The 72,089-nt window shown below is 33.7% G+C and overlaps 3 protein-coding genes across 3 annotated transcripts; 1 reads left to right on the top strand and 2 right to left on the bottom strand.

The window, feature by feature from the left end:
• Positions 1 to 4,391: 4,391 nt before the first annotated feature.
• On the bottom strand, positions 4,392 to 7,193 carry LOC131608893 (exocyst complex component EXO70E2). Its single transcript, XM_058880477.1, has 2 exons — positions 6,967 to 7,193; positions 4,392 to 6,827 (listed from the first exon to the last, which is right to left on the bottom strand). Exon 2 carries the CDS (start codon positions 6,556 to 6,558, stop codon positions 4,522 to 4,524), a length of 2,037 nt encoding a protein of 678 aa, XP_058736460.1. The 5' UTR covers positions 6,559 to 6,827; positions 6,967 to 7,193; the 3' UTR covers positions 4,392 to 4,521.
• Positions 7,194 to 40,995: 33,802 nt separating this feature from the next.
• On the bottom strand, positions 40,996 to 47,576 carry LOC131608891 (serine carboxypeptidase-like 25). Its single transcript, XM_058880476.1, has 8 exons — positions 47,102 to 47,576; positions 45,046 to 45,249; positions 43,917 to 44,092; positions 42,911 to 43,195; positions 42,405 to 42,535; positions 42,064 to 42,159; positions 41,850 to 41,955; positions 40,996 to 41,334 (listed from the first exon to the last, which is right to left on the bottom strand). The coding sequence occupies exons 1-8, from the start codon at positions 47,355 to 47,357 to the stop codon at positions 41,185 to 41,187; spliced, it is 1,404 nt and encodes a 467-aa protein (XP_058736459.1). The 5' UTR covers positions 47,358 to 47,576; the 3' UTR covers positions 40,996 to 41,184.
• A 7,200-nt stretch (positions 47,577 to 54,776) lies between these two features.
• LOC131613188 (uncharacterized) lies at positions 54,777 to 56,103 on the top strand. Its single transcript, XM_058884880.1, has 6 exons — positions 54,777 to 54,876; positions 54,993 to 55,264; positions 55,362 to 55,376; positions 55,473 to 55,593; positions 55,759 to 55,926; positions 56,042 to 56,103. Exons 1-6 carry the CDS (start codon positions 54,777 to 54,779, stop codon positions 56,101 to 56,103), a joined length of 738 nt encoding a protein of 245 aa, XP_058740863.1.
• The last annotated feature ends 15,986 nt before the right edge of the window (positions 56,104 to 72,089 follow it).

The raw sequence follows: 72,089 nt of genomic DNA, 5'->3' as shown, positions 1-72,089 counted from the left end.
CGGCAAATTGGTGTACCAGTTTCTTTACTAGTTCTTGGTAGTTGTTGTTGGAAGCACATGGTAACCCATATGCCATCTTAGGGCAGTGTCCCTGAAAATGCCAGATAGCATCTTGCATTTTAGGGAATCGAGTGCTCTTATAATGGAGATCTGTGTATTAATGGAGGTAGCATTCTCGTAGGAATCGTTCCGCCCATCAAAATTGGCCAAGGAAGGAGGTTTAAAACCCTTTGGGACAGTCGCCCCACATACCTCGTTTGAGAGTGATTAGAGGTCCAATGATTCCATCTCCTCATGGGGGTTGAAATCCTGTTAGCGCTTTCTGATGTTATGGACGTCGTCCTCTAATGTTTGGTTATTGCGTCGCAATTCGTCCATGGCGGCACGCATCTCCGCCAAGGCGTAGGTATCACTGCTACCGCTGGTACCTTCCCGCGTAGGGGATGGAGATCTCCTATTCACCATAGGTGAAGGTGTCTAAGTATAGGAGTGAAGGGCAACGAGAAGGGTGATGGTGATAAATAGGGTGTGGCCCATGTTAGTTTTATCGGGGCCCTATGTTGGGCGCCAATGTACTGGTCAAAAAGTACATGTGTGTGTTTCTCTTGCAAGGGCATGGGAATCATAGGCCTTAGTAGGTTTATAACAATTATATGTGGTTAGGGCTTACCGATGATGGCCAGATGTCATTTGTGTTGGTGTTTTACAACGGTTTAAGGGTCCTACTCACATGAGATGAGAGGCCCTGTTAATGGGCAATGTGCTCAAGTATAAGCCTTTTAGGGGTGTGATCATATGAGATGTAATATTTGATAAATGTTATGCTTTAGGATGTAATTATGTGTATTTCATAAGATTTGTCTCCTCCTCCTCTGAGGGAGAACTAATTATAGAGGCCCTTTGGGCCTAGGGTTTAGGGTAACCCCGAATGGTGGCAACCGCCCCCCCTAATCGGGAGGAGTTATTGACCATATATCATCCATGAGTAGTGGAGGATTCTCTTTCCTTTGACTGACATCTTGTACGTCATTGGTATCTCTGGGAGATTCCTCAAGATGTCGCATGGTCGATACAACTTTTTGGGCTATGGCACCCTAATTCAGGACCTTCACAAATATAACACTATAATCCACTACCTGTTTTAATACCAGGTTACCTTTCTCTGTTGTTCTTGGCCTTATTTTGGTTTTGTATCTTCTATATGCTCTTTGCTTCGCCACATACTCTTGGATGTGAGCAATTTCCCAAACTTCTTCAACTAAGTTTGTTGCACTTTCTAAATCGGCTTGGTTGTCTCCCACATTAAAATTCTCTCGTCGCAATGTAGAGTTGTTGATTTCCATTGGTAGCATATTGTCTGAACTATAAACCATCCGGAACAGAGTTTCCTTTGTCGAAGAATGAGGGGTCGTGTTATACGACAAGAGTACCTCGTAGAGTTATTCAGCCCATAATCTCTTGGCTTCATCTAGTTTTTTCTTCATATCCGACAATATGACCTTATTGGCAGCCTCAACTTGTCTGTTTGCTTAGGGATGCTTAACTGATACGAATTTCGTCCAAATTCTCAAGTTTAAGCATAATTCTATCATGATTGAGCTGGTGAACTACGTCCTATTTTCGGAGAACACTGATTGAGCATTTGATGTTGCTTAGAAAGAGTCACTATAGGTGACTTCTCTGTAAGAATTGAGTTTGTCCTTAATAGTTTGTTGAGTACCTCTTTTATACTCATTTCCTCTCATGATTGAGGAATGCCCTTTAAACATTATAATAGGCATTCATGACCATTTAACCGGTAATCATTTTGCTAGGAAATATATCTGGCCATACTTATAAATGCTTGTCCATGGATATCTCGCTTTCAGGCGGGCTATGTTACGTCATGCCTTGGATATGGATAGTGCCGACTTGGTTATAGCACAGCCCGTCTATATTCTGAGTTACACAGTCTTCAAGCACTTCAAACATGAGGGCTAAATAGACGATATGCTTAAAGGAGAGTTCACCTAAATATTCTGACTACATTATTTGACCTAGGTCCATTTCTAATCATTCCAATTCTCCAGAATATACAAAAACTTACCTTAGTATGTTGTAATGAGATTATTATAAAACTTATTGAATTTAGCTTAGTCCAAGTCCAGATTGAATTTTGTCCATAACATGCCAATATAGCTCTATCAAATAATGTTATGCTTTAATAAATAAAGCCAACCAATGAAGACCTTAAACATTTTAACATTTGTTCATACTTATGAAACACCTTTAAACAAATAAATAGTTGTTAATTAAAGGAACCACTTTGTGCACGACCCGTACTAGTCCATTAATTAAAATATACCTTTTTGTAGGTTGTGGTGGGGCAAACTTATCTACATAATTCACATGTCTTGACAAAAATGTTGTTGAATCCAAATTGAATGACCCATAAATTTATTCACCACCTATGCTTGTTTAATATGACATGTGCTCCTCCCATGACTTTCCTAGGTTTTCAAGTTGCTCAAGGAAGTGTCTCTTTCATTTTTATAGAGTTACTCTTGAAGATGAAAGCCTAATTAAATGGCCTACTAAATTCTCTTATATTAAGTGTCAAATTAGATTTATAATTTTGCACAATTTTATCTGCAAATTTTAGTTCAACCGACAAAAAAAATAATGTTAATAAATTGAACATTAATATTAAAATTTTAATTTTAATTTTTACGGTTATTTGTATGAGTTTATAATAATTATTACCATTTTATTTATTAATAAAAAATTATTTAGGTTTTATAAAATTTAAGCAAACTAGTTCTCAAATTTATCAAGTTTTATAAAATTTAAGGAATTAAATTTTATAAAAAAATAGAGAATTTTAACATTCATTATAATTTTAGTTTAAAAAATTAATTGTCGCCGAAAATATTCGATTTATATATAAAAAAACAGTATAATAAAATTGAGAGCTACTTTTTTTAATAATGAAAAAAGGTTATTAATGTTACATTAAAAATATAAAACTTGTTTAGAGACAATTTTCTTTTGTTAAGATGACACTAAATATTGGAGTATATATTAAACTTGAAAATGAAATGTCAATTCATTGAATTTTGGAAGTCGTTTGGTGAATGCATTTGGCATGAAAATCTCAAGTTGACTTAAAATATTTAGTTTCCAAACAATTTCAGCAACACTACATGTCAAAGTAAATATCTTTTTCTTGCTTTAAAAAATTCATTTCAAACTAATGTTTCTAGATTTTGACCATAAAATTTATTTCTTTGAGGACCATTTTTGAAGTCAAATTATTTGACTTTGGTGTATGGTCAAATAACTCTAATGTGGACTATAGTTTAAACTTGAAGTTCTAGTCAAGTTAAAACCCACCTTAGGTGTGGGAATCAAAAGAAGATTTTTCAAATAAAAGCAAATAACATAAACACTTTTCATACAAATGATTATATATAAGTTATTTTTTATTTTAATAGATAAAATCAAATCAAATTATTTTCAAATAAATAATAAGCTATTTTTATAAGTGTTTTGGCCTGGACCAAGTCCAACTCGCTTTGATCAAGCACAATGAAACATATATTCGAGAATTTGAAATTGAGATCGTTAAATCTATCTAAAAGATTTCGTAGGTTCTCGTACAAAGACCAACTCCCTTGTCCGAATCAAAGTAATATAAAGTGATTCAACCCTAATGTTGCATAAAAGCAAGATCGCCGAAACTCTAAAGATCATTTAATCAGACAATTAAGAATCATTGATGTCACTTCAATATTGTTAGGGCGCTAAAGACAATTCCTTAATGTAGTTATGCATAAAAAAAGGCGAGAAGATAAAAAGATAACTAATCAAAGCTGTCAGAAAGTCGCTCAAAAAGTCGATGACGCCGATCCCCCAAGATAGTTATCCATAAAAAAAGTTTAAATATCCCCCAAACTCAGAGTGAGTTTAACCTAAAAGGATACCTAATCATAATAGTCAGAAAAAGGCAAAGGACCATCAAACATATTTTCATCGACTATCAAACATATTTTCATCGACTCTCGAACACTTGTCCTCTCTAAAAAAAAAATTGTAGCAAACAAAGAATCTAAATTTGTGATAATCCTAATATCATGTACACATTATTGTAACTATAAATATCTCATGATCCTCTTCAACCAGTCTCACAAGTGATTATCTATAAGTTGTTTTTATATTAAGCTATAAATAATATCAAACTGATTTCATAAGTTATTCTAAAAGACTTCTAGAAATAAGCTAAAAATAATTTAAAAATTCTATAAGCTCTTTCAAATAAGTCCACTCAAATAGGTATCTACATTTCTTTTAAGCAACAGATAATCATATTACTCCTTTTTTTGATTAAGATTAAAATAATATAAAGAATACAATAATCTTCCAATCATTAAATTACATATATATAATGCACACTAAGTGGAACAACAAGGTTTTGTGATCATCAAATACAATAATCCATTGTTAGACTTAAAGAAAAAAGTGATTATTCTTACCTATAAGCTATCACCTCCTAAGAGGATTTTGCAACAACTTTTGAGAATTCTCAAAGAAATCCAAAAGATAATTCTCTAAATCATCAGCACTGTATCTAATATTCCTGTCACTAATGTGACTATTATGCCTTCCAACAAATGTCCTATAAGCTTGAATCAAGTTCACCGATATCGATATCCGCAAATCTTCGCGAAGCTGAACATCCGGAATCGACCAACCTGTTTGGATTCTGTAAATATCCTCGAAGCCGAGGTAGAAGCTTCGTAGCTTCTCCTTCAGAAGAGTTTTCGAGACGGAGTTTGAACCGGGCGCGTGGATTCCTTCGTCCTTAAGTAAGCTGAGAATCGAACTCCAAGAGGCTCTCTCGTATTTCATCGCGTGCTGCTGAAACTTCCAGTTGTGTTTTCGGATCCATTCGTCGCCGAATATTATCCGGAGTTCGGGTCCTTTGACCTTTTCAGCCATGTAATGAAGGTTGTTCATTAAGAACAAGTGCTGCAGTGAGGTTTCTTTGTAAAGCTTTGATTTCTCTTCGAGATTGTTTTCCAAGACGGAAGCGAAAGACAGGAATTGTCGCGCCATTGATGGAAATCTACCGGGAGAATCTTGGCTTCTGTTGTCTTCTTCGGTACCTGGACTCGTGTCGGGTGACGACGAAACGACATCCTCTTCTTCTTGGTCTTTTAGAAGATGATTTAGCGCTTCGCCGTAATCGGCGAGAGTTCGAAGATAATTCATAACATACCTCGCTAAAGGATGTATTCCACCGCCATTTAAAGGTGTTACTGACGGATTCGATTCAACGACACTTTTGAATTCGAGAAATGTTATCCTCACGCAATCTCCCAATCTATCCAGAACCTCGTGACATTCAAATTTAACCGAGGAACCAACCTCGTCCGAATACAAAGCATCGATGTCTGGCATAAGGCCTGCGAGAACTTCATACATGTTGAGAATTCGAAACAACTTTTCGGGTTTGTGAGGACCGATAGACATCGCTTCGCCGAAATTCAGAAGCTGCAAAATTGAAGCTTTCGATGCATCGACAAAAGACTCTTGACTAGCAGGCTCGCCTTCTCCGAAAATCTGGTCGCTAAGCCACCTCTCACTCGCAAGATAAACCCGAACAAAGATTTTCACAGCCCAAATCCATCGTTTGATCTTCGAATTCAAAGTATTCCATTCCATTTTCAAGACATCTTCGATACTAAGCCTTTCCATTTCAAGAATGAACAAACATTCGTCTAAAGCATCTCTCCGAACAATGGTGTAAACTTGCGTACATTCCTTCGCATAATTCGAAGCAAAAAGCAAGTTCGCAATACACCTGAGATCGGGGATTACGTCCGGATGAACTAAATCAATGATATGCTCCTCAGCGGCTCGGCTAACACTATCTCTTCGAAGTGATTCCTCAAACGAATCATCACCTAAAGAGACAAACGAATTCCCATCAGCAGCATCTTCCTCGCTCGACCGAAAAGAGACATACTCCGGCTCAAAAGGTTGCCTATTCTTGATAAGCAAGTTACTAAACTCATCTTCGAGCCGCGTCATCGCCGTCTGAAGAACACTATGAGCCCTTTGCAAAAACTTATACTCTTGATCCTCTTTACTCAAATGCATACTCTCCAACTTCTCGATCAACATCCGCACTTCATTAGCCGCATTCAAATACTCAGACGATTCCTCAGGTCCCGAATCCCAAATCATCGACTCATCTTCCTCCCATTTCATTATCTTCTCCTGGATCAAACCAAGTCGTTTTTCAATAACACCGACACCCTCTTCTTCCTCCTCCTCATCATCCACCTCCTCTCCCCCATCGATATCACCCTCGGTTTTCCCTATCTTCCTCTCCTCCTTTTCATTCTCTATATTCATCGAAGACAACCGCGATCCAAGATCCGCCAAAATCTTCTTAGCATCACTAGTAAGATTCTTATTCGAACCTAACGCCTCCACAATATGCCGAGCTGCCGCAATCAAATCCTCCTCTCTTTCTAACTCCGGAATCATTTTCTCAGATTCCTCTACAGCCATTGAGAAACAAACTTCAAAAAAACAACAACAATCACCAAAACCACTTCAAATTCAAAAACCTTTTCACCTCCTCAAAAAACAAAATCACCAAATCCACTTCAAGTTCAAACCTTTTTCACACCCCCAAAATCTACTTCAACACCTCCTTCACCACAACAATTTACAAAACAACCCAGAACAAGAAATCACTACAACAACCTTAGCAAACCCCACCAATCAACTCCAAGAACAAAATCTTCAAAAGGGTCAGAAGAAAATCCTTACTTTTCCTGCATAAAACATAAAAAAAAAACATTTTTTTTCATAAACCCAAAAAAACCCAATTCAAGAAAACACTAGATAACTACAAAACATCACAAACCCAGATGAAAAATTAACAAATAGCAACAAAAAAGAACACTTTTTTACCTCAAGAAAATCAAGAACAGCTTCAATGAAGAAAAACAAGACTTGAACTGAATCTTCTTCAAGATCTACAAGGACAACATAGGCAACAACAAAACAAACACTAAACAGTTCTTTTCTTGACTTTTTGTTTGACAGAGGAAATTATTTTGTGTTGTGTTTTGATGATAGAAATGAATGAGGAAAAAAAAATAAAGCTTTTTTGAGTTTAGAGGATAATTAATAAATAGTAAATATATATAACAAGAAATGAAATAAAATAATGGTGTGGCTGCGATATCTATGACCAATCTCATGTTTGTTTTTTAGCTTCCAACTTGTTTCAAACTACCCTTTAGAAAATTGAATATCTCGGATTGGTCCTTGATTCTCATTGGGGTTTTTTGGTTTGTTTTATTTTTTATATGTTGGTGTCTTTGTTTCTAGGCTATGAATATTTGAATTAGAGAAGTTTTGGTCAAAATACTATGAATGTTCCAATGTTTTAGTTTAGGGTTTATTTTGGTAGGCATGGTCTCTCATTCATAATGTAAAGACTTGAATATATTATGTCATGGGAATGAGAAAAATTGTAATCAAAGGTGAGACTTCAATAAAATTTGATGAATTAGATTCTTTGACCAAAGTTTAGTCATTAACAAAATAGATACAAAGTTATAAATTGTTTCTAGCATTTTCTATCTCTTTTTGGTGTTTTGTTATTTGTCCTTAAGTTTATTATTTTAGTACTAATTGAGTTTTTTTATAATAAGCATTATTGCACATCTCAAAATAATTACTTTTCATGCATAAAAAGTTTGGTATTTAAAAAAAAATAAAACTTTAATTAATTCGAATCATAAAGTTTGTGATTGGAATCCAGAAGGTAGGAAAGACATGGTTTAAATCATGTAAGGATTTGACTTGAATCATGAAGGTTTTTCATTTTTCAAAATATGGTTCGGGAAACATGACTCGAATCATGAGAATGCTTGATTTGAATCATGAGCATGATTGTGATATTGGAATTTCGTTTCTAGAAACGTGATTCAGATTATGAGTAGCTTTGATTCGAATCATGAGCTTTCATATTTTTTCAATGTTAAACTTGAGAAACATGATTTAAATCATGACCCCCTCTGATTATAATCATGAACACGCTTTAAAAAAAATGAATTCAGTGTTGGAAACGTGATTCGAATCATGATTCAAACCACTTAACAAAATGATGAGAATTTCATTTACTTGATTCACTTCATTCTCTCACTAGATTCATTTCAATCATATGTCTTTTATTCGAATAAAATGGTCATTTTTTCTATTATTCTGTTCAATCTCTAGGACATATATGAAACTCTTTTCCTCTCTAAATTCACTAATCGAAAATAATTTTGCTTAGTGATTTATACAGGAACTTGGCAAAAATATTAGATCTCCCAAAACTCAATCTTCAGAATCTCCATCTTAAACCTTCTCTTTGAATGTTCAATGCAGTATCAGAACTGTCTTGGAATCAAAATTTTGATCTATGTTCCTGCATACTTGAACAAACATTAGCATACTCAATTGTTATTTAAATACTTTGTTATCATCAAAACTCAAAGGATATGGTACAAACTAATTTTATTCCAACAATCTCCCTCTTTTCGATGATGACAAACACAAGTATTTAAGAACAATGATTGTTGATTTAGCTAATCAGTTGACTTCAGAGTTTGAGGTTTGTAAGCTCCCCTGAGTCTGATAATCCTAAGGGAGAGGTTTCTAAGCCGCCCCTAAGTTCTATCCAGGTTAACTAAATTTATCATTAAAGCATAAAAATAAATATTTAGATATTAAGCAATAAATATTCTCAACCTATCAGATTCAGATGCTTAAATACTTATTCTTACTCCTCTTTTTGTCATCAACAAAAAGAAGCAAGCAGAATAAGCACAAGAAGAATTAAATCCACAGATTAAATTTTTTGGGATTTTATTAAATTTGGATAAAAATGAATCAAAATCATATATGTGCTCATTTTTAGTCATCACTTAAAGAAATGAAACATAAAAGTGATTTGGCTAAGATGGTTGTGAAAAGCATCTCAAATTTTCGAGATGGTCAAGTCTAGGTTATGACTAACTGGGCATAGATCAATATGGGCCAAAGCAGGGAAGATGTGCATGAAGACCAAGACTAATTCTCTCTCATGAGTTCATTTGTGCATAATATCCAAAACTGATTTTGCTTTACCCCAAACTCTCTATATAAGCAGATTTTCATTACCAACAAAATCACAAAACTCTTTCTTCCATCTAATTATCCTCTTATCAAGCATAAGTCATATAAGAATTTGAGGATATCCTTCTCCAAGAAGATTAGCAAGATTATGAAGAAGTAGGGGAAGGAGGAAAATATCAACTCCACCAAAGATGCAAGGGCTCAGTCTTTAACAACTACTGAAACATCAAATGTGGGAAGAACTTCATAGACGAAAATAAAGAACCCCAAGAAGAAGGATCCAATTGAAGAACTTGAATCAAACTCAAAAGTTGATGAATACTGGATTAACTTCCTCAGAGCAGGAGGATGGCATAACGAACAATATTGAAGGATGTAATTCTTTGTTGTATTGCATTTGTTATCTTGAGAATGATTCAGATCATGTATTGGTTTATTCTAAAATAAAACTAGCAGATCCTTTTCCTAATGCTTTTGATTATTAATCTCTTGTCACATTTATCCTTTGATTTAACCACTAATGTTGATAGACGTGTTTCAACCATTTAGCCGTGTGTGGAAAGAGTGAGTTTTGAAAACATTTTTAAAACACAACAAAAGTGATGATGACATAGAGTTTGCAAAACAAATTTTATTTTACCAAAATAAAATATTAATTCTCAAGGTTAATTCATACATTTCGCTACTATAAGAGTCAATTAGACAAGTGCCAACATAAATCTTAATCACAATGACACGTAAAAAATAAAGCATTAATGTATCAGAGGCAATAAATCATATTCAGAGTATTAGAGACAAAGATGCTTCAAAGGTTGTTATTCATCAGAAGCTGGTTCAGAGCTTCTGACCACAGTACCCATGGATCATCATTAGACTCTGATTCTTCATTCATAAACAAGCACTAATTTTTCACAAAATGCATGTTCAATTTATTTTTAATGAAATCAAATCTTTCTATGGTAAGAGACTTGGTAAATATATTTGTCCATTGATGATCAATATCAATGAACTGTATACCTATTACACCCTTCTGAATGTAATCTCTAATAAAATGATGTTTTATTTCTATGTAATTGGTTCTGGAATATTGAATAATATTCTTTGTCAAATACTGCTCCTACAAATCTGATAATCTTCTAGCTGATATTTCTTCCAGAGTAATTATGTGCAGCAACTAGCAGCTAAGATGTATTCTTCTTTTGCTATAGACAAAGCAATAGTTTCTTGTATTTTACTAGCCCATGATATAAGGTTTTAGCCAATAAATTGACAACTTCCACTAGTGGATTTTCCCTCAATTCTATCCATAACATAGTCAGCATCACGTAATCCAACTAGCTTGTAATTTAGGGATTCCTTATACATCAGTCCCATATTTGTAGTTCCTTTTAGATACCTAAAGATTCTCTTAATATTAGTTAAATGAGTATCTCTAGGATCTAATTGGAATCATGCACACATACACACACTGTATAAAATACCAGGTCTAGAAGTTGTTAAATAAAGCAAGGATCCAATCATACCTTTATACAGCTTCTACAGACTTTAGAGTTGCTTTCCTCTTTGCTTATATTGCAGGTTAGATGCATATGAGTTATCATGATTTTGAAATCACCTAGCTTGAACTTCTTCAGAAGCTCCTTCATGTATTTATTCTATTGAACATAAACTTCACCCTTGCATTTATTTGAATTCCAAGTAAGAACTTTAGCTCTCCCATCATGCTCATTTCAAACTCAGTCTGCATTGTCTTAGAAAACTCCTTGCAAAGAGTAGCATTAGTAGAACAAAAAATGATATCATTCACATATACTTGAACAATTAAGATATCATTTTTCAATGTCTTTCTGAATAGTGTAGTGTCCTCTTGACCCTTTTGAAAACCATTTTCTAATAGAAACTTACTCAGTCTCTCATACCAAGCTCCAAGAGCTTGTTTGAGTCCATAGAGTGATTTCTTAAGTTTAAAAACATATTATGGATAGATAAAATCCTTAGATCTAGGTGGTTGTTTACCATAGACTTCTTCATAAATGACACCATTTAAAAATGCACTTTTAACATTTATTTGATATAAAATGATATTATGATTAATGGAATAAAATAAGAGTAACCTTGACTGCTTCTGTCCTTGCAACAGATGCAAAGGTTTCAGAGAAGCCAATACCTTTTTACTGACTGTAGCCTTGTGCTACAAGTCTAGCTTTATTTCTTACCACTTCTCCTTGCTCATTGAGCTTGTTTCAGAAGACCCATTTTGTTTCAATAATGTTCTTCTAATGTGGTATAGGTACCAGACCCCCGACTTCATTCCTCTGAAATTGGTTTAACTCTTCTTGCATAGCCATAATCCATCGATCACCTGATAGAGCTTTATCAACAGAAGTAGGCTCAATCATAGAGATGAGTCCTAACATTGAATGTGAATCTCTAAATGTTGATCTTGTCTTCCTAAGACTATCCTTATTTCCAATGATTAGATCTTCTGGATGAGAGGACTTGTACTTGAAAGTGTTTTTGGATTGTGTTGCTTCTTGAGAACCATAATGATCTAATTCAGAAGCTTCTTAATCTTGATGAGATTCAAAAGATGGATCAACTTCTGGAGGTTTGGCAGCTTCTAAATGTTGAATAGTTTCTGAATCATCAGCTTCTAGACATCTAGTTGCTCATAGGGATGGCAAGCAGACCCAAACTCGCGGGCCCCACCCGTACCTGAAACCGAGTCAACGGGTGAAAAACCTGAGTTGACTGGGTTTGGGTTCGGGTTCGGATGCCACCCGATATTTCGGGTGCGAGTTTGGGTAGTATGAAACCCGCACCCGAAACCCGAAATCACACCCGCTTATATATATATATATATATATATATATATATATATATATAATATATATATATATATATATATATAAATATATTATATATATTATATTATATATATATATATATATTATATATATATATATATATATTATATATATATATATTAAATATATTTTATTATATATATATATAATATATATATATATATATATATATATATATATATATATATATTTATATATATATATTATATATATATTTTATTATATATATATAATATATATATATATATATATAAATAATATATATATATAATAAAATATATATATATATATATATAATATATATATATATATATATATATATATATATATATATATATATATATATATATATATATATACAGAACCAAACTCGCGGGCCCCACCCGCACCCGAAACCGAGTCAACGGGTGAAAACCTGAGTTGACTGGGTTTGGGTTTGGGTTCGGATGCCACCCGATATTTCGGGTGCGAGTTTGGGTAGTATGAAACCCGCACCCGAAACCCGAAATCACACCCGCTTATATATATATATATATATATATATATATATATATATATATATATATATATATATATATATATATATTTTTTATATATATATATATATATATATATATATATATATATATAAAATATATATATATATATATATTGTTTAAAATTGTAAAAAAAAGTATTTTATGTATTTTGTTGCGGGTTTCGGGTTTGGGTGAAAAAACCCGAGCCCAACGGGTGGGGCGTGGGTGCTATTTTGCCAGCTGAACAATGTTTGGGTTCGGGTTTGGGTAGTGCAAAATTCGCACCCGACCCGACCCGTTGTCATCCCTAGTTGCTCAGGGTATAGTAGCTCATAAATGACCAGATCCTGCGGAGTCTTCAAATACCTGTATTTTTTTAAAACTTTCAACAAGCTCTAATATTTTATTATTAGGCTCTTTGTCATCAAATTTGATATGTATTGACTCTTTAACCATTTTGATTTTTTAATTATACACTCCATATGCCAAGCGTTCAGAATATCCTAAGAAGGCACCTTTATAAGCTTTGGCATCAAATTTCTTTAGATATACCTTATTGTTTAAGATGTAACATGTACATCCAAACTGGTGAAAAAAGATATATTAGGTTTTCTTCCCTTGAACAGTTCATATGATGTTTTGTTCAGAATTGGTGTAATGTAGATTATGTTCTGAACATAACATGTTATGTTTACAGCTTTTACCCATAAGTACTTTGGTAAATTATTTTCATGGATCATGATTCTGGAAATTTCTTGTAAGGATCTATTCTTTCTCTCCACAACCCCATTTTGTTGAGGAGTTCTAGGAGAAGAAAACTCATGGAGAATTCCATATTTTTCACAAAAGATTTCAAATGGCTCATTTTCAAATTCTCATCCATGATCACTTCTGACTTTTAAAGTCTTTGGTCCTTTTTATTTTGTACTTGTATGCAGAAGATGTTGAACAAATCGTATGACTCATCCTTGGATCTGAGGAATTTAATCTAAGTACATCTACTATAGTCATCAACCATGACTAATCCATATTTCTTCCAATTGAATTATGCAGTACTAATAGGACCAAACAAATCAATGTGAAGCAGTTCTAAGGGTCTAGAGGTAGAGACAGTGTTCTTTGGTTTATAAGATTTTTATAAATTTTACCTACTTTTCGTGCTCCAAAAAGAGCATCTGAGTGATAATTAAGGTCTTGAAAACCTTCAACAAGTTTTAGCTTGCTGAGGTTAGAGATTAATCTCCCCTTTCAAAGTTAGGGCTTAAAACATATGCTTTTACCCGTACCAATGATCTTCCCTTTCTGGTTTCCTCCAAATCCCGCATTTCCTCCCTCTTTCAAAGTTAGGGTTTGGAACATATGCTTTTCTCTTATCATATGTCGCGAGCAGCCATTGTCCAGGTACCAAAAGTGCTGCTTTACTCCTCCCTTTAACCATGTATATAGCAAAAACAATTTTATATTTAGGTATCCATAACTTCATGGGTCCTCTAGGGTTAGTTTCTTCTGGCTTTATACCTCCGCCTTCATGTATTAAAACTTAGAATTATTCAAGACTTTTGGTTTAAAAATTTTATGTCTTAAATTGATCTTAGCCTTTGGTTTTAAGCTCTTCATAACCTTAGACTCTGATGTCTTAGGTTCGGGTCTCTTCATAAATTTAGGCTTTAGAATCATTGGTTCTGGTTTCTTCAAAACCTTTGACTTTGAGGTCTCTGGTTCTGATTTCTTCAGAACCTCTGATTCTACAATCTTTGGTTTTGGTTGGTTCAGAACCTCTACTTTGTCACCAATTAATACAAAGTATGATTAGAGTCATTTCTGAACATAAATTGAAGATGAATGATCTTTTAGTTTAACTATAAGTTCAAAACCATTTATGGTCAGGTTTTATAGAATAATCAAGACCTTCTCCTTTGCTTATACTTACACCACAAATCATGAATGCAAGTTTTGTCATGTTAAAGTCAGAAATGATAAACTCCTGAAGAGTCATTTCATACCGACTCAGGGGTTTATCAGATACATCTTAAATTTGACTTCTTTCTAAATCATAGACTTGATTTTGAAGAAATTTTAATTCATTAGTTTTTTATTCAAAATTCTTTTTCAAAATTTTATGTGCCTGGCTTTCTCTTTGACAATGTTCCATGAGTTCTTGAATTAAAGTAATTAAATCAGTACGAGAAAGTTTAGAAAATATCCCAGCCTCTTCCTCAGAATCTAAACCAGAACTTGAGTCAGATTTTGTGTTTGAAGATGTTGAAGCCATTAGAGCCATATTGGATTCTTCCTCATCTTTATAACATTCTCCTTCTTTGTTAAGTTCATCTCATGTTGCCATGAGACTCTTCTAAACCTAGTTTGTGAAGTTGTTCTTTTGAAAGCTTCCTTTTTTTGGCTGGTCCTTTTGCACCTTTGGACAATCAGCTATAAAGTGACCAGGCTTCTTGCAGTTGAAGCATCTCTCTTGGTTATCTTTGTTGACACTGGAGCTTGACCCTTTGAAGCCATTGCCTATGTATGCAAATATTTTATTCTTCTTATTGGCCAGATACTAAAATCTCTTGATTGTGAATTCCATTTATCCATCTTCTAAATCTTTTTCAAAACATCCTTCATGAGTAGATTCTTCAGATTTCCAGTCTTAAGAAGATTTGGCATAATGATCAACAGACTTCAAAGCAAGAGACTTTGACTTCTTGACAGGTTCATCTCCAATCAAATTCATCTCTTGATTTTTCATATTACTTATCTGACTCTTAAGACTTATTGTGTTCAAGTCTTTGGCTTTTTGAATGGCAGTCAGTTTTGGTCTGTATTTGACAGAAAGACTCCTAAGAATCTTCTTGACATGATCAACAATTGTATAGCTCTTGTTCAGAACCTGAAGTCCAGAAATAAGAACTTGAAACCTTGAAAACATGGTTGCAATGTTTTCATCTTCCTTCACTCTGAACAGTTCATATTATTGGACCAAAAGGTTTACCTTTTCCTCTTTAACTTGTGGATTTCATTTATAAGTGGCACAAAGAGACTCAAAAATAATTTTAGCAGTAGATTTGTTAAGAATCTTGAGATACTCAGAATAAGGTAGAGCATATACCAAGATTCTTCTTGCTCTATGATGTTTTGTGTGTGTGTGTCTGTGTGTGTGTGTGTGTGTGTGTATATATATATATATATATATATATATATATATATATCTTTTTTTAACAGGTGTGAGACTCTTTTTGTCAGCCACCATACCTACTCAATTTACTTCAATGTCAATGTCATCTTCAAGAATATTCCATAACTCATCTTCAAGACCTATGATGTGAGTGTACATTTTACTTTTCCACCATTCAAATCTCAATAGCATCTCCACTGAAGGTTGGAGGTTTAGAAGTATAACTGTTTATTTCAGAAGCAATATAATCAAAGGGCACAACATAAATTCTAGGACCACCAGAGGTTCCAGATTCTTCAGTCATGTTTTTCTCTCAGGTTCTTTTCCATACCACTATTAAGTGTTAAAACACAGACCATGCTCTGATGCCAATTGAAGGTGAGAAAAATACAAGAATGGGGGTTGAATTGTGTTAACTTTTTCTTCTTTTTCTCTTTAAAATCTCATATCAAAATTTGAACACAAGGTTATAATCTGATTCAAAGTCTGATGATAGCACCCGAATAAAGGTTCAGAGATAAATAATAAAAACACAAATGATATATCCTGGTTCCTACCATAAATTAGTATAAGTACATTCCAAGAGATTTTCACTATAACTAAATCTGATTACAAATGCTCAAGCACACAAGCAAGAGACTTCCAAATTCTCAAACATGAAAGTAAGAGACTTTAATGCTCAAGCATACAAGCAATAGACTTCAATGCTCAAGTATATAAGCAAGAGACTTCTAATAACCTATCTTATAGATTAAGGTTTGTTTAAGACTTACACTTGATATACAATCAGAGGTGTAAACAAAATACAACACAGAAAGACTCCAAAAACTTGTAGAATCCCATCCCCACATGTTTTTGGAGATCTCTATAGAAGGTATATATCTCTTCACCCCTAAATCCTTTTGAAGAAGATGAAACTGTTTGGTCTTTATGATGCTTATCGCAATGTCGATTGTGTTGGCGGAGCTTTTATGGTGAATGCCTCTACAATGATAAGTATTTAGGTTTTCCTAGAGCACGCCTCTTGTTACTAAATCTTGAGGGACAAGAATTCCTCGAATGTACTAATCAATATTTATCAATGAATATAGTGTCTTCCTCGAATGCCTCTACAATGATAAGTATTTAGGTTTTCCTAGGGACAAGAATTCCACCTTTTATAGTAAGGTTCCTAGATTTTAGGATTCCTAAAATCTATTGCTCGTCACAGATATCTCAAAAGGCCATGCAAAGTACAATCTAATAGTTCTTGTGAACCTATCAATCTTGATTAGGTGTACTTCTATGAAAGGCAATCCCAAGCCTTTGAGGGACTATATCCTCATTTTGTAGACAATTTACTCATATAGGCTTATGTATATGGATCTAACTATTTATCAGATTTAATGATCATTTGATGCTTGGTTGGGCTTGATCAAGTGCCAGGTGCTCCACTAGTTGGATGGATTAGGCCTTCAACCATAATGAAACACATCTTACTCTAACATCTTTTGAGATGAGATACCAACATAATATAGTAGTATGTTTAGGAAAAACTATGACAACATTCCTCAAAGCATTGTCTCAATCAATCATAATTACCTTGGGATTACTATATGAAGATTTAAACTAATCACACAACTTCTCTATAGTTTAAATGATGTATCTTCCTTCTCACATATCATATAAGCAAATGCAATTCAGTATGTCATCTTAGTATAAGTGACATAAAAAAACTCATATATCTTAGTATAAACAAAATATTGCATGTTGTCGCTTGAGTTTGTTTGATGTCACTTATAATTAGATGACATACACAATTGCATTTGCTTATATGATATATGAGATGGAATATACATCATTTAAACTATAGAGAGATTTTATGATTAGTTTAAATCCCCATATAGTAATTATGATTGATCGGGACAATGCTTTGATGAATGTTGTCATAATTGAGTATGTCCAGTTGAATAATTTTTTCATCTAAGTGGAATATACCACCAACAAAGTCAGAAAAATATTAAACAAATTAATGGATTCTCAACGACATACTCGATGAAAAAAATGACATTAAAATAAATAATTTATAAAAAAATTATATTTGTATTCATATTTTTGAATCATTTTACTTATTCTAATTTCAATAAATTTATTATTTTTAAATTATTTATTTATACAATTTTTTTAATATTACATTTTATATGAATAAATCATTAATTTATTTTTTATTATATTATGCTAATTTCTAACCAAATTAATATTTAGAATAATAATTTTAACTAGACAAAAATAATATGATAAATTTTAAAATTAACTTATTATTTTCTATTGTTTAATCATTGAGACAAGATATGAAACATTTATCATATTTTGTCTCTTATATTGTCTCTTATATCGCGTCAAAATTCTCATTTATATACACTCACTTTTAAATTATTACTAAACTTATCAATTTTTTTTATACAAAATTTTGTTTGTCTTTGTTTGGTTAAAATGTTAATTGAAACAAATTTTTGTAACATGGATACCCAAATTCACAATATATGTGAAAAATTTAATTCAATGCCTCAACGCAAAGATCTAAACCAAAATTCACCAATTTGTTAATGTATGACTAAAAACAAGATTTAAAATTTCGTTTGAAAAATTCCGTGGAATCAATTTAATTGATAGCTATACAAAAATATTAGATACACAAATACATGTTCGAATTTATGACAACTCATTTATTTACTTTTAAGAGGTGAATTACATCTACTAAACAATTTGAAAAAAAGTTAATATGATATATACCAAAATCTAAATATAAAAGGTAGTATAAAAAGTGATGAGGATGTATAACTTAAAAAAAGATAAAAGACTTTAAATGAGTTTTAATTTTTAGTTTTTGTAAAAAATATTTTATAAATTAATTTTAAAAATTAGTTATGAAAAAATAAAACAAAACAAAAAATATGTTTCATAATTTTACTTTTTAAAAGTTGTATAATATTACAAATTTACTATTATAAAAATGTATCATTTTTTTTCTCTTACTAATTTTTAAAACTAAAAATTAAAAAACCAAAACCTCTTAAATCCATTTTAGTATTTAGATTAAAAATAAAAACAAATTTTATTATTTTCAAATTTTAAAAATGAAAAATTAATTTTGCAAAATCAAATGAAATAGACTTGAGTCTGTTATGCATATAATCTTTTTAGTACTAAAAGGACACACAAAACATGTGTGAAAGAAAAATTTGTTTTTTAGCTAGTGTGTTAACCAAGAATAGACAAAAAGCATAATGGAGAATATCTGTATATTTTTGTAGTGATTTGAAATGTTTGGTAATTTGTCAATCACTAAGTTACAAGTGAGTAAGACTATAAGAAGATTAAATAAATTATATATGTTGCTTTCTTCTACCTAAATTAAAGCATATATGTTGTTTCCTTAGATAAGCACTTACATAAGCAAATAACAACTACGTACAGATTCTAAATAAGACACACTTTTGACTTAAATCGATACTTTAGTATATCTTTACATCATTACTTTTAGAAATATACACAATTTAATAAGATTTTTATTTTTGAAGTTATATAAATTTGTCCAAAGTATTATAACAATAGAGTTTATGCAGATAGCGGTTAGAATTGCTTCCGCTTGATTTGACGTTTTGAGCGGATCACCGTTTGATTAAATTTGATGGCAAAATGTTGACAGGAGGACATAATTAGATGTTTTGAGTTTGAGGGAGGTTGTATTCGTTCCTCATACTTTCCTTTGTAGTGCTAGCTATTGGACCTGACTCGTTATCTTTGTGAGTAGTCCAGATCAATTGTGCCCCAAGCCCTTGCTTTTGCTTGTTAGAATGAACGATTTGTCGTGAGGGTTTCTAGTCCAGCCCCTAGTCGAAGGGAGTGAGATAGGTGTGACGCCATAGGCATTGCGAACATGCCTCGCAACCCCATAACTGAAGTTGTTTGTTGAGAAAAGCTGGCAGAAATGTCGTATCAAATGCACCATGTGTCATTTGTTTTAGCATTGGATTCCACCGAAAGGGGAGTGATCTTCCTTGCCTTACTATCTTTGAAATGAGAAAGAGGCATTTGTGGAGCGTGCTAGTGCTCTTACTATTGAGCGGAACCAATTTTCGAAAAAGCTCACGAAGAAGATTCGTCTCTCGATATAGATGGGGAACAAAATACGATCTTTCGGGTACCCTCATCTATTGGCTGAAAAATGTGCAGTCATTGGATCTAGAGATAAAGGAGAAGGACATCGCCATGACATCTGCTTATATGACACTTTCCAAAATTGAGGTAGCCTTAGCCAAGACGACTCAAGCATTAGATTCCTCCCACAAGAAGGTGCATGAGTTGGAGATGTATTTTAACAGAATTCAGGAAGTTTTGAAGAAGGCTTAATATGATCTTCAAGAGATGCGTCTTAAAAACCTTGACATATCCAAAAAGTATGCCAAGTTAGTGGAAGACACTTATTTTATTCTACATGTTCTTTTGAGAATCCACTAAGGCAGGTGGAATGCTTTTATCCCAAGATGCAAATATCAAGGGAACAAATTCTCCCTAAGCATGAAATAGTGGATAGAGGCTGGTTAATATTGAGTCGAGCTCATAGTTGTTTTTCCATTGGGGTGCTCATGCCTGGTGTAACACTTGTTGTTAAGTAAATGAATATTAAATTATCACCTTTACGTCATTACTCTTTTTGTATTTTCTTACCATTATTTCTTCATATGATGTGTGTTGCCTTGCGTCCCGAGTTATTTCCTCTAGGAAGTGGCTAACATCTTAGGTCATGCTCAAAAGTTTTATTGGACGTCTTAGAAGAACGTGCGTGTCCAAAGGTTTGCTCCTCTTCTATATCCCCAAGTTTAAACTTGGTTGAAGGTCCTCGTAGAGGGGACTCACCTCACGCGTTCTAGAGTAGCATGCTGTCGTGACCAGGTGATCCATGATCACCACTTAATTTCATGGTATGTTTTCTCTATTCCCGTGACTTTTGTTGAGGGGTTTTGATTGCTTTATTCATACACCTATGATGTTTATGACAAAACCCCTTAGTCATGTATATCCTTTGAGATCATCAAGGAGAAAATTTAGAGAAAATGTTACTTATTTCCAAGTAAAAGACATTACATGTTGATGTAGAGTAAAATTTACACATGTGGGATATAAATACTTAACCAAGCAATTGTGTCGCTACTTATTGATATTTAAGCATTTTCATGCATAGCATCATGGTTGGCTCAACTTTTCCTTACATCTATCTCCTACATTTATCAATTTATAGTGATTCATGTCATACCTGTTGGAAACACCACTCCATTCCTTTGGTGGTTGATCCCTAACTCTTCTAATTGTTTGATCAGGGAGGCCGTGTTAATCTCCATTATTCTCTTTTCCCATTTCCCACATTTGTCACGTTACAAGGTTTTGTATATCCTCTAGGCTTCTGATTGATCAACACATATTATCATTGGGTTGCCATCATAGGTCCAATGTCGCTACAAAGGGTCTATCTAGGATCCATTTGTAGACACTCTTACACCGAAGTACCAAAAATTACAGATTAACCGTCTTGGTGTCCCTTGCTTCTTCAAGGGTAACCATTAGCTCGATGTATCCTTAGGGGAAGGTAACTATGTCATTAAAGGCTTGTAAGTTGGACCTTTTGTATAATGGTAACTTTTCTATTTCCAGTCCAAGCTCCCCCATTTATGAGGATCCTATATTCATCAAAATTGGTCATATGTGCCGTTATCACAAGAGGAAAAATTTTATTCGAGATTCTGACCATTTTTTCGCTATCATGGAACCTGAGGATAGGTCTCTTTGGTTTCCCTTTAGAAAATTCCTTTCCTTCTCTATTAACCGTCATTAGCTTTATGATTCTTCTTTTAATGGTGCCATTGGACGGGTTCCTTAGCCTGGGAAGGCCTCCAGTAATAGACACGATGTTCTTTCGGTCATCTTGTCCTTCACTGCTACTTTCTTTTTTTTCTTTTGGCATTGGTAACTGCCTATATTGTTTCAATAGAAGATTCATTTTCTCGACGAGGGGATCATTTCTTGATTTCTTTCTTTCCCAAATGTCTTTTCAATCGCCCTTCTGGGTGCACCGGGTGAGCCTTCCTTTCTTGACCAGCTCTTTGATCGCGTCGTTTAGGTAGACACAATCATTGGTGTCATGGTCGCAGCTCTTGTGAAAATTGACAAATCTTATTTTGCCGGTCCTGAAAGAATTCCCTTATTGGATAAGGGTTTCTTATTTTAGCTTCCTTTATTGGATAAGCGGCTTAAGATGCAATCAGACTAATCTACTAAGCTAGGGTTTAATGATCACTGCAAAATCTAATGATGGCACATAACAAGAATACATCTCAAGCCTCATCTTTAAGAAGAATTAAAGCAAGTGTTTGTATTAAAGATTTATCTGACAAGTCTTAAAGCTTCAAAGTGTGAAAGAGAGGAAGTGTGAAAACTCGCCCTATTACGTCTGAGTGAACAATATGTTGTAAAAGAAATGGGTTTTTCTCGTAAATTTATACGACTAATCACACTTACACACACTAAAATGAGTTTTACATCTTATTTTTCTTAAGAAAATATCTATAAAAATGTTTTAAAGCCATGACAATTGAATCGGGAGCTTCCAAAAAAGCTCTAGTAATTTTTTTGTACTAGCCATTTGATTGTCACTTATACCCAATCGATTGAATCAGTGCAAAAATATTCATTAAAAGTTTAGGAAAGTGTCTTAATAAATGGTAACGAATATGTTATATATATATATATATATATATATATATATATATATATATATATATATATATATATATATATATATATATATATATATATATATTTTCCTTTTAAAACTTTCTAAACCATTAATTTTAGGTCAACCAATCGATTGAAGCATGATTCAAATCGGTTGGCTCATCAATTTTGGCACCGAAAAATTTTCTTTTCTGTGCCAACCTCTAGCCTATAAATAGAGGTGTCTCCCCTCATATTTTAACATCCAGAATCGTGAGCTTTCATATCTCACTCCTCATTCTCTCTCTAAAAACATTTTCTCTCTTTCTCTCTCTCACTTAAAAATTTAGTCGTAGTGCTTTCGAGAAAGGTCTTTTGCAAGTGAAGCATCTGTGTAATTTTGGAAAGGTAGTGTTGTAAATTCACCATGGAATTTTTTTTACCTTGGTTGAATAATTTATCCAATTAGGGATTATGTATTTGGGTTTGAAGCTAAAACCTTTAAAATCTTGGGTTGGGGTTTTAGTTACTAAACTGTCGGCTCGGTTCAAAGATTCAGCCTGTTCAAAAGCTTTCGTTGGTTCAAGATCAGCCTAGTATTAAAATCTTAAGATGGTTCATGGTTATCTTATATAAAACCTCGGTTCAGTTTGTGTGCTTGGCCCGATTAAAAGCTTGCTAAGGTTGGAGATTAGCGCGGTATAAAATCTAATAGGTTCATGTTCAACCCATCAAAACCTCAACTCGGTTCGTGAGCTCAGCCCATTTTAAAACTTCTCCTCGATCCGAGATAAGCCCGTGTAAAATTTTGGTTTAGCTTGAGAACTAATCGCTTCAAGTTGTTGTTTGGAAAGAAGACTAACTGCTTCAATCAATCGTTAGGAAGAAATTTTAATCACTTCTCTCCTATATTTGTTGTTTGGTTGGAAGTTAGTTAGAAACTTCATTTTTCTTGTAAAAAGGGGGTTCGAGAGTTAAACCTTCTCAAAGCTCTTAATTTTTACTAGATACTCTCATGATTAAATCTTGGGGACATGACTAAGTCCTCTTGACAAACCTGTATAATTTATGTGTCTTCTCACTCCCCCTAACTTTTGCTTTTTGCAATTTAAATTTTTGTTGCATAATTAAAAGTTTTTAAAAATGTTTTTAAACTCTGAACATAATCATAAAATTTATCAAATCAAAGTTTTTTTTAAAACAAACAATTTACCCCGTTTTATGTGTGAAGTCATATGTCTTACAAGTGGCATGAGGGCATAACTCTTGTTTAAGAACTAATCGTCTCATAAGGAAAATGACTTCCAACACATTTTTAAACAAGGGCTCTTTCCTAAACACAACTCTGTCATTTAATTGTTCTATATTTGAAATATGGAAAGCTAGATTTAGAATTTTTATTCAAATTATTAAAATTGAATTATGGGAAACTATAATCAATGATCCATTTATCCTTACTTACCAAGTAAATGGAAAATTAGCAAATAAATTCGTTTTCCTTTGGACGAAGAGGAAAAGAGAATATTTGAATTAGATTTCAAAACCAAGAGTTTTATTGTATTGTCCTTAGATGATAGTAAATTTCTTTATGTTTACAATTGCAAAACCTCCAAGCAAATTTGGGATACTCTTGAAATTATATATGAAGTTTCTCCAAGTATCGAATATGAGTAAATGAACACACAGGACGAATAAGATGAAGATATTATTTATCAATATTTTTCAAAATTTAAAAGTGCTAGAAATTATACTGGAGTGTCAGTCACTAACCAATGTGCAAGAATTAAGAATTCGAAACATAATCCAATCCTTAAATCAAAAGATGGGGATGTTTGCGAATCTCAGAAAAAAAACCAAGGAAAAAGGAAATCATAAATAAATTGAATGAACTAGTTAAATTACTTAAAGATTAAGTTACAAGCTCAAACACAGAAAGATAATCAACTTCATAAAAATCCTATCAAACAACCCTAATGGCTTCCTTCGATAGAACAAACTCAGTAGTTTAACGATCTTCAAAAGATTCAATATCAAATGAAGGAACCTCATGTATAAAAGACTGTGAAGAAGAAGTATCGTCCAATGGAATCTTCGAAAGAAGAAGAGTAGACGAAGCACTTACAAATAAAGGATAATGAACCTCAGCGAGAACTATAAAAAAATCCTTTTCAAACGAAGAAGATGAAATCTAATTAAAGACATTATATGAGGAAGATGATTTTGAGGTAACTAAACCATCCTATAAGCAATTGTTTAAAATTAGTGCTAAGTTGGTAGAAGAAAACGATAAACTTAAAAAACGCAACTTAGACCTTAATGAGTATTTAGGGTTTCTTGAAGAAAGAAATTAATTGCTTAAATTATAAATAACTAATATTAGAAACTCAAGAGAAACATGTGAGACTTGTGTCTCTTTGAAAAAGAAAGTAATAGACTTGCATGAAACCCTGGGTAAATTTATCAAAGGGAAAGAAAAAATTGACTTGACCCTATCATGTCAAAGGTCTTCCTTAAATAAAAATGGATTAGGATTAAAAAAAGGATAGAAAACCTGGTAAAGGTTTAGATCATTAGAAAAAGAATCGTCTAGTTTATATGTACACACATTGCAAGAGATTTGGCCATCTAGAGCCTTTATATTTTGACAAGTTGAAAAGGTTTAAAGATAATAACCCTAGAGCTTTTGGAAAAACTAACACACTTAGACCAAAGAAAGTTTGGGTACAAAAGGTGAAACCTTAGTGTTTTGTAGGCATGCTTTGTAGCTTGAAGCTTTAATGGTTATTAATTGATTTGTGCAAAGCAAATAGAATACTTTCATGTATATAGTATTTATGAAGTCTCTGATCTAAGAATAACCGATAATGGTGAAATCAATGACAATGATCAAAGCAAGTATTTTTGAGGATATCTCAACATTTATGATCCCCAGTTAAAATCATAGAAGTTTAGATAGATATGTCTATGATAAACTTACCCATCTCATTTTTTGAACCAACTCTCGCATCCAATGATACATATAGAAGGACACACCATAATATGATTGGTGTTCCCCTTAAGGGGTGTTTTATCCAGGCCTCATGATAATAGGGGTAGCACACTATTTTAAGGTTGAAATAATCAGAAAAATCTGATTAATCCTTTAAAATAGTGGATTTAATTTTGCTCATACGAATAAATTATGTTCACTAACCAACAAGATGAGTTTCTAAGTATTTTATGGAATTGAGGTGCAAATAAGACTGAACAGAGATGTAGAAAATTCAACACAAGGCCCAAAATGCTCCAAGAAGACTGGCTAACGTAAGCCCAACTGATTGGCACCTTGTGGAAATCGATTGGAAGAGCTTGGCACATATAATTTTAAATAAATCTAAGATAAACCTATTCTCAATGGGAATCAGATCCTAGCATTGATGATAAACACTTAATATCCTGAAAGATCTGATTATCCAATCCATTGGAGCCCGTAACCAATCGATTGGCACACCTAAATTGGAATGATTTGGATATGATTTTTAATCAGCACAATTTCCATTGATTTATTGCCAGAAATACACGATAAAATCATCAGGAAGCACACTATAAATAGGTATTCATCTCTCAAATTATGTGAGTGTGAGATTACTCTCCAAAATCATCATGGCTCCTAGGAGGCTAAGCTTTTCCTCTAGCTCCCTCTTTGATTCCTTCACCACTCAATAGCAAGAAGTGAGATTCAATCAAGAGTTTTCTGACTAAATCCTTCTGAGAATACACTCCCTGAATTTAGAAGCCTTTAAAGAATGCAAGTTCTTGAAGACTTTTAAAAAAACTAAACATGTCCACCTTTCTTTGCAGCCCCCTTGAAAAAGGTATATTCATCACTAGTCAAGGTATTCTTCTTAAATATCTACTTCACTAGTGAAATAGTCCAATCTAAATTAAAAAGGCATAAGATATCTTTGTCATTGGATGAGTGTAGAAACATTCAGAATCTTCCTCATGAAGATATCATTCTTGAGTCAGGATACAAAGGATACAACTTCAAATTCAAGTTTGTTGAATCCTCTCTAATGAATAATCCATCACTCTCCATACCAAATCTATTCACTACCAGATACATTCACACATATAGTCGTATGATCCATTATATGACCAATCACATAATTTTTCCAATAAAAAGAAACTATGGTCTCATAACTAAATTTGATGTTGAAGTTGTATGGTCAATTGAGAAGAAAAAAATCAAAGTGAACTGGGTAAATCAAGTAATCCATTAAATAGAGGGAAGCAAGAAAGAAAGAGTATGTCCTTCATATGGTAATCTAATCACAACGATTCTGGAACACATTAGATTCAATTTTAGAGAAGTAGATTATACATAAGATGTAACTAAAATAGGAAAATCAGTTTTAGCAACAATGAAATATGATATCATTATTGGAAAAGTGACGTAAAAGCCCTATTCAAATGAGAAGAAGAAAAAAAGAAAATGATCAAAAAGCACCCATAGAGATGATGATTTCGACTACTCTATTCCTCACTTGAAGACCTACTCAAAGTCATAAATGGAAAGATTGATGTGATTAATGACAAATTTGGCTTTATAACTTGACACTTTATCCTAGATCCGACACAAATACCACAAGATCTATTCTTAAATGATGGTTTTGAGATCGAATAGTCTCACTTATGTGTCTAAGTGTGTTTAATTTCTTGTTATTTCATGCTTTTCGTACTATTTTAATCTTGCAAAATTTCCCTTTGTACTTTGAATTCTCAGAAATTTTAAATTAATAAAAAAGTGAAACTTTTCCTTTTCCTAAATGATTATTTATCAATATGATTCCATATTTAAATTATCACATTGCATATTTACCCACCTTTTTGATTTCGTTAAACGGGGATAAGGATACTCAGGGGGAATAGAGTATACTCTTTACTTAATTGAGGGGGAGATTAATCACTCCAAATATACATTTGTTGTTTCCTATACCACCTCCCTGAGAAATCCGTTGTCATAATAAAAAGGGGGAGAATTTGGAATCATGTTTTATAGATTTAGTGATCAGGGAAGCTCTCAACAATATACTCTTGTATATGCTTTTGATGATGACAACTAACAACTAAAGTGACATCATAACAAGCGGTTAAAGATGAAATTAGACTAAGCTACCAAGTTAGGGTTTAATGATCACTGCAAAAGTCCTTAAATGATGGCACCAAAAAAGAATACATTTCAAGCCTCATCTTCAAGAAGAATTCAAGCAAGTTTCTGTATGAATGAATTACTAATAAGTCTTGAAGATTCAAATTATGAAGGAGAGGAAGTTCGAAAGCTCACCTTATCGCGTCTAATTGAACAATATGTTATAAAATCATAAGGGCTTTCTCGTAAAGTTATGCGACTAATCACACACAAACACACACACTAAAATAATTTTTACAACTTATTTTTCTTAAGAAAATATTTCTAAAAATGTTTTAAAGCCATTCCAGTTGAATCAGAAGCTGTCATAAAAGTTGTGGGATTTTTTTGTGTTGGCCAATCGATTGGCACTTATACCCAATCGATTGGGTTAGTGAAAAAATGTGCCCTAAATATTTATGATAATGTCTTAATAAATGATAACATTAATATACCTTTTCTCGCCTTTTAAACTTTTCTAAACGATTAATTTTAGGCTAACCAGTCGTTTGGAGCATAATGCCAATCGATTTACTCTTCAATTCTGGCCCTAAAAATTTACTTTTTTCTGCTAACCTCTAGCCTATAAATAGAGGTCCATTCCATCATATTTTCACATCCAAAATCGTGAACTTTCTTATCTCACTCTTCACTCTCCCTAAAAACATTTTCTCACTTTCTCTCACAAAGAAATTTAGTCGTAGTATTTTCAAGAAAGGTCTTTTGGAAGTGATGTATTTGTGTAATTCTAGAAGAGTAGTATTGTAAATTTACCAATGAATATTTTTACCTTGGTTGAATAATTTATCCAATTAGGGATTATTTATTTGGGTCGAAGATGAACCCTTTAAAATCTTGGGTTGGAGATTTAGTTACTTAGTCTCCGATTTGTTTCAAAGGCTCATCCCTTTCAAAAGTTTTCATCGATTCGAGATCAACCCTGTATTAAAATCTCAAGTTGGTTTATGGTTTTCCTTTGTAAAATCTCAGTTTAGTTTGTAAGATCATACATATATATAGTGGTTCAACAGTTCGTCCTCGTTATGCCTACTCCACTATTCAGTGGTATTTTACCATTGAAAATGGTAATATGTTCCATTGTTTTTAAAGGTTCAAGTATTTTGTTACAACGAATTATCTCCAACCTGAACACTAATAGCCCAACGCATTAGCCAACACAGATCCAAAATGATAATCTCTTATGTTGATGCAGATTACTCAACTACTAATACTCATGATCTTCAATGATTTTGATCCAACAAACTTGCTAGATCAAATAATCCTGCTCCAAGCTTCAATTCCACAACAACCATTGCTCAGATATGACATAGACTTGTCTGAGCGATTGTTCTAATGAAGAACGATTGGAAAACTTCCAACTTTATTATGTGGCAACCTTTACTTGGATACACCAAAGTCTTTCTTGGAGTATTGAGAAACTCTTCTTTTGCTTGATGAGAACTAATCAATACTATGAACGAGAAATAACCATTTATCTTGATTCATACAACAAAACATCACAAAAAACATTAGATTTTGTAATGTACCTTGAGTATATCTCTCACACTCAATATTTAAAGTTGAACACCACAACAATGAGGTTCATGGTATAAGTTTGAAGATGATGAATAGTATCTAAAGGATCTCACACAACATAGATACAAAAATCTCACAATCTTAACATTTTAGGAAGTTTTTCACAAGGTTGAATAAAGGAGTTAGTGTGTTTGTGAATGAAGAAACTCTCATGGTTTCTATCGAGATTCTTGACAAAGAAGTATTAAGTTCTTGGTGAATATCCGGGGTTTAATCAATCTAATTGAATTGACCAACTCTTGATTAAGAGTTGTTATTAATTGATTTTCTTACCCTGAATGTTTCAACAACTTTTATCAAAAGACCAAAAAGAGGTTTAAATAGGTGCTAGAGGTAAGACACAAAAAGGTGAGGAAAAATACAATATGATTCAAGTCAAATCATGAGGTTGTGATTTGAATCAAAGGTAGTACAATGAAGAATTCATTAGTTTGATTTGAATCATGGGCTTGTGTCTGTGATTTTAGTTATGTTGTTGCATCAAGTTGTAGACACTATTAAGCAGATCATTAGTCCCTTGTATACTTAGATTGATCTGCACTTGTCTGTAAACCATTAGTATCGACATAAGTTGGGTCGAGGTCAGTCCTTAGAGTGGTTGCTAAAAAAACTAGAACATCGGGAGGACTTAGAATTTTCCTTGGTTGGTTTTCGGAGGTACTAAATCTTGCACTAATACAGTAGGAGGAGAAGTCACTAGGGTAAGATCATCTTCAATTATAGAAGGGATCAAAGTATCCCTCGTGAGATAAAAAACATTGACTATTGAAGTTGGAGCAATACGCCGTTGCGTTGAGCGGTTGATCGAGTAGCTCTCAATGTTGACATTGTCTCACGAGTCTAATTGGTAATTCGTGCAGGGAGGAGATCAAAAGCCTATTGAATAGCTATGAAGAGACAATGTTCTCTTGGAATTTTGCAAGAATCAGATGTATGATTTCCATAGACGGCACCATTGTCCTATTCAAGAGTCATAGATAGTTTCTGATATGGTGAAATAGGATTCGGGTGCGGTACAATGTACTTTCAATACTACAGAGCGAGATGGACCAACAAGGTTAACACTCAAACGCCTAAGTCAGTGAATAAATGAAAAGTAGTTGAAGTGTAAGAATAAGTCAATGAATAAGTGAAAAGTAATTGAAGTGTAAGAATGAGCAAAATGTTTGGATCTTGTTAACTGCAGAGCTTTGTATAAAGAGAACAGTTAGAACTGCTTCTGTTTGATCTGACGTCTAAATCAAATCACCGTCTGACTAGTCTAATGGTAATAAATTGACAGGAAGTCGAAATTAGGTATTCCAAATTTGAGTTAGGTCGTAGTGATTTCTCATACTTTTCTTCGTGAGGTTTGCTATTAGGCCATCGACATGTATGCTTTGTACAATGCACATTAAAAAAACACAAACATGCTTAAAAGTCATATATTAATCTTTTAGCTTCAACTAAAAACTATTATTTTAATATATCAAAAAATCCCACATTACTTATAAATCAAGGTCAAAAGATACTATAGATATCGTCCTTATACCATACAACAACTAGGGAGGATTGAAATTCATAAAGTAACCTAATATTTACACAATTTTTCTACAAAAAACTCGTTAACCTTCTGCAAGAACTTGTTCCACCACGCTTTTGACTCACTACTACAACCTCTCTTTTCTTTTCTCATTGTTTTTTCGTCATTGCTTACAATATTTTACTAGCAACGAATCAAGTAGGAACATTACACGAAATCACAAATAAAAATAACTGTTGTTTGTCAAACCACTCTAGTTTTTGTTGTGTTAATGATTAGTACTTAGTAGTAATGTGTTATAAAAGATGACAGACAGACACGTCTTCTTCGTAACTAACTAGCATTAACTATTCCACTTGTTATTGTTTGTGAAATGTCAATTCATAATCCATAAAGAGGTATAATATAATAATAGATAACTTTAAATAAGGGACCTTTGTAATCAATGGGATCTTGAGTGATTTTGTTGAGGTATTACATTTAACTAATAAGTTTAATGGCACACTCCCTATCATATTCAATTATAATATTTTGAAGTGATAAATTATACAAATAATTTAAAATTTACTATCTGAATCTGATTTGACAGAATATATGATTGTTATTAATTCACAGTAAAAATAATTTATAATATCAGTGCATCATTTTTTTCTTAATTAATTATGTTGATTTATGTTTATTTTCATTTAAAATTGTTTAAATATTTTTTTAATGGTTAATGTTTTCTAGTGTTGCTAAAAAAAATATTTTGTATTGGTCATTTTACATATTAGAAGGTTTTATTGAATTAATTAGTTATGTGATTTTTATTCTTCCACTATTAGAAAATATTTTTGCATAGTGTTTTGTTATTTAATTAGATCAATTCATTTAATTTTTTTTTACAAAATGGTACAAGAATACAATTGATTAATAGTATATGTATTAAAAATGGAGAAAAATAAAAAGTTAAATATAATTAAAATCAACTCTACTAACTAGACATTATAAAAACTCTAGTGAAAAAATGTTAGATAGGCATATATTTACATGTAAGGGTGAAAAAATGGGCCGTCTCACCATTAACTTATCTAAGATGGAGCGGGGAAAAAAAATTAGAGGTGTAAGTTGAAAATCTAAAATCATCCTAATATATGGTAGGTTAGCCCACCAAATTAATATTAAATCAAATTAATTAAACAATGCAAAAAGTGTAAGAAAAATGAAAAATAATAAAGAAAATCTAACAAAACTGAATTATGTAACTAAAGATACCAATAATAAAACTATCATTTAAAACACCATAATTATTCAATAAAAGAGTATAATAAGTCAATAAGATAATTAAAATAAAAAGTTAAAAGTTAATTATTTAATTCTCTCCATCTCTCTCCCTCCCTCCCTCCCTCTCTCTCTCCCTTCATTTCCTTACTCATGTTTTTGAATTTTTTTTTTTAAATAACCATGTATTAGAAAAAAATTACGCAAATAACCATACTTCGAAAAAAATTACACAAATAACCAAGTTTCAGAAAACATTGACACCAAGGCACCATGTGAGATGGCGCCACCATTGTATCAGATGAAGGGAGGCGCCATTTGAGATGGCTCCTATGTACAACTTTTCTGCAATAAGCCATCTCAGATGGCGCCTTGGTGCATTTTCAAATGGAAAATTGAACAAATATATACAAGGAGGCGCCATATGAGATGGCTCCTCCTCCTAAAAGTTGAAGGGAGGCGCCATTTGACATGGCTTAATGGGACTGAGTCTGCCATGTCAGATGGCGCCTAGGACTAAAAAAAAGGGAATAAGCCATGTGAGATGGCGCCTTGGTGTTAAGGGTTTCAGAAACCTGGTTATTTGTGTAATTTTTTTTGAAACGTGGTTATTTGCGTACTTTTTTTTAATACATGGTTATTTTTTAAAAAAATTCCATGTTTTTTAGTCCTTATTGAGTAATTTAACATTACGAAAATCGGGTTAGTAGCATGATTAAAGCCATGGCAGAATTAGTGATTGTGGTTTAATAACAAGGCATAATAGACATTTTCATGGAAGCTATTTAAGTTAAAATTTGAAGGCAACCCTTATTTTTCTCATTTTCTTTCACCTTGATAAAAGAAATCAGAATTTGTGAAAGGAGGAGGAAAGAAGAAGAAGGTGTGGAGAGAAGAAGAGGGGAAACTCAATCCTTGTTGATGCAACCTTTTTACATGTGAAGAGAACTCAAATTTCTTGAATTAGAGAAAGTTAGGGGTGGTGACAACATCAATTGATTCTTCTCATCAATCTCTACTCATCTCCATTTAGGTTCAACTAATTTAAAGGGGGTCCTTAGATAGTTTGGGTAGCCAAAACTAGGATTCTAGCATGCCTCATGTATAGGTTTAAATTATTTGATAATGCATGTTTTGGGTGAATCTTTGAATAAATATGTATGTTTGGACATGTTTAAATGTGAATTAATTGTTATTTATGTTTCTAGATTGATACATGTGTCTTTGGCGGAATCTAAGGCGTGTTAGAAACATGAACCTGGACTATTTTGTTGACATTATGCACAAAAACAAAATTCTTGCTAGGACGCCGAGCGTCATCCCCCACGACAGTTAAACCGTCATGCCCTCAAGTCCAGATGACTGTTGCCCGTCATGTCCCAAGATTAGATTCCTGGTCAACTATTCCATGACAGGTTGGGTGACGACCATCAGTGTTCATGACAGCCACCCTCATTTCCCAGGTCAAAATGACGACCGTCAATTATGGTGACGAGCTAGATGACGACCATCAGCCTTATGATGGCCAGACTGTAACATCCCTATTTTTCTATTTTATTTATTTAAATAGCTATTTTATTATTAGTATAATTATTTAATTATTACTTGGTGTGATGATTATTTATTTGTGTGATATTATGCTAATTGGGTTGTTAGAATTAATGATAGAATAATGAGATAATAGCTGTTGGGCCTAATTAATTGAAATAGAAATAATGAGAAAGTGGGTAGCTAAGCCCATTAGATTAAAGAAACACAGTAAGAGGAATTAGGTTAGTTATCATAACTTTTACTTTTGAGAGAAGAGAAAGAGAAGAGAGAGAAAAAGAAGGGAACCTAGAAGAAGAAGGAGAATCTTCAAGAGGTAAGGGGAGAATCCTCATTATTATGGCTATATATGTATGCAACAGGTAGTTGTATGCTTAGGTTGTTCATCTCTCTACTTCATAGATTTCAAATGTTAGGGTTTGTGTAGAATCCATGAAAATTTGGGATTAAATCATGTTTTATGTTGTTATAATGTTAACCCATGAATAGAAACATGATTAGGAACCACATATGTGTGATTAATTGTTGTTTGGATGAGTGTTGGTTGTTTGAGAATGATTTTGGAAGTGTTGTCAAAAATGGGTTTTTTCTAAGAATTGCAAAGGGCGCTTAGCGCGGGTAGGCCGCTTAGCGCTTTCTTGAAAATCATGTGAACCAACTTACATAAGGTATCGCGCTTAGCGCGATACTGATGGCGCTTAGCGCGATCTGTTAAGTAATTTTGTGATTTTTGATTCTTGGACATGGGATCCTGTATGCTTATGATTTAAGATGGATTTCCATATATTTTGTTCACATTGGTACCACATGCATGAGTCACATCAATTGCATTTGGAGTCACATTGGTTGCTATATAATGTTTGAATTAATGTGTGCTTATGTGATATTTGGAAATTTGTGCTATGTGCAATATTTGTAGAATTCATTTAATTATGAAGTATGATGAATAGTTGGATTGTTGTATGCTATATTCATTGTTCATATATATATATATATATATATATATATATATATATATATATATATATATATATATATATATATATATATATATATATATATATATATATATATATATATATATATATATATATATATATATATATATATATATATATATATATATATATATATGTGAGATATTGGATCAAACTCTAGTATGGCCGAAGGGTAGCTTCTTGGTTCGACAGGGTTAAGCATGAAGTTGAAGGTTGTTCACATGCTTGTGTCGAAGATGCTAGGGTTGTTAGCATGTTAAATTAGGTTTTAGCGTTTAAACCCTAATTTGTTAAGTTAGCTTGTTTATTAAGTTGGCTTGTGTAATGGGCCTTGTGGAAAAAGCTCATTAGTTAGTATGTTAGGTTTTATTATAAATAGCATACTAGTCTCTCATCATTGCTAAGCTGCAAATCCTAATTTAGGGTGAGAGAGGTTATTTGTTATTCTTGTAAACTTGTAATCTTATTTTAAGAGAAAGTAAAAGAATAGAAGTTATAACCAATATTGTTTTCTCCTCTTCTTTCTTGTCCTTTATTCATCCCTTATTTTATACTTTGTTCGTGGCATTGAATTCACAACAAATTGGTGCGGTGAGCATGGAGAAGATGCCTTCAACAAAGTATGAGATTGAAAAGTTCACCGGAGTGAATGATTTCGGTCTGTGGCGCTTAAAGATGAAAGCCCTACTGGTTCAGCATGGTTGTTTGGAAGCGTTGAAGGGAGAGGCAGCCATGAATGCAGAATTGACGGCAGCGGAGAAGACGAATATGATCGAGAAAGCACACAGCGCAATTTTGTTGAGCCTTGGTGATAAGGTTCTCCGGCAGGTATCAAAGGAGACGACGGCATCAGGGTTATGGGTGAAACTTGAAAGTTTGTATATGACCAAATCGCTGGTAAATCGACTCTACCTGAAGCAAGCTTTGTATTCATTCAAGATGATTGAAGACAAAGTATTGGCTGAGCAGATGGATATGTTCAACAAGCTGATTCTTGATCTTGAAAATATTGATGTGAAGATCGATGATGAAGATCAAGCGCTGTTACTATTGTGTTCTTTGCCTCGATCACATGCTCACTTCAAAGAAAATCTCTTGTATAGAAGGGAGTCCCTGACGTTTGAAGAAGTTCAATCAGCCTTGTACTCTAAGGACTTGAATGAACGAAAGGAGCATAAACCTTCGACTGTTGGCGAAGGTTTGACCATTAAAGGAAAACTCTTACGAAAGGATGGTAAGTTCGACAAGAAGAAAGGAAAAAGCCAGTCGAAGTCTTACAGTGGCGAAGCATATGGCATTCGATGCTACATTGTAAGAAGGAGGGTCACACAAGAAAGGTGTGCCCTGAACGCCTGAAATATTATGGAGGTAAGGATAATGGCAACGCTGCCATTGTTCAAGATGATTTCGAATCATCTGATGTTCTTGTGGTTTCAAGCAGTGACTCTAAGAAGGAGTGGATTATGGATTCAGGTTGCACTTGGCACATGACTCCAAACAAAGACTTGTTCGAGGAATTATGTGATCAAGATGGTGGATCAGTATTGCTGGGAAACAAAAAGGCTTGCAAGATTGCAGATGTTGGATCTGTGAGATTCAAGCTCCATGATGAGTCAATAAGGTTGTTGACTGAAGTCAGTTATGTTCCTGATTTGAAGAGAAATCTGCTTTCTCTTGGTAAATTCGACAAAAAAGGATATGTTTTCCAAGGAGAGAAAAGTATCCTAAGAGTCATGAAGGGTTCGAAGGAAGTCTTGAGAGGCGTGAAGAAACAAGGCTTGTATACCCTTGAGGATGAAGTTGTAAGTGGTTCGACAAATGTTGCATCCACGAAACCTTTGTCGAAAACAGAAATATGGCACATGAGATTGGGCCATGTCAGTGAAAGGGGTCTGGTCGAATTAGGGAAACAAAATCTGCTTGGTGGAGACAAAGTCAAAAAGCTGAAGTTTTGTGAACCCTGTGTACTAGGAAAATCTTGCAGAGTGAAGTTCAACAAAGGCAAACAAAGAACACATGGATCCCTTGATTACATCCATGCTGATCTTTGGGGGCCTGCAAGGTGTCCATCACATTCAAGAGCAAGGTATTTTCTATCCATAGTAGATGATTATTCCAGAAAATTATGGGTATTCATCCAGAAGACTAAGGATGAAACTTTTGAGAATTTCAAAAGTTGGAAGACTCTGGTTGAAAATCAGACTGGCAGAAAGGTCAAGAGGTTGAGAACCGACAATGGCCTTGAATTTTGCAATGAGGCATTCGACAATTTTTGTGCTGCCTCTAGTATTGCAAGGCATAGAACTACTGCAGGTACTCCACAGCAAAATGGTTTGGCTGAAAGGTTTAATCGAACTATTTTGGAGAGAGTCAGATGCATGTTGACTAGTGCGGGGTTAACGAAGGTGTTCTGGGCTGAGGCTGTTTCGACAGCAACATATCTAATAAACAGATGTCCTTCGACAGCGTTAGATATGAACACACCTGAATAAGTTTGGTCGGGACATCCACCAGATCTCGACAAACTGAGAGTATTTGGCTGCGTAGCCTATGCTCACATTAGGCAAGACAAGGTCGAACCTAGAGCTCTGAAATGCATGTTCATGGGATACCCAGAAGGAGTCAAAGCTTATAGGCTATGGTGCCTAAAGCCAGGTCACAGGAGGTGTATCACCAGTCGAGATGTAGTTTTCAATGAAGTTGAAATGGCTTTTAAGAAAACTGATGATGTTGATCGAAGTATAGAAACATCTGACGAAGAGCTGGAACAGGTAGAGATTCCTGTTGAGGTGGAGCATGTTGATGCTAAATTGCATATCCCTGACGAACTCAAAGAAGAAGCAGAAGATGCTGAGGAAGTTGAGGAAACTGACGATGACTACCTATTGTCGAGAGATAGGTCGAGAAGAGTCATCAAGGCACCTTAGAGACTTGGGTATGCAGATCTTATAGCTTATGCCTTAATCTCTGCAAGTGAGGTTTTAGACGAAGAACCTAGAGACTACAAGGAAGTTATGAGGAGTCGAAATAAGACTGAATGGCTGAAAGCCATGGATGATGAGATGAAATCTCTTCATGATAAGCATACTTGGGAACTGATCAAGAAACCTGCTGGGGCAAGGTTAGTCAGCTGTAAATGGATTTTCAAAGTTAAGGAAGGAATTGAAGGAGTGACGTCGAAAAGATACAAGGCAAGGTTAGTTACAAGGGGTTTCACTCAGAAAGAAGGTGTCGACTTCAATGATGTGTTTTCTCCTGTTGTGAAGCATAGGTCCATTCGAATGTTGCTTGCCATGGTGGCACAGTTCGATCTTGAACTGGAACAGATGGATGTGAAGACTGCGTTCTTGTATGGTGATCTAGATGAAACGATCCTGATGAGGCAACCTGAAGGGTATGTCGAAAAGGGGAAGGAAGATTATGTGTGCAAGTTAAAGAGATCTTTGTATGGGCTGAAACAATCTCCTCGACAGTGGAATAGGAGATTCGACAAGTTCATGGCATGCATAAGTTTCATTAGAATTCAGTTCGACCACTGCGTTTACTTCAGATTTCGACCTGGTAATTCTTTTGTTATTTTGTTGCTTTATGTGGATGATATTCTCATAGCAAGCAACAATGTTGAAGATGTGACGAGGGTGAAGGCTGAACTCAATAAGGAGTTCAATATGAAGAATCTGGGAGCTGCTTCCAGGATTCTTGGAATTGACATTCGAAGAGATAGAAAGAAGTCGAAGTTATGCTTATCTCAAGAGGCATATCTACGGAAGATTCTCGAAAAGTTTGGTAAGTCGAATTCGAAGCCAGTTGTGACTCCAACAAACCCTCAATTCAAGCTGAGTATTGATCAGTGTCCCAGTACTGATGTCGAAAGAGCCTATATGAATAGCATCCCATATGCTAATATAGTTGGTTCTTTGATGTATGCTATGGTCTGTACTAGACTCGACATAGCATATGCAGTAAGTCTTATAAGCAGGTACATGGCGAACCCTGGAAAGGCTCACTGGCAAGCATTGAAGTGGATTTTAAGGTACATAAATGGGTCTCTGAATAGAGTCCTAATTTATGGTGGAGCCTTGGGTGAAGATAGTAAAGCAGTAATAGAAGGATATGTCGACTCTGATTATGCAGGTTGTATGGATTCCAGAAAATCTATTTCTGGATATGTTTTCACTATGTTTGGCACTGCAATTAGTTGGAAAGCAACACTTCAGAAGGTTGTTGCTCTATCAACCACTGAAGCGGAGTATATTGCCCTAACTGAAGCTGTGAAAGAAGCATTGTGGCTTGAAGGTTTTGCGAAGGAGCTGAAACTTCAAGGTCGAGGTATCACTGTTAAATGTGATAGTCAAAGTGCAATACACCTGTCGAAGAATTCAGCCTATCATGAGCGAACTAAGCACATTGATGTGAGGCTGCATTTCGTCAGAGGAGTAATCGAGCGTGGCGAAGTCCAAGTGCTGAAGGTTTCGACTGAAGACAATGCTGCTGATATGATCACCAAGACATTGCCGAGTTGCAAGTTTTTCCACTGTATGCAGTTGATAAAGCTGCACGAAGAAAGCTAGTTTGTTTCCTTGATGTTGTAGAGTTAGATCCAAGGTGGAGATTTGTGAGATATTGGATCGAACTCTACTATGGCCGAAGGGTAGCTTCTTGGTTCGACAAGGTTAAGCATGAAGTTGAAGGTTGTTCACATGCTTGTGTCGAAGATGCTAGGGTTGTTAGCATGTTAAATTAGGTTTTAGTGTTTAAACCCTAATTTGTTAAGTTAGCTTGTTTATTAAGTTGGCTTGTGTAATGGGCCTTGTGGAAAAAGCCCATTAGTTAGTATGTTAGGTTTTATTATAAATAGCATACTAGTCTCTCATCATTGCTAAGCTGCAAATCCTAATTTAGGGTGAGAGAGGTTATTTGTTATTCTTGTAAACTTGTAATCTTGTTTTAAGAGAAAGTAAAAGAATAGCAGTTATAACCAATATTGTGTTCTCCTCTTCTTTCTTGTCCTTTATTCATCCCTTATTTTATACTTTGTTTGTGGCATTGAATTCACAACAATATATATATATATATATATATATATATATATATATATATATATATATATATATATATATATATATATATATATATATATATATATATATATATATATATATATATATATATATATATATTCCATTATGATGTGAATTCCCATCCTTCTGTTTGAATGATGTTCTATGCGACCTCCGAGTGACAATTTTTCAATCCAATGTAATCTAACGACCATATTTGTGTTGATCGGAGTTGGATGTACTGGATAGCAGAGATCCTTGATATTCAATAACCCTATAGCTTACAGAAGAATGATAAGATGGAATCGATTTGTGTTGAGATTTCATATGAATAGAGCATGAGTTGATATAGAGCTTAAAGGAAAAGGAAGTTTGTTCTATATAACCATGAGAAAAACATTACAATTTTTCTCAACTGATAAGTTATTTAAAACAATAAAGGAGAAATTAATCAGAGCGAAGATGAGGATGAGTGTCCAAGGAGCATATGAAATATGTTTGAAGGTTGAGAATCTTGATGAAAGGCATGAGTTTCTTTGTAATAGAGAACACACATTGTTCAATCGTGCTAATCATCTTCCTCGTAGCCAAATATTGCAATACTAAAAAATCACAAAATAAAATAACACAAAAATTTAGAGATATTATGAGTTTTCTAGTAGACATCAAATTTAACCAAAATGGAGGAATACATAAAACATCATGTAGGGTTATATTAGATTAAATTACATGTCCTTGATAAATATGGTTGGAGCATAAACATCATAGGATTCTATTTTATAGAGAATGATGTGATCATATGTTATATGAATAATGGTTCCACTATCCAAAATCTAAGGCTTGGTGAACAACAAATTAGTCAAGGCATTAAAAGAGACAACCCTACAAAATTTGCATGAGTATAGTTATTTCCAAAACTATTGTTTGAAGAAATCATAGTTATTGCACAGGAAGTTCTTAGAGCTTTTCTACAAATTAATCAAGTATAGATTGTGAAGATTAAGAGCATTTGCAGAATGGAAAGACTTAGATGCAGTGCTTTGTTGTGATTTGTTCTAGTTGATTCTTTGAAATTTTAGAATATGCATCTTTTATGAAATTTTAGAGTTCGACAAAATTTTATAATAATATTAAATGATGGTGCAAAACTAGTTTATATTATTATCTTGAACCTCATTATAAACAAAATTATTTTTAATAATATTATACTTTAAATTCATTTACTTCATTTGCACCTTACATTTGAAATCACTTATATTTCAACATTTATATTAGATTCAATTGTCAATTTTACAACTCAAAACCTTCAAATATGTATCAATCAATTTTAACCTTCAAATCCAAATCTAATTCATAAACATTTTCACAATTTAGAATAAACATTAGCTTGTTAATTTGTTGACAAAGAAAAAAAGGCATAAAACCTTGGTTCATTCATAAACAATAATAATTAATGATAACACAAATTAATTAGCACCTATTGGAATTTTCCACTTGTTTCTTTTTTTTTTCCATTCTTTTTTACCCCTTTTCCCAATTAACCACCTCTTGTTATATCCTAGTTTTGGACTTTTGGAAGAGGCTTTCCTGCAAGAAATGATTTGAATAATTGAAGAGCTGCTCTAGGCTTGAATAATGGAACTTCATGACCTGCTCCTCTCACTGTGGCAAATGTTAACCCTTCATACACCTCTGTCCATCCTCCAACCTTCACAAATACCAAACAATTCCCTTAATGTATATATACAAATATAAAAGTTAAATTAAATAATCATATATACTATCAACTAAACTAAGTATTTCATTTATATAAATATTAGAATTTTGAATTGTTCCGTTAAAGCAGCTCATGGAAGGACATTCGACTGTATAGACGTAAGTAACTGTGCATAGACATCTGACTGCAGAGATGCAAGTTCGAACTTGCGACATCTCACTTATTCACCTTTTAAAAAGTAAATTTCCGGTCATTAACTATTAGACCAAAAAAAATTCAAAGAATTTTGAATTATTCAATTAAACCATCTGAATTAATAGCTATGTAAGGACATTTGATTGAAGAGATGCAAGTTCGAACTTGTGACATGTCACTTATTCACCTTTAAAAAGTGAAACTTCAATTATTAGACTACTAGACAAAAAAATTTGAATTAACCTAACTCGATTCTACAAATTCGATACGTAAAATATTAGTAATATATCTTTATTTATTAAGAAGCCCACCTGTTTTTTGACATACCAAGGGTACCATGGTATTTTAGTTGTCAACCTAAGCTCTGCAAGTGAAAATCTGGTTGCTGTTACTGGCACCACTGAGTCTACATCCCCACTGAATTTACAACAAATATCAAACATAATTAATATCGATCCAGACGCATACACCATTCACGACACCGATACTGATACATCGACGTAAATTTTGTGTTTGAAAACTAACCTGAAGACCCAAACTCTTACACCATGAGCTATCAACTCTCTATAAAGTGGAAGAATAGATTCATCTGTATCATTCCAATTTCTATTCAAAACTTCACTGCATCAAATAATAATCATCTTATAGTTAGTTAATTAACCACCTAATCAAAGTTTTAAATAACAATTACAGAAACAACTTTTGTTGACTGTAGTCGTTGTGGTGTGAATTAATCACAATTTGTTTTTTATCTTAAAAACAGTGAATAATAGTATCAGTGTCTTTCGATACTGTTTTGCTGCAACGATTTTTGCAGCTAATCTTTAATTAAATCATTATAATTGTAACATCAAAACCAAACTCACCTGCAAGCAGTCCACTTATAAGGAATGCCAGTTGTGTTAGCATGAAGTGCTTTTTGAACATCTGCCCTATTGTAGTAAACCTCTGCATATTTTTCTGTACATGGATCATATCCAGCCATTTTCCTAAAAGCCTAAAAAAAATACAAAATATATATTTTTATTAAAAAAATATTTTATCTCGTCTCTGGACTTATTTATAAGAGAAAATTTACTTTTTAAATTTATTAAATAACCAATGTATCTGATCTATATAAATAAGATTCGAAAGGATATATAAGAAATGTCATTAAACAGACTGGTGCGTTATGAGATGGAAGGAGTACGAGATGACCAGATGTGAAATGTGATCTTTCCTCTCGTCTATGATCATATTTATAAGAAAAAATTTATTTTTTAAATTTATTGAATAACCATTATATCTGGTCTATATAAATAAGACTTGAAAGAGTATAAGACAAGTCATTAAACCGAATGGTGTGTGGTGTGTTATGAGACGGAAGGAGTACCAGATGAGGAAGGTGGGGCAACCGCATGGTGTGGCGCGAACGGGAAGAACTTCCATCGGATTTGTTACACGGAGGAGCATAGATATTGTACTGATCAATATTGCCAAACTCTTTATCCATGGCATAAGAATATAAAGATTCACACTCATCAGATTCTTTCTGGTGATGAAAATCACATTTGTTAATAAGTTGTTTGTATGTTTGATCAGAGATCATAGCATGGCTCCACCAGTACGTTACTGTGCCCAAGTTATCATGATAGTTGTCTGTCACTGCATTCCCAACCTACATATTCATTAAATTAACATAAGGTACATCAACTTTATCATTATTCATCTTTGCCAAATTTATATAGTATCAAGATTCCAAAAAATTGTACCTAATTGCAACTCAAATGGTAACAGTTAGGATTGTTCATGCTATAGTTCTATCCAGGCCCTGCCCTGTGCGCGACAGGGCCTCAAATTTTAGAGGCTCCAAATTTTAAAAAGTTTAATTTTTTTTAAATTATTACTAATAAATATGAAAAATGTTATAAAAAAATTTACAATAAAAATTCAATAGAATAAAAAATGAGATTAATCAAAGTCGAAATAATTATAATTGAATTTTTTTTATTAATATATAATTATTTTTTATGTGCCATTTTTAATTATTATAATTATATATTTTTTTTAAATTTAGACTCATTTTTTAAATTAAAACGGGCCTATTGGGCCGGCCCTGGTTCTATCAAAAAATTGAACTGAACGTATCAAACCATTTGAATTTTCTTAAACCGAACCACTTGTTAAAAATATAATGGTTTAGTTATTTTACCTGTGGTTCAGTCCGGTTTAATAGTTTTTTTGAACCGTCCTAATAGTTTTTAGAACATTTAATATGTCAAAACATAGGTCCTAATAGTTTTTTATTAATATAAGAATATAAGAAGTTAAGGAATCAATTTCCATTTACATATATAGATTAATTCAATAGTAAAAAAAAGTAGAATGTATATATTTACCATTATTCCCTTGAGGTTGATGGGTTGTTTGGCTTTAACATTATAAGTCATAATCTCCTTTGCTAATTGAGGAACATAATGCCCTGCATAACTCTCTCCAGTAATGTAAAGTTCTCTATTTTTGTAACGTGGGAATCTTTCTAGCCACTGAATTACAAATTCCAGAGAGTCCTTAGCTGAAAAAATAATCAGAAATTCATTAGTACACTTGCAAAAAATCACGTTTGGGAGAAGTTTTCAATTATGATATTTGGTAAGTAGTGATGTGATGTGAGTGCTACAAGTACAATTTGTGTGGCTAGTGTGCACTTACATGCCATTACTTGTGGATGGGTCAATACATTAATTATTATGTGACATGAATTTAGAACCACTAAGGAAAATGGTACATCTTTGTCACTTGTCAATTATGTTTGGGACACACTTCAACTAATTGTCATAATAGTGTTATAAGTAGGGTTCTTAAAAAAAAAACCATGGAATAAATTGAATTTAAGTTAAAATAATTCAACTTTTATGGTAGGTTAGTAAAACGAGTTAGGGTGTGCGTCTGTCTGATTTAGCGGTGAAATGTTTGGGTCTTAAGAATGTGCTCCTCTCAGGGTGCCAGGTTCGAATTCCGTTAGAAACAAATTGCTTATTAAAAAAAAAAGTAAAACGAGTTAGGTTGCACAAACAATTTTAAAGTCAATTCAAATGACAAATATCGAATTAAAACTAAAGTCGAACTGAAATTAAAAAATAAAAATGCTAAAAACAAATTTAAACTTTTTAATTAAAAAAATTCGAAAAAAAGTATAACGGTTCAATACATTAACAAATGAATATGTTTGAAAAACCCTATATGAATATGTTTGGAAACCCCTATATTCTAAAAATTTGGTACTCTAAACTGATAAATTAAATCGATTTAGTTTAATTCAAATAATCTTTTACCATGATTAGGTTCAGTTCAATTTTTTAACTTGACAATATCATGATCAGTCCTAGTTTCAAATAGTTATTTAAATTTGTAAATATTGTCCCGAGTTCGAACTCGGGACCACATTCATAATTTTTACTAATTATAATCCATTCGTCTACAGACAATGGTGGAAAATGATGTTAAAGAGAATGGGGTGAGTTGTACCGGTGCGGTGATCGCCGGTGTCGAGGAGGTCGGAAGAGTGGTTGGTGTAGGAGAAACCGACGCCGGCCGGAGCTTCCAAGAATAAAAGGTTGGCCACTGTGTTCCATGAAAACTTGTTAATGTAAAGCCCAGAAGCTGTTTTGTTTAATCTAAATGGGCCAATCTCTTCAGATGCTCCATAAGCCACTGATGAACAACCTGGACCTAATAATCATCACACAAAATCACACAATATTTAAAAATTATTTTAAAGAAGAAAAAGAAATATTTGTTAATTTTGTTTTTGATTCAAAATAGTTGTAAAAGTTGAATTAAATGCATAGTTAAGTTAGTAAAGTAACCATGTTAGTAGTATTTATTAATGGCAGTATAGCTATGGTAGTAGTACTAAATACTAGTATAGGGTTGCATTGATAGTTCACCAATGCATGCTGACAAACAATGGCCCTATGAAGCTCATTAATAATTAATGAGCCTGGTATTAGTTGCTTTCCACCATTAATAACTACATGCTAGTTTTTACCATCAGTATTCAATTCACTAAACCGACTAATCTGATTTAGACTCGGTCCTAACATCAAATGATTCTAGCAATCAATTGAATAAACCGACTAATCTAGTTTTAGATCCGTTTTAACATCAAATAATTTTAGCAATTTTTTTTTATTGCAACATTCTAGCAATATTTTGATCGCAATTGCGTGAAAATAGGAATTTTCTGATCGTGATATTATATCAATCTTCTGATCAAACCGACTAATCTGGTTTGAGATCAATTTTTTGATCGCAATATTCTAGCAATATTTTGATCGTAGTTGTGCGAAAATAGAAATTTTCTGATCGCAATATTCTAACAATCTTTTGATCGCAGTTGCGCGAAAATAGGTTTTGTGTGTACACTAAGTTGAACTACTTTGTACCATTCATTATTACTAGTTTAGTGATCATTTCAAGTTATCCATTACCAATGCCAACCAACTCATGTGGGTTCTACAAACACTTTCTTTTCTTTTACTAGATATTTTTAATTTCAATAGTACAAATATTCAATGCACCTATATCTACACCCAACTTCATCTTTCAATATTTTTCATTATTTTCTTACTTCAACAATAATAATAAATAAAAAAGTAAAATACATTTTTGGTATGTTAAAATTAAATAGGGTGAAAAGAGAGACCATTTTTTCTTTATATTCTACCACAACTAAAATATTCCAAAATTTAACTACATTTTACTATACATTGTCTTTACCATTATAAATTTAAAAAGCTAGTTTAAAAAAAGTCTATAATAGTTGTAATAAAAAGAGATAAAAATACAAAAATAAATGTTCATGTTCATGATTGATACTTCAAATCAAAGGAGTGTTATAGAAGAAATAGTAATAAAATCAAAAACGTCTCATCAAAGATTTCACTCACCAATATTAAAAAAGAGTCAAAGAAGATATTTCTACATTTTATTGACTTGTTTTGTCGGTACCAAACAAAAAACTAATTCTTACATTTTTGCATGTTAATTAATTATTTAATTAATTAATTAGCTTAAGTCATAGATATACAAAGAAAGAAACAAACTCTTAATAGTTAACATACCAAACGAGGAAAACTCACATCATTAATAGTAAATTATCAATATAACAGTGACTTTATCATATAGTTTATACTTTAATACATAATATAACCCTAAAAAAATTCAAGAGAATTTCATAAAGCAAAATAATAATAAATTAACATGACATTATTTTGCTTAATTTTAATAATTTTTTTTAAAATTTCATGACATATTCTTTTACTTAATTTTAATATATATCAATCATAAATCTTAGTTTATCATATAGAACTCGATATTGTTAGATTGAACATTATTAAAAGAAAGTATGAACTCTGATATTAATTATTGGATATTTTAAGTGGTTATTGTCATTTCGTTTATGAATAGAAAAACACTTATACTAATTTATAATAAATTTTTAAAAAAATTATGTAAGAATGTACGAGAGAAATAGAAGAAAATAGGGGAGGGGTGTAAATAGTAAAAAAAAAATGCTAACCTCCATTAAGCCAAATAACAAGAGGTTTATTGATAGCATTTTGTTGAGCTTCAGTTAACCAATAAAAGAGAGCTCTACCAGCAACATGGTTAACAGTAACATAGCCAGAAAATTGATCAAACAAAACCTTAGGTTGACCAGGAAGTTGAAAGATCCTATCTTCTTCTTCACCCCCTTGAACAATGTTGGTTTCTCTAAGTAGGACCATGAACAAAAACATCAAAACATGAACAAAGATCTTTTTTCTTTGTTCCATAACTTTGGCTAAAAATGAAAAATATGAAGATGTTTGGAATATTTTTTTTTAAGGAATGAGGTTGAAGAGAAGAATTGGAAAATGGAAAGTGTCTCACACTTGCTAGTTGTCTATGAGAGTGATAGGAAGTTAGGCGTGTCTGCCCTTTAGGAAAATTAAATAAGAGAGAGAGAGGGAGAGAATTTAAGAGAGAAAGAGTTTGAGGAGAGAGAGGAGTTATTAACAATTTAGGTACTTCACCTACAAACTAAAATTTCATTCAAAATCCTATTTTGACCTATTTTGTATAGATACTAATTTTGGTTTATGTAATATACCAAAGAATGTTGATATGAAAACTGTTGAGGAAAAAATTTGTCTTATCAAAGAAATATATGAGACTGTTGTGGGACAGAAATACTATTTGTGAGAAAGTTAACTGTTGCAAAATGTAGAAGGTGGTTCAAGTATGAGTTAAAAGATGGAAGGAATATTAAGAAAAGAAGGATATCAAGGTTGGATTCCTTATGAAAACAATTTTTGTCTTTCCTTAACAAACTAATTACTAATATTTGTCCATACAATAATTGATAATTTCATATGAAATTAATTATATTTGAGATAAATTTTTATTTGATGTTTTCGTCTAAAGCAAAAATTGTTGGTGGAGGTTGTTGTTGTAATATGCTTTAAAATTTCGAGTGAGAAAAAAAAGATAAATAAATATTTACATACTATCCGTTTTTCAACAAGAGGCACGGTGTGGCGGAGCTAGGAGGTGGAGGTTGTGGAGGTGCTATGGTGAAATGACATGACGGGGACAAAGGCTTGGTGGATCGGAGGCGGCGGTCAGACGGTGGCTTGTGGTCTAGGCAATTCTCGAGTGTCAGATTAGATCAGTTAAGTTCTCGATTTTATTCGACGATGGGCCATGATTTGGGTCTGATTGGATCTTTAGGGTTTTGGAAATTATAAATATGTTTCTCTCTTGCTTGTTATATGTATGAGTTGCATAAGGTGTATACGTCTTAGTGAGAAGGAATAGTAGAAATTCGTAATTTTTATTTGAAGTTTGGAAGCCTTTAGGATTATCAAAGAGGTTTGGGAAACACTTTAAACACTCTGAGTTTTAGCGATTCAAATATTGAAAGAAAGGGAGATTTAAAAAAGCTTTGATAGAAAATAGGTTTTGTTGTTGGGATCTTTGGAGACTATTTTCTTATAACTCGTCCTGTAATCTCTTGTGACAATTTTGAATTATAGTGAATCCGGGAGTTGTTATTTCTTCTATAGTGGATTAATTTGATTGAATTGGATAAACAATTTCTTTGTGTTTTTGGATTTTATATTACAATAAAGTTATTTTGTTGATTGTCAATGTTCTTTGTCTCACACATCAAAGGTCTTAGTGTGATCGATACTTTCAATTTTACAACAAGGGGCGCCAATCGTGGAGAAAAAAGGTTAAGTTTACAAGTGAGAACTATGGGGTTTGAATGGTACATCAAGAATTTTTCCAGAAACATCAATTTTAGGTTATGGAAGCTGAAGATGCAAGAAATATTAATTCAACAAAGATGTATGGAAGCATTGAAGGATGAGGCATTGATGCATGCAAGCCTAACACAGAAAAATAAGACAAGGATAACACATAAGGTGAGAAATGACATTATCTTATGCATCATAGATAAAATTCTAAGGAAAGTCGTAAAGGAGAAGATTACGACTGAGATGTGTCAAGCTTAAATTATTGTATATAATCAAGTCATTGGCTCACAAATTGTGTTTGAAATAACAAATTTATTCTTTATGTATAGTCAAGAATAAATCTATTATGGAGAAGTTGGTATAATTTCACAAAATCATTAATGATTTGTAAAATATGAAGGTGAAAATTGATGATGGGGGAAATGATCTACTCTTGTTAAACTCATTATACAGATCCCTTAAGAACTTTAAGGATTCCCTTCTTTATGGTAAGAAAGGTATTATCACTTTAGATGAAGTTCACACAACTGTAAGATCAAAGGATTTATCAAAGATTAAAACATTTGAAGATTGACGATAGTGATGAGGGCTTACGTGTCTCAAGAGGAAGGAGTGAAGGTAGGAAACCCGAAAAGGAAGAGATTCAATTCAATGTCCAAATCCAAGTTTAAGGTTTTTGATAAGTCAAATTTTAAATGTTTCACTTGTCATAAAACATGCCTTTTCAAGAAGGACTGTGCCAAGAGTGGAATAAGGGTGATTGTATTTAGATTATGATTGTCTCAGATAAATATGATTATAAAAGTGCTAACACACTGGTGATAACAAGTTTGGAGACTAAGAAAAGTGGGGTTACAGACTCAAGATGATATTATCATATGTGTCTAAGAAAAGAATATTTTAAGACTTAGGAGGTGAAAGAATGTCGCTAGTCAAGTTTTTCTGGACAAAACTAAGCTATGCTATTTGGGACTAGGGCATGTGAGTGAAAAAGGTTTTGTTGAACTTGTTAAACAACGATTGCTGAAATTTTGTGACAATTGCATACTAGGCAAACAACACATAGTGAAGTCTAGGAGTGGTGTGCATAATTCTAGTAGACCTTTTGAGTATGTTTATTCATATCTATAGGGTCCAACAAGGATGAAAACTCATAGGGGGGTTCTATTTCCTCTCAATAACTGATGATTTGTGTAGAAGAGTATGTGACTACATTTTGAAAAGTAAAAGTGACACTTTGAAAGAGGTTTAATGAGTTATACAAGAAAGAAGAAAATAAGAGGCATACAACCGTTGGTGGCGTATACCTCGGAAAAATAGCCTAACCAAATGTATAAAGAGAACAATTTTGGAAAGAGTAAGGGGCATATTACGGGGAATCAGGTTACCAAAGAGGTTTTTGGGATGAGGCTATTACTCAACAACATACTTAACTAGCAGATGTCCATCCATATATATAAACTTCAAGGCACCTATGTAAGTTTAAAGCGGAAAATCAGTAAATGCTCAAATTTGAAGATTTTGGAGTTTTGAAATTTGCACGTGTCTTCATTGGTTATCCTAAAGGAATGCAAGGTTACAAATTGTGGAAGATGAATCCTAAAGGTTCAAAAGTTTATCATAAGTTGAGATGTAACTTTTGATGAGACCAATATAAGGATGAAGTAAAAATATATTGAAGATTAAAGAATAAGGCGGGGCGGGCCTGTTGGCATTGAACCTTTTAAGACTTAAAATTGTAAGATTTTAAGAAAAAGTGCATTCCTGCAAAAGCCCGCAAAATAATAGGGTGGGCACATTAAGGGTGTGTTTGGTTCGGGGTAGATGGAGAGGAGGGGAGGGGATGGAATATTTCTAATTAAATGTGTTTGGTTCAAATTTTATGAGGGAAGGGGAGGGGAGGGGAGGGGAACAAAACCCCTCAAAAACACACTTTTTGCGTCCCCCAAAATTGGGGGGATTTGGAGGGGAGGGGGGGGAATCTGAACATTAATATTTTAAAACTTATTATAATTACTATAATATCCTCAGTTTAAATTTAATATTTTAAAATTATTCATTTTCTTTTGTATTAATGCTCTTTTCTGTGTGATTTTACTCGATTGCTTCTATCAACTTATTATAATTATTCTCCACCTTCAAATTAATTTAAAATTTTTGTCCTTAATATAAATCATAATCATTGTACTTTTTTTGGTTTTTTTATAACTCTTTTATGTTTATTTATATTTTTTTTCTAATTTCATTATGTATCCTATCATATTTTCTTTTATATCAAACTTTAAATCTTTAATTTTAATTTATTTATTTATTTTATTAAAACATTTAAACCATTTATATTTAATAATAAATTATTTTATGTATTTGATGTGTTAAATAATTCATTACAATTTAAAAGTTGTTATCAGCATATAGTTTAATTTGTTTTTGAACATTTTATTCGAATTAAGTGAACTCAATTTTTTAATATTATGTAGTAAATTATAACTTTTTAGTCACTCAATATTAGAAATTTTACTAACAAAAAAATATATAAATTTTTCACATTTTAATATCATATTGTATCACTTATATAAGATAATAAGGATAAAAATGTAAATTATTAATAAAACCACTCCCCTCCCCTCCTGAACCAAACATATTTTTAATTAAAATCCCTCCCTTCCCCTCTCCTCTCCTCGTTTGAACTAAACACCTATATGATTAAAAAAATCCCCTCACCTCTCCTCCCCTTCAGGCCAGGCCCGTTTTGCCACCCCCAACTATGGTGAAGAAGAGTGGTTTGATATGGAGGTTCCTACTAGTGATATTAGAGACGAGGTAGTAGTTGAGACTCTTATTTATAGTACTATTTGGGGGAAACCTATAATGGCTTCTAATAATCAATTTGCTCGTCATAGATTTAAGTGGGAGATTGTACCATCTCAGGGGTACGATTATGTTGATCCTCTCTATTATGCTTTGAATATGGTTGAAGTGTTGTAAGACTCAAAACAAAAAACCTTCAAAGATGCAATCAAAATTATAAAAAAAAAGTTAAAGATGGTTGAGGGAGGTAAATGATGAGATGGATTCACTTTTGAAAAACCACACTTGGGTGGTTGTGAGACTACCTTAGAAACACAAGGTGGTTAGGTGCAAGTGGATCTTCAAGAAGAAAGAATGTATTAAAGGAATTGAACCAGTGTTTAAGGAAAGAATTGTAGAAAAGTTATTTACTCAGGTGGGGGTGAGTGATTACAAGTAAAAAGGTACTTATAGCTATAAAGGTACTTCTTTATATTGTGAATCAATATAATCTTGAGTTTGAACAAATGGATATTAAAATATTTTTCTTACATGAAGACCTTAAAAATACAATCTACATGGAGAAACATGAAGGTTTTGTAGTAGATAATGTTAAGGTGTGTTTTTGTGAAGAAATATTTGTATGGATTGATATAAAGCCCAAGGTAGTGGTATTGTTGGTTTAATGAATTTCTTCTCAAACATGATTTTGTAAGAAGTAATTATGACAGTTGTGTATAATATTGAATAGGAATGAGAAAGGCATTATCTACCTTTTTCTGTATGTTGATGATATAATGTCTATGGCAAGTTCTAGAAATATAGAAATCGATAGTATCAAGTATATATTCAATGGTGAACTTGAGATGGAAGATTTTTGTGAAGCTAAAAGAATCTCGGAGATGGATATCATGAGAAGCTGAAAGAATATTCAATCACACTAAGAAAGTGGTTAAGCATTTTTTTAGTGCAAGATGCTAAAACCATAAACACTTTTTTGGATAATCACACAAAACTTTCAGTTAAGAAATGCCCTCAACCTAGTAAGATAATGAAAAGTATTTCGTATGCAAGTCTGGTTGGAAGCATTATGTATGATATGGTTTGTAATACTTAGGATATGCGTACAACATAGTAGGTTGATTAAAGGAAAATATTGTTTGGGTTCATTAGGAAGCTTTGAACATTGTGTCGAGGTATTTGATTGTTTCTTTAAACAATGATTTAAAATACACAAAATCAACTTAAAAGGAAGACGTTTTAGAGAGTTTCATAAATTTATATTATGCAGGTAATATGTACACTAGAAAATCTCTATTAGATTTTATATTTACATTCTTTGAGACAAATATAAGTAGGAAGGAAAATCAATAATTTATGGTCGTGTTATTTATCACTCAAGCTGAATATATTTTCATTTTTGAAGGGGTCGAGGAATTCATATAGATGAGAGGCATGATTGGTGAATTAGGGATCACTCAAGAATGTGTAAAGATAAATTGCGATGGTTAAAGTGTCATTCACTTTGTCAATCATCAAGTTTATCATGAGAGAATAGTCTAGGCGGTTCACGTGTGAGTTTGGTTCTCAAATCCATTTAAGTAATAATTCGTGTTTTAGATTGGATTTGTATCTTTATGGTTTTGAAAGTTATATATATATATATATATATATATATGTATATATATATATGTGTATATATATATATATATATATATATATATATATATATATATATATATATATATATATATATATATATATATATATATATATATATATATATATGTTGGAGTACCGTCAAGAACAAACCAAAATTATGAGAAAGCTTGAGTTTCTTGAACAAACACAAGAAACCTTGTTAGGTTTCACGAAAGAAAGAAGAGGGAAGAAGAATAAAAAAAAATTAGGATTGGTTGTAACTATTTTTTCTATTGACTTTATCTTTTAGGGTTTATAGATTACTAGTAAATAACAACAATCAACCTCTCTCAACAACTTAGGAGAACTAGTCTATTTATAGAAAACTAAGCTAAACTAAACTACAAGATAACTTAAACAATTGGGGCTTAAAATATAGGTCTAGTTTGACATGTTATAAGACTTTTTGACTACAACATGCTGGACTTCGACATCAGCATGTGAACAGACTTCGCCAACATGCTCAATTTTGAACTATAGTGAATAAGAGAGATTATCTTTCCTATATAGTGAGCAAGAAAGATTATCTTTCCTATAAAGTACATTAGTTTGATCGAATAATTTCTTTTTGTTACCACTTTTTATATTGCAATGAAGCCATTTGTTTGATTGTCACTATTCTTTGTCTAATAAGTCAAAATTTTTAGTGTAATTGAACCTTTCAATTTTAAAGTATGTATCATTTTTATGACAATGGCACAATAAAGCCATTTATTTGATTGTCACTGTTATTTGTCTAATACATCAAAAGTCTTGGTGTAATTGAACCTTTCAATTTCAAAGCATGTATAATTTTTATGACAACAACGCAATAAGTATGAGTTGTTTTGCTTCTTTATAAGTTGACATTTTTTATACTCATGTTGACTTATCAACAACCATATTAGTTATCAAGATCTTTCACAAAAATAGTTGAAATAATCTTTTTTTGAAACGTAATTTTAAATTTAGGGTGAATTTAATATTGAAATAGAATGTCAATATAATCATTTGAAGGATTTAAATAACAAGAAATCGGTCACATGTGATTTTTTTAATCTTATAATTAATGGAGGAATTAGCAGAGCAAGAAGACATCAAATAGTAATAAAGGATGATATAGTTTCTTGAGTTAAAACACCACCGAATGTTAAAGCATTATTAGAAGTTGATTTGTTTGAGAAAGAGAGAATTAAAAAAATTAGTAGAAGAGATACTAGTTCAAATATATGAAGATGCTAATAATGAAATTGAGGAAATTGGGAGAATTCGAAGCAGAAAGAGGCTTGTTGAGAGCTCTTCACATGTTGTCAAGAAGACTAAAGGTCTACTGGATTTAATGTTTAAGAAGACTAAGGACGCAAGAAACAATGTTGTGTGTGATAAAGAAGCTAGGGCAAGAACTCTACAATATATTGCTCGATTTTTTTATACGAATGGAGTTTCCTTTAATGTAGCAAATGTCAAAAAAAAAACTTTAAGTTGATGTTGGAATCCGTTGAAATATATGGTCCTCATTTGAAACCTCCAAGCTTTCATGAAATGAGGGTTTCACTCCCTCAAAATGAGTTGGAATATACAAAAAGTTTGTTGAAAAATCATGAAGTGCAAAGGATCAAATATGTATGTGTTTAATTATGTTAGATGGTTGGATGGATAGAAAATGTAAAACCTTTATTAATTTATTGGTCATTTCTCTAGTGGGAACCATGTTTGTGAAAGGTGTCGATGCTTCTAACTATGCCAAGACGAGGGATAAGCTAGCTGAGTTGTTGGACACTTTTGATGAGGAAATTGGTGACAAAAATGTTGTTCAATTGATTACCAATAATGGAAGTAATTATGTGATGGCTGGTAAAATATTAACTTTGAATAGGCCAAACATGTTTTGGACACCATGTGTTGCTCAATGTATAGATCTTATGTTAGATCTTATGTTAGAAGACATAAGAAAAATTCCAAGAGTTCATAAGGTTATACAAAATGCAATTATGGTTGTGGCTACATTTATAACCATACATTTGCTTTGAATATAATGATAAAGACCATCAATAATGTTGAATTGGTTAGAAATGGAGTGACAAGGTTTGATACCCTTTTCCTTACTCTACATAAAGGTTGCAAAAACTAAAAAATAAGCTTAGAGAGATGTTGACTTGTAAAAATTGGATGAATTTCAAGAGTTCCAAGGATCCTAAAGGGAAAAGGACAACTAGTATTATACTTATGCCTTCATTTTTGAATGATGTTGTCTACACTCTTAAGGTAATGGCGCCTCTTGTAGATGTGCTAAGAATGGATGGTAATAGAAAGAAACTTGCAATGGGTTATATATATGTCGCAATGGGGGCAGCGAAGGAATCAATTGAATAGACTTTCTATTAAAATTCAAGCAAGTACCAATATGTATTTGGAATCATTGATAAGAGGTGGGAGTGTTAACTTCATCATCTGCTACACGCTGCAGGTTACTATCTGAATTCCAAATATTTTTATAATAAACTAGAAATTGAGAATGATCCTAAATTGGTGAGAGGCCTCCGTAAATGCATTGAGACACTTTGTGGAAGTCATGAAGTGGAAGTTATGATTTTAGTACAATTGACAAAATACAAGGGTGTTACAGGTCTCTTTGGTATATGAGCGATCGACAATTAGGCAAAGGTCGACAATAGCTCCAAGTATGGTGGAAGTTCATTTTTTTTTCAATTATTGGTCGCATGAGACATTTTGTGTATATCCTAATGTAGATAATTTTTTACCTGCTTCTGAGTGGTGGAAGCCTTATGGCGTTGAAACTCCAGATTTGTAATTATTGGTGGTTAATGTGTTGAGTTTAACTTGTAGTACTTCCGGATATGAGCGTAACTAGAGCATGTTTGAGCAATAAGTTGCAAGACTTAGTTTTTATCAAATATAACTAAGCTTTGATTGAAAGATTTAACATTCGTGACAAGATTGATCATATGGTTTTGAGTGAGATTAATTATCATATTGAATGGTTGGTGGGAGAGATGAGAGATAAGAGAAGATGTTGAACCTGTAGAAAAAGAGTTGGTTCATGAAAATGATGATTTAACTTAGTCTCAAGTTGCTGATGAAAGTGGAGTTAATGAGCCTATAATCTACACTAAAAGGATAAAGTAATTTGAAGTTGCAAGTACATTTAGGACAACAATAACACAACAAGTGGTGGTAGAAGATGTTGAAGAAGATGAAGAATTGGAAAATGATGAAGATGAAGAATTGGAGGGATATTTTGAAGAAGAAGAATTTCATGATAATTTAAGATTTTTATGTTTGTTTGAATTTTTATATAATAGTATTCTAAGTTTGAATTTTAAGATGTGATGTTTAGAATTTGGTTAAAAGTGTTCATATAATATTTTGAATCTTTGATATTTAATTTTATAAATCTTTGATATTTGATATTTGATATATTTAAATTTATATATATGTTTTTATATATTATTCATGTAATATATCAAAAAAATTATTCTATTTTTTCTACCCCGAAGTCTAAGATTAATAACCCTCGTTTTTCAATGTTATCTATATTAGATTTTGACTACTATAATAGGTGTCGACTAACTTCTATTAAGTTTAAATAATATTGTTTCATGATTCTTTTTTCTTATCCCTCCATGCAAGTCTAAGTTCAAATTATTAATAAAAATATTTGTGGAAAGAAAATACACGTTATTAATAAAGGAAATAATGTGTTTTTTATTCAAAATGAAAACCACTTTTTGATTTGGTAAATGATACTCATCCATTAACATAAAAAGAAGGTGAAGGTATTAAATGGCAACAAATTCAGGCAAGGATGATTTTGATGGGTTTGATAAATTAAATCTGGCTCACATGGTCTTCGCATCACTTCAAACCTGTCACTTTGATCCACCATTAATTAAGCACAAGAACATTGACTCACAAATTCAATTTTTTAATTGCTTTTATTCAACCCTACTAGTGTATCCTAGCAGGAGTACTTCAATATGAGACTCTTTAGATCAACTATAAATATCTAATTTATCTTGTTCACTACCTATAGTTGAAGAATTTGTCATACTTTTTTTTTCTTCATATTGTTTTGTTACTCATCCTTTAATAATTATATATATATATATATATATATATATATATATATATATATATATATATATATATATATATATATATATATATATGTTTTAACTTAAAAATATTTTTTATATTTTTAAAAATATTTTTATAATTTTTTTGAAATATTCAATAATATTATTTTGACAAGGTGTTTGGTAATCTGAAATGTCATAATCAAAACATTGATACGACTCTTAAAATTCTTGAGCCATGGATATCAGACCATAGTCTCTTCTATCTGTATGATCATGTGCAGTCTATTGTAAGAAGGGGATTTGGATCCTCTCATCCTCTACCTCTCATTTTCATCATGCTTCAATATCAACCATTGATTCAAGTTTCTCTCTTTTTTATTTGCAATATTGTTTTTACTTGGTGTGATATTTAACCATTAGATTAGGAAAAGGAGAGAAAGCTTTAGAGAAAGAGCATTAGAGGATCCAAATTCTGTAATAAGGAGTCAATTTAAGTTTTAAAATGTTGTTGTTAATAGAGGTGGAAATAGGCTACGTGAGTTAGGTTTTGTTAGGCCTAAGTCTGACCTGTAAAAAAAACTAAAGCCTAAGTCTGGCCTGTGGTTTGTCGTAGACTTATTTTTAGGTCTGAGTCTGACCTTTTCGAAATTCTGGTTAGCCTGTTATCTTACCTAAAAGCCTATTTGTTTTAGACTTATGTAAATAAACAATTAAAATAATGTTTAAATAGACTAACGAACTAAAAGACCAAAAGACTAAAAATTTGCTTGCATTGACTTATTTTAACTTACCTATTAGTATAAGTTCTGAGAGATTATTTGTTTAAGAGAATTTATGAAAACAATGTTCATTAGGTATTTTTATTTAATTTTCACAAGTTCTTTAAATAACCAAGTTTTATTTATGTATTTTAATTCAAAATACAAAACATAACATAATGATAATAAAAAAATTATACATATTTATTTAAATAGGCCGACTTAAAAGGATTTTTTTGGAGCATGAGGCCTAGCCTTTTTAACTAAGTAGACTTATAAAAATCCTATGTCTTTTCTATTTAAAAATAATGTGTGGCCTGACCTGAGCTTGTATAGGATATCCTGTAGTCTCCTGTTATCGGTCTGGCCTATTTTCACCCTTATTGTCAATATTGAGGGATTCCATGAAACTGTTGCAAACAAATGGAATAAGCTACTGGTACCCCAATGGTGATTTTGTGGAAAAAGCTCGATAGACTTAAATATATCATCCAAGAGAAAAGTAAGCCTTTTAAGGGTATAAAGAGCTAAATTGAGAAGGCCAGGGATTATTTGAAGGAAACTCAAAATTTGATAGTGCAAGATAGGATGAATACCAAATTGATTGACAAAACAAAGGAACTTATAACAAAGTTACTTAGATTGAGCAATATAGAGGAAAAACTTAGGGTTAAGATTGAGTGGCTTAGACTTGGGGATGAAAATAGTTCTTACTTCCATGCTTTCTTAAAAAGCAAACTCAAACAAACCATTTATGTCATCCTTGCCGAATGATGGAGGAGAAATTCTTACTACTCTAACTAATATAAAAGCTGAAATCTTAAAGTTTTATGGGCAACTTGTTGGTTCCACAGCCACCAACATGATAGGTATTGACATTGTTGCCTTAAGGTTTGGTAATCAGGTGTTCAATGCTCAAAGGGACTACCTTATATCCAAAGTTACTGAAGGGGGATTGAGAGAGCCTTGAAAACCATGAGTGATATAACTGACCCTGGAATTGATGGGTATGGTGCAAATTTTTTCAAGGCCACCTAGAATATTATCAAGGGAGACATGAATAAGGCCATGATGGAATTTTTTTGAAGATGAAAGGATGTTCGTTCCTATAAACAATACTGTTAGACGCTGGCCTTAGGATCTAGAGGGGGGGTGAATAGATCGTTCACAGTTTTACGGATTTAAACGACTTTTCAGCGGAAGTGATTCTGAATCGACTCGCGTCTATTCCGAACCACTATCGAAACGATTATATATGTGTTTAAAAACCAGTCAAAGACTTGAGGTAAATGATAAGAGTATATGTTGCAGAATCAAAGCGTTTCTCTTATAGAAAATCAGATTAACTTTTTGTATGATGGACAATGTTTGCAATGCAGTAAGAGTGATAGAAACAAATATACAAACACTTGGTGATAATGATCAAATTGAAGGTAATTCAATGTGTGGTGGATTGTGATGTTTATGTAAGTTCTTAATTCACAATCTTAACACTCGAATCGTTGATCAATTTGTTATTATAACCAAATATGAACAGAATGTAAATGAAAAAGTAAAAGCGACAAGAACACGATATTTGTTTAGGCAGTTCGTCGATCGTCCTCGCTACGACTACGTCTGCCCCCAATTCCAAATTGAAATTGGGTAATCTTTCATTAATGTTGAAAGTAGTATATACAAAGAAGATAACAAAGCCATAAACGATAAACCAATTATGTCGATCCTTTGAATCTTCTTCCCCCTTAATCTTTAGCAAGATCAAGGTTATCCAAGAGCTTCACTTTGATTCCCTTCTGCAGTGTCTTGATTCCTTGAACTCCCCGTTCCTCAATCGTTACACTCAGCCGAATCCTCAATGAACGCCTCTTGATAAAAACCCCCAAGAACCACCCGTCGTGGAGGACAAAACCCGCAGATTTTATTCACCAACAAACCCCACAAACCTTCACCCACTAGGAATCTTCAATTCCGTTCCATGGACGTTATCGAACTCATCACTAACCCGCAACGCAAGAATGATTATGTGTAATTGTGTTGGAGATGATGAAGAACGAAGATGAGAAGCGTTTGTGTATCTTTCAGTCGTTGGTGTTCTGTTGAATAATTACCCTTGGACAATATATATGATAGCTTAACAGTTGGAGATGAGAAAAACAGAACTTTTGGCATTCTTGATCAGTTAGGTCGACCTCTTGTAGAGCTTAGGTCGACCTAGCAGTGCTTGCAGAATTTTGCTCCCAGTTAGGTCGACCTGTTTAAGGAGTAGGTCGACCAGAATCCTCTCAAAATGCATTCTGGAGACATTTTCACAGATTAGGTCGACCTAGTCGTTGTGTAGGTCGACCTAGCAGACTGGTATGTAAATTTCATCAATTTAGGTCGACCTGGATGATGTGTGAGTCGACCTAGCAGAAGTATGTGGATTTTTCTCCATTTTAGGTCGACCTGGGTTGATGGTAGGTCGACCTAACTGCTGGTTTTCTGCATTCTTCTTGATCTGCTTGTGTTGAGTCGACCTAAAGTATAATAGATCAACCTGTACTTGTCATGAGTGATCAATGCTTGCTTTTCTTTGAGTTTTCTGCTTCCGCCTTGTTGTTTGAATGCTCATTTGAGTTTGCCATAAATCAAAAACATCTTTGAGTGTAATCTTGTATTCACATGCTCCCCCTTTTTGATGATGGCAAACCATTAGTCGAAGCTTTGGTGGTAAGTGATAAAGACTCAACAAAGCTCCCCCGTACATCCAGCATCTATCTCTCAACAAGTCAATCTCTCAACACAGCTCCCCCGTACACTCAGCATCTATCTCCCCCTTTGTCAACATCAAAAAGAGATACAACGAAAATAGAAGAGTAACGAGAGAACCATAGATAAAATGCTAGCATTCATAAAGGGTAGTCAGTTATAGCATGAGAGTCAAATGAGCAAGAGCGATATATGTATGAAGTCACTATAAGCATGTTAATTGATAGCATATTATAGTATCAATAATATTTTTGGAAGTGAACAACAATAACGTTACCGCTTTCTCAACTTTAATGGCAGCCTTTAATCAATGTGGAATGACGCCTGGCTAGATGATGAACTACCTTTACGCTAAGAAAAATGTTAGCAAGAGAGAACATATATATATATATATATATATATAAAGAAAAGGAATAATATTAAGAGAGAACAAACGTAATTAGCCCAAATTAGAGATATCGAGTATCCCTAATTCCCTACGAATGTTGAAGTATTGCTCCGTTGCTAGAGGTTTGGTGAATATGTCAGCTAGTTGCTTCTTGCTTTCTACATGTTCAAATGTAACATCTCCTTTTTCTACATGATCTCGTAGAAAGTGATGTCTTATTTCAATATGCTTGGTACGTGAGTGTAAGACAGGATTTTTACTCAAGTTTATGGCACTTGTGTTATCGCACATATAGGTATGCGATCAAGCTTAATACCAAAGTCAAGAAGTTGTTGCTTGAGCCATAATATTTGTGCACAGCAGCTTCCAGCAGCTACATATTCTGCCTCAGCAGTGGATAATGCAACCGATACTTGTTTCTTACTATGCCAACTTATCAATGAGTTTGAGAATAGATGACATGTTCCACTAGTGCTTTTTCTATCGGATTTGCAGCCAGCAAAATCTGAATCGGAGAATCCTACCAAATGACACTCATCTCCTTTTGGATACCATAGGCCATATGTAGTAGTTCCACGTAAGTATCGCAGAATTCTTTTGACAGCTTTCAAGTGAGATTCTTTTGGACAGGATTGATATCTTGCACACATACACACACTAAACATAATGTCTGGTCTTGAGGCAGTAAGATACAATAGTGAACCTATCATACCTCGGTATAATTTCACATCAACCTCTTTACCTTTCTCATCTTTGTCTAGATTAGTATTTGTTGCCATAGGTGTGTCAATTTCCTTTGCTTCACTCATTCCAAATCTTTTGAGCAGCTCCGTACAATATTTAGTTTGATTCACAAACGTTCCATGACTAAGTTGCTTGATTTGTAGGCCAAGGAAGAAATTTAGCTCACCCATGAGACTCATCTCAAATTCACTCTGCATAAGCTTAGAAAAGTCTTTGACAAGTTTTGCATTAGTCGACCCAAATATAATATCATCTACATAAATTTGGACTAAGAGAATATCCTTATCTTTTCTTTTAATAAAGAGAGTAGTGTCAACTTTACCTCTAGAGTACCCTTGACTAAGGAGAAATTTGCTCAAACGTTCGTACCAAGCCCGAGGGGCTTGTTTAAGACCGTATAGAGCACGTTTCAGCTTATAGACATGAGTTGGATACATGTAATTCTCAAAGCCGGGTGGCTGAGCAACATAGACTTCTTCATTTATATAGCCATTTAGAAAGGCACTCTTAACATCCATTTGGAATAGTTTGAAGTCTTTAGAACAAGCATAAGCAAGTAAGAGGCGAATAGCTTCGAGACGTGCTACAGGAGCGTATGTCTCTTCATAATCAATACCTTCCTCTTGATTATAACCTTGGGCAACTAATCTAGCTTTGTTTCTAGTAATAACACCGTTTTCATCAAGTTTGTTACGAAAAACCCATCTAGTGCCTATTACTTGATGATCTCCCGGATGAGGGACTAAGTCCCAAACATCATTCCGTTTAAATTGGTTTAATTCTTCTTGCATGGCCATTAGCCAATGCTCATCAAGTAATGCATCCTTAGCGTTTTTCGGCTCAACTTGTGAAACAAAAGCAAAATGATGACAGAAGTTACTTATCTTTGAGCGTGTTGTAACGCCCCTTGAGATGTCTCCTATTATATTGTCAATTTGATGGTCTTTCACATTTGTCCAGGCCTTGGGAAGTTCTTCATTGTTTGAGATGCTTTCTTTTTCATTTTCATTGTGAGACTCATCTTTCTCTCTCTCAGCATCTTTCTTTACAATACTTTCATTCTCGTCTTCCTTATCCTTGACAATGTCTTCAGTGGACGGGCCTGCACCATTAAATGAAAGACCTTTCTCGACATATTTTGCATAAGATTCATCAAAAGACACGTGTACTGGCTCTTCTACTATAAGTAATCTCTTATTATATATCAGATATGCTTTGCTAGATTGTGAGTAACCAAGGAATATGCCCTCGTCAGCTTTAGCATGTAGATGTTGTTTACTCTTAAGCCCTTAAACATAATGTCTCTTTTCTTAGTATGTTCTATTGTGCAGCCAGAATTTGTAAACATTACTTTAAAATCTTTGTCACACAATTTACTTATACTTAAAAGATTATGTTTAAGACCTTCTACTAGCAGCACATCAGTTATAGTAGTGGTAGAAGGGTTACCTACACTTCCTTTACCAAGTATGGCTCCCCGATTGTTATCTCCATAGGTGACATACCCCTTTTTCTTTGCTTGAAACTCAACGAAAAGAGATAGGTCTCCAGTCATGTGTCTTGAACATCCACTATCAAGGAACCACAACCTTTCGGCAATGTCAAGACACTTTTCCTGCAAGATTAATTTAAGGAGGGAGGTCCCCAATTTTCATTGGGTCCTTGGTAGTGAGTACACAATTTGTTGCACTTAGGCAACCATTGAAATACTCCTTTAGGAACAAAAATTCTCCTAAATTTGCATTTTTCAATGGTATGTCCCTTTTTGCAACAATAATGACAGGTAATATGATGAGAATATGGAGTTTTGCTAGTTGATACTTTTGGTACAAAAGTGTATTTACTATATAAAGGAGTATACGATCTTTTGAACTTATTTGGATCAACCGAAAAAGTCACTTTTGGTTGTAGAGCCTTGTCTAACTTGGCTTTTAGATCTCTTACTTCTTTTTGCCAAATGTGACATGTCTCACAACCAAACCATGATGTAGGATCTATTTCAACTTTGTCCTTTTGAATGTCTAGCATAGATTGTTTTAAAGCTTCCATATCCTTTTCGGTTTTCTCAACTTTTGATTCAAGATATGAAAATATTTTCTTATTTGAGGCCAAAAGTTTGAAAGCTTCAATTGCATCTCTATGTAGTTTTTCAAAAGCTAATTTCAATTGATCATGAGATACCTTATCTACAAGTTCAGGTTTAAGATGACTTACAGCTTTCTTTTTCTTGTGTTGATGAGCCATGAAACATAGGTTTGCTGATTCTTCTTCATCGCTTGATGAGCTTTCACTAGATGAATCACTTTCCCATGCTATGTAGGCTCTTTTAGATTTGTTATGACCTTTGCTTTGGTTCTTCTCCTTCTCTTTCTTAAGGTAAGGACAATCCGGTTTGTAGTGACCGGCTTTCCCACAATTGAAGCAAAGACCTTTGATTTTTCCCTTGTTGTCGTCATCTTGTTTGAACATGTTTGATTGCTTTCTATAGTTGATCAAGCCTTTGTCAGAATGTTTTGCTCCATTTTTCTTTAGATATTTGTTGTATCTTCGCACAAACAGTCCCATTTCCTCATCATCGGAGTCTTCGTCATCACTTGTGTCACTATCCTTTGGCTCTCGTTTTGAGGTCTTGGAGCTCGAAGCTTTTAGAGCTATTGACTTCTTCTCTACCTCTTTCTCCATGTTCTTTTCTTTCTTTGTCCTTTTCTCATGCATGTCAAGACATTTAAGATGTTGTTCATGTTCCTCTAGTTTGCCAAATAGAGTTGTGATGTCTAAAGTGTTTAGATCATTTGCTTCCTTTATTGCTGTAACTTTGGGTTGCCATTCCCTGTTCAAACATCTTAAGATTTTGTTAGTAGCAACTGCATTGGAAACAGGTCTATCAAGAGAATTTAACCGATTTTTCAGATGAACGAATCTCTTCTGCATGTTTTCGATGGATTCACCATCCTCCATGTGGAAGAGTTCGAACTCTTGAGTTAACGTATTGATCCTAGCTAGTTTGACATCATCCGTTCCCTCGTGGGCAACTTGCAATGTGTCCCACATAGCTTTAGCTGATCTACAATGGGAAACGCGATAGTATTCATCAACTCCTAGAGCTGAGATTAGAATGTTTCTCGCTTTCCAATCGTATGCATATTGTTAGAATCCAAAATGTGAATATTTGTTGATAACTTTTGTGGTATTTTGATAACTTTTCTCACACTCTTTCCATTTAATTTTGGTATGATATAGTGTAAATAAATAACATTTAGTTTGGTAGTAAATCTCTTAATTATAAGCTTTTCTTTTGCTTTTTGTAGGTTTTATGCACTTTGGGAAGTATATGGAGGTATTGAGACATGTTGGAGCAAGTTTGGAGACCAAAGGAAGAATTTTGGTTCAGCAAGGGCCGCTTAGCGGCCACTAAGCGCGCTTTCCAGTGGCGAGGGAAGATTTTGTGCTCAGCAAGTTCCGCTAAGCGGCCTAATCCCGCTTAGCGGCCTCCAGCGTGGAACCAGATATTTTTTGAGGACCGCTTAGCGGCCGTCATGGCGCTAAGCGGCGGTACTTTTTCAAGTGGCTACTTTTAGGCACTTGGAGATATTTTTGTGATCTTATCTTGTCACTTTTTCATTCCAACAACACATACTCTAGGGCAAGAGAAGAAAGAAGAAAAACTCATCCATATTCAAGATTTCTCAAGCATATTTCTTCATCATCTTTGGATTTCTATGCTAGGAGGTCTTGTATTGATGTTTGTTGTTGAAGCTATGGATAGCTAAACTTCTCATGTGTCAAGATTAGAGGTAGTTAGCTTGTAAAGTATGTATTTAGCTTGATCTTTTGTATATGAACCTTGTTGGTGATTAATATATGGTGAATATCTTTGTATTCATGTTTATATGTTGTTTTGATACACTATTGAGAGATATGTTTCAAATCTTGACCAAAAGGGTATTCATCTATCAACAATCAAACTCTAGAGATAGATTTGTGAGTTGATAATCACTTGTATCAAACTTTAAAGGTTATTATGTCAACTGTCGGCATGAGAGATCATCTGACGGTTAATATAATAACAATCACGACACTGCTTTAGAGATAAACAGTATCGAGAGGATACGTGATTGTATTAATCATTGATATGTTCATATACATGATCATCAGAGTATATACAAAAGCAAGCTGACGAACACTAATCTTGACACAGTTTTACCAAACCGTTTTTAAAACCCTAGTTATTGTCTTTAATTTCTTTTCATGCTATTTATCTTTCATGACACTAAAAACATACCGAATCCTAACTCAAAATACACTAAGCTGTAGAACGGCGATAATATCGCATCAATCCCTGAGGAGACGATACTAAAAATACTTATCCTATACTTTCTAACAAAATGGCGCCGTTGCCGGGGATTGGCGTTAAGATATTATAAGCATAGCAATAGTTTTTGTGTGTTTTGAGTATAAATATTATTATTATTACCTAGTCTTTGCTCACTTTTTGGTTAGTGTTTCAGCTCTGGTTTATGCGTGGGAGTGTCCCAGCAGATCAGCTTCTTTTTGATCCAGAAATTGAAAGAACTGCTAGGAGATTGAACAGTAAAACCAGAAGAAGAAGGAAACTAGCCAAAGATCGAAGATTAGCCCAAGAAGCAACTACTTCTTCAACACCACAAGTTATAGAAGAAGAGATGGCAGGGAATGGAGACCAGGACCCACCACCACCACCACCTCCTAGAGCACCATGTGCTAACAGTCCAAGAAGAGCAGCCCAGTTTGCAAGAAATGACAACAATGCAAGAAATTCTGAAATGAAGACTGGCATTCTTCAACTACTCTATGCTAGTCCCTTTGCAGGGCTTGATCATGAGGACCCATATACACACTTGACAAAGTTCTATGAAATTGCCGGAGCAGTCGGAGCACCTGAAAGAGAGGAAGAGCAAGTGTTTAAAAGACTATTTCCTCACTCATTGATTGGTAAAGCAAAGGATTGGTACCTCGATCAACCTACTCAAATCATGACAAATTGGAATGAGTTAGAAGAAAAGTTTCTTGATAGGTTCTTTCCTCAGTCAAGGTTGCTTGAAGCAAAAACAGCAATTTCTGTGTTCTCTCAAGGTGTGAATGAAACTCTTAATGAAGCATGGGAAAGGTATAAGTCAATGTTGAGAAAATGTCCGAGTCATGGCTTTGATGAACTCACCCAGATTCACATTTTTCGTAATGGCTTACAACCACAACCGAAGCTTCTTTTGGATGCTACTGCTGGAGGTTCTTTGATGGCTAAGACAGCAGAGGAGGCAATAGAGATAATTGAGAAAATGGCCAGAAATGATCATCAGGTGCAACATAACCGAGGAGTTGTTCAAAAGAAACCGGGACTTATTGAATTAGGAACCAATGATGCTATTCTAGCTCAGAACAAACTTCTTTCTCAACAAGTGGAGGAGCTTACAAAACAAATGGCAAGGTTACCTCAACAACTCAAGGAATTAAATGATCCTAACAAGAACAAACAAGTTGCTTCGTGTGAGCTTTGTAGTGGAGACCACCCTACCGGATATTGTCCACCGGTGAATGAAGTGAATTACATGGCGAATCAAAACCAAGGAGGCTATCAACAAAGACAAGCTCCTTACCAAAACCAAGGTGGATACCAACAAAGGCCTAATGCACCGCAATATGGCCAAGGGTGGAGACAAGATAATTATCAACAAAGACAAAGTCCTTATCAACAACAACCACCTCCTCAAGACAAGCCGTCAAAGTTGGAGGAGACTCTAAATCAATTCATGCAAGCATCAATGGCAAATCAAAAGAGTAATGAAGCGGCTATAAAGAATTTAGAGACTCAAGTCGGCCAACTTGCGAAACAACTCGCCGAGAAGCAAACCGGACCATCATTCACGGCAAACACTCAAACCAATCCTAAGGAGCATTGCAAAGCGGTTGTGACTAGGAGTGGGAGGGTGCTTGAAAGTGAAGTGGAGAAGGAAGTTGAGGAGGAGGAAGTTAGGATAGAAAAGGAGAAAGAGGTGGAAGGTGAAGTAGAACCAAAGAAAAATGAGGGAGTCTTAGTTGAAAATGAGAGTGAAGAAAAAAGTGAGGAAGAAGAAGAAAAAAATAGAGAGAAAAAGAGAAAGATTAAAGAAGGAAAGAAGAAAGTTATGAGTTCCCCCGTTCGTAATCTACCTTACCCTCGTGCGCCTTCGAAGAAAGATAATGAGAAGCAATATGCTCGTTTTCTTGACATATTTAGGCAATTGCAAATTAATATTCCTTTTGGTGAAGCTTTAGAGCAAATGCCAAAATATGCCAAGTTTATGAAGGACATCCTCACGAAGAAAAGAAGTTACACTGAGCCCGAAACGGTTGTCCTAGATGCTAAATGTAGTGCCATCATTCAAAGTACTTTACCAAGGAAGGAAAGAGATCCAGGAAGAGTTACTTTGCCGGTTACTATTGGTGACATTCATATTGGAAGAGGTTTGGTTGACACGGGTTCAAGTATCAATTTGATTCCTTTATCCATGGTCAAGAGGTTAGGCATTGTGGATATGAAAAATACAAGAATGACACTTCAATTAGCCGATAAGTCTACAACTATGCCTTTTGGGATAGCGGAAGATTTACTTGTGAAAGTTGACAAGTTCTTCTTTCCGGTTGATTTTGTTGTCATTGATATGGAGGAGGATGTTGATACCCCGTTGATTCTAGGAAGACCTTTTATGAAGACGGCAAGGATGATGATAGACATTGATGATGGTTTGATGAAATTGAGGTTCCAAGATGAGGAAGTGTGTTTTGATCTTTCGGAAGCAATGAAACATCCAAATGATACAAGTGATTGTTTTAGAATTGATGCTATGGAGGAAGTTATCATGCAAGTTGAAAGTAGAGCTCATGTGTTCAATCCTCTTGAGAAAACATTAACCAAAGCTCTTGATGTTCTCAATGAAGAAGAAGAAAAAGAGATTGAAGAGTGTTTGCGAGATCTTGATGTTTTTGAAGAGATAAGTCCTTTTGAAGCAAAGATGGAGGAGTTGAAAGATGAGCCAAAGGTGGAAGAAACCAAATTAGAATTGAAGATGTTACCGCCCCATTTGAAATATGTTTTTCTTGAAGAAGGTGGTAAGAAGCCGGTGATAATTAGTAGTTCATTGTCTAAAAAAGAGGAAGAGAAATTAATTCATGTGTTGAAAGCTAACAAGGAGGCAATAGGATGGGTTCTTTCCGATTTAAAAGGAATTAGTCCGGCCTATTGTATGCATAAAATTATGATGGAGGAGGATTTTAAACCGGTAGCTCAACCTCAACGTCGGTTGAATCCTACAATGAAAGAAGTTGTAAGAAAAGAAGTGGTGAAACTATTGGAAGCCGGAATGATTTATCCTATTTCCGATAGTGCATGGGTGAGTCCAGTCCAAGTGGTACCAAAGAAAGGAGGAATGACCGTGATCACAAATGAAAAGAATGAGTTGATTCCGACAAGGACCGTGACGGGTTGGAGGATGTGTATTGATTACCGAAAGCTTAACCAAGCTACTAGGAAAGATCACTTCCCTTTACCTTTTATGGACCAAATGTTGGAAAGGTTATCGGGTCAAGAGTTCTATTGTTTCTTGGATGGCTACTCCGGGTATAACCAAATTTCGGTCAATCCGGAAGATCAAGAGAAAACGGCATTCACTTGTCCCTTTGGAATTTTTGCTTATAGGCGAATGCCGTTTGGATTGTGTAATGCACCGGCCACTTTTCAAAGATGTATGCAAGCTATCTTCTCGGACTTCATAGAAAAGACAATGGAAGTTTTCATGGATGACTTCTCCGTTTTTGGAGCTTCATTTGATCTTTGCTTGAAGAATTTGGATGCCGTGTTGAAAAGATGTGTTGAAACCAACTTGGTCCTCAATTGGGAAAAATGCAATTTCATGGTTACCGAAGGCATAGTTCTTGGTCACAAAGTTTCTTCCAAAGGAATTGAAGTCGACCGAGCAAAAGTGGAGGTTATTGAGAAGTTACCACCGCCAACGAATGTCAAAGGAATCCGAAGCTTCTTAGGCCATGCGGGATTCTATAGGAGATTCATCAAAGACTTTTCAAAGATTGCTAAGCCTTTGAGCAACTTGCTCAACAAAGATAAGTCTTTTGTTTTTGATAATGCATGCCTTTTAGCTTTTAATGAATTGAAGCAAAGATTGACCACCGCACCCATAATCATAGCACCCGATTGGAAACTTGATTTTGAACTAATGTGTGATGCTAGTGATTATGCGGTAGGAGCGGTGTTGGGTCAAAGAAAAGGAAAAATTTTTCATGCTATACATTATGCTAGTAAGGTTCTTAATGAAGCACAAATTAATTATGCAACAACTGAAAAGGAACTACTAGCTATTGTATATGCGTTAGAAAAATTTAGGTCCTATCTAATTGGTTCGAAAGTTGTTGTTTACACTGACCATGCAGCGATAAAGTATTTGCTTACCAAGCCGGATTCAAAGCAAAGGCTCATTAGGTGGATATTGTTGCTACAAGAATTCCACTTAGAGATTAGAGACAAGAAAGGAGCGGAAAACTTGGTGGCGGATCATTTATCAAGGTTGGTGAATGAAGAGGTAACAAACAAAGAAGAAGAGGTTTTGGAATCATTCCCGGATGAAAAGTTGTTCATGGTGGAAGAAAGGCCGTGGTTCGCTGACATGGCTAATCATAAGGCATCGGGTTGGATGCCGGAAGATTGGAGTAAAAGTGCAACAAAGAAGTTTCTCCATGACGCCAAATTCTATGTGTGGGATGATCCATACTTGTTCAAAATTGGTGTGGATGGTGTGCTAAGAAGATGTGTGACGAGAGAGGAAGCAATGAGAATCTTGTGGCATTGTCATAATTCACCTTATGGTGGACATTATGGTGGGCAAAGAACGGCGGCAAAAGTTCTTCAATCCGGGTTCTATTGGCCGACGTTATTCAAAGACGCTTACTTGCATGCACAAAGTTGTGACAATTGTCAAAGAAGTGGTGGAGTGAGTAAAAGGAATGAAATGCCATTGACAAATATGTTAGAAGTGGAAGTGTTTGATTGTTGGGGAATAGACTTTGTAGGACCATTTCCTTCATCTTTTGGTTGTGAGTATATATTGGTTGCGGTTGATTATGTTTCAAAATGGGTGGAAGCAATAGCATGTCCGAAGGCGGATGGAAAGACCGTAATCAAGTTCTTGAAGAAAAACATTTTCACAAGGTTTGGAACACCAAGGATTCTCATTAGTGATGGTGGCTCACATTTTTGCAACACACAGCTTGAAAAGGTCTTACAACAATATGGTGTGAAGCACAAAGTAACCACGGCCTATCATCCACAAGCTAATGGTCAAGCCGAAGTTTCCAACCGAGAAATCAAAAGAATCTTGGAAAAAACAGTTTCTTCGTCAAGAAAGGATTGGTCACAAAAGTTGGATGATGCTTTATGGGCTTACCGTACGGCATACAAGGCACCGATTGGTTTTACTCCGTTTCAAATGGTTTACGGGAAAAGTTGTCATCTACCCGTAGAATTGGAGCATAAGGCATTTTGGGCCTTGAAGTTGCTTAACTTTGATTCTAAGGCAAGTGGTGAAATGAGAAAATTGCAATTGCTTGAGATGGAAGAATTGCGATTACAAGCCTATGAATCCAACAAAATTTACAAGGAGAAAGTGAAAGGATATCATGATAAAAAGATTGTGGAGAAGGATTTCAAAGAAGGTCAAATGGTTCTACTGTTTAATTCAAGATTGAAGTTGTTTCCGGGTAAATTAAAGTCGAAGTGGTCGGGTCCGTTCCGAATCAAAGAAGTAAAAGACTATGGAGCGGTTGTGCTTGAAAATCCGACGACAAATGAAAGTTGGACTGTGAATGGTCAAAGACTCAAGCCGTATCTTGGTGGTGAAGTCGATCGAAGTTCGGAAGCCGTTCCGATTTTTGATCCATAAAGCCGCCTCGGACCGTCGAGCTAACCGACGTTAAACAAAGCGCTAGTTGGGAGGCACCCCAACATTGTAAGTATTTCTTGTTTTGTGTGTGTTAT

The sequence above is a fragment of the Vicia villosa genome, linkage group LG6, assembly GCF_029867415.1.
Source record: "Vicia villosa cultivar HV-30 ecotype Madison, WI linkage group LG6, Vvil1.0, whole genome shotgun sequence".
Taxonomy (NCBI): domain Eukaryota; kingdom Viridiplantae; phylum Streptophyta; class Magnoliopsida; order Fabales; family Fabaceae; genus Vicia; species Vicia villosa.
The sequence above is the reverse complement of the archived record's forward strand: the minus strand, read 5'-3'. Positions and strand labels throughout refer to the sequence as shown.

Coding starts and splice junctions, on each gene's coding strand:
- LOC131608893 (XM_058880477.1), bottom strand. CDS start 6,558: ATGGCTGTAGAGGAATCTGAGAAAATGATTCCGGAGTTAGAAAGAGAG.
- LOC131608891 (XM_058880476.1), bottom strand. CDS start 47,357: ATGGAACAAAGAAAAAAGATCTTTGTTCATGTTTTGATGTTTTTGTTC. Junction 43,196..43,916: donor TCAACCTCAAGGGAATAATG/GTAAATATATAC, acceptor ATGAATATGTAG/GTTGGGAATGCAGTGACAGA. Junction 41,335..41,849: donor CTTGGTATGTCAAAAAACAG/GTGGGCTTCTTA, acceptor GTATTTGTGAAG/GTTGGAGGATGGACAGAGGT.
- LOC131613188 (XM_058884880.1), top strand. CDS start 54,777: ATGTTGGAATCCGTTGAAATATATGGTCCTCATTTGAAACCTCCAAGC. Junction 55,594..55,758: donor AGATGTGCTAAGAATGGATG/GTAATAGAAAGA, acceptor TACACGCTGCAG/GTTACTATCTGAATTCCAAA. Junction 55,927..56,041: donor GGGTGTTACAGGTCTCTTTG/GTATATGAGCGA, acceptor ATCCTAATGTAG/ATAATTTTTTACCTGCTTCT.